Consider the following 72,089-nt stretch of genomic DNA (forward strand, 5'->3'; position numbering starts at 1 on the left):
GGAGTGGGAACTTGGAAGTAAATGGGAGAAGACTAGGTAGTAAGGTAAGACTCAAAAGGCATAACTCTAAGTGGATTTAGAGTTATGATAGATAAGTGGGCAATGATGGATTGCAAGCTATCTTTTGGTTATTTCAAAAAGTTTTCCAAGAAAGTCTGGAAATCATCACGTTCAGGTAGGTTAGACTTACTACTTTGGAGGATCATGCATTACAAACTGCCTGTGAGAGAGATAACCTCAAAATGGGGAGATGGTAATCCTTTATGTCCCTGGTGTCAAAGCCAAAAGGAAACTTTGAGGCATGCTCTTTGGGAGTGCAAGGCAGTTTACCCCATTTGGAGGAAGGTTGAGAGCTTCTTTCAAACTGTGGTGTGATAGATAAGTTGTATTGGAAGCAAGCTTTACTTGGCTTTAAAGGTAGGATGAATCCAGCCTGCTACAAAGTGTGGAACACTCTGAGGGCCTTTGTTTTGAATGAAGTATGGGAGTCCACAAATGCTCTAGTCCATAAAAGTCTTGGAAAGGATACAACTTTCAACTTAGAGAGAGTGAGGAATATTTTGGTTCAAGCTTGTAAGCTTGCTAGGGCAAAGGGTGGAAGAATTAGAATCTTTGTAGCTAATATGTTGATCAGGTCCTTAGCTGGATCTAAGTTGTAACCTGTGGGTGCTGTATCTTCTCTCTGATATACTAATAGAAACTCTCTTTTGCATTAAAAAAAAGTCTTGGAGACATGGGAGACCCACCAAAAGGACTTTTTTAGAGTATACATTTTTAAATTCAATTTTAGACCATCTTCCACTCAAAATTTGGTGATGGATGGGACTTTTTTGTTCATACCATGTATAAAACAAAAAGTCAAATTTACAGAGCACGTGGTGAACTTCAAATTTGGTTTTGGAAGCTCCTCAATCCGAGCTACACAGAAAAAGTTACAACCAAAACAGTGGACTGCAAAAATTCTGGACAGTTTACCCAAACCTCTTCCTCACTCATTCTCTTACCCACAATTACATTCACCACTTTGTAATGATTTCACCCCAAACCTATTTAAAATAGCCTTTGAAAATCTTGGCTCAAAAGAAAATTGTAATCATATCTTTTGAAGTTTTCTCCACCATCTTGGACCTAGCAGCAGTTTTGAGACCTGGTCCACAACCTCTTAATCGAACCATTTTCACACCACTTAAATCCTTGCTAAGGGAGTCCCTCTCCACCTATAAAAGGGGCCATCTATCACCATCAAAAAACAAATTTCTCTTAGTCCTCAAGCTCATGCTAGCCTCTTCTTTCCCCATCACCCATACCTTCACCAAAGTCTTTGGTTTTCCTCTCTATGCTCACCGTGGGAGGTGATAGAGGCCACCTTTCAAGAAAATCACCCTCATAAATTGGTGCCCCCACTGAGGATTATTCTCCAAGCCCCTTCAGTTTACAATTTTCCTACCACTTAGGTTTGTTTTAGGAGGATGAACCGCCCTAATTTGCCAATTAGGCCAAATCATCCTTATCAACCTATTCCAGCCTTGTCAATTCATGTGGTTCTAAGCCACAAAGCTAATTTCCAACAATGCCTTGGATTGCTCTTCGGGGTTGAGCGGCTAGCAGAGATCAATGCATCCCAAGAACCATTCATTTTACCCCTTCTTAATTATGAGCTCACATTTTATGTATTTATATTTGTTTTGATGTCCTAATATCCACTTTTCCTAAGCTTTATAGCAAGTTTTCTTCAATTCTTGTCTTAAATCAAGAAGGGTTGAAGGGATCCTCTAGCAAGAAGGTCACATATGACTGGAACATAGGTAAGGAAATTGATTTGAGATATGAAACCATTGTAGATGAAGAAAATAGTGAGTACTCCACCACAGAGACTGAGGAAGAAACATCAAGCACTGAGGATACAAGCTCGTTTGATGTTATGGGCCTAGTATTTCAGAACAGGGAAGCTAACGAGGAGCTAAGGACATCACACCAAACAAATACAAGGACAGAGGAGAGGCTGAGACAAATGCTAGTAGCAGATTTCCTTCTTCTTGCCAATGGCTGCCAGTTGTCGCTTAATGCTTTTGTATTTGTTCAAGTGCGTGATTAAAGGTTCACTTTCCTTCATATCAAGTTTGTAGAATTGCATTAATAGATTTATCTTTGAATTTTTTGCTTGAAAGCCAAATACTTTATTGAGTTCATCCCATGCATCTTTTGCCCATTGTATCCCTATGATGTGATGAATGATTTCATCATTTAAACTGAGTGTGATGAGTCCTAATGTTTTCTCATTCCTGCTCTTCCACTCATTTTCTCCACTCACCTCTAGGCATTCATCTCTTCCCTCAACTAGCCCCCACAGATTTTTCCTCATGAGCAAATACATGGTTTTTGTTTGCCATGTATAAAATTGCTCCCCATTAAATTTGGCTATCTTTTGTGCCGTGCTCATGTGATGATGTGTGGGTCTTACCTCTTGATCCAATTTCAAGATTCAAGGGCAGTGTCTATCCTTTTACAACTCAATCTGGTGTTTAGGTGATGATTACAACAACAGATTTGTCAACATAATTTCACCAGAAATTACATAAAGCAAAGGGTAACAAATCTGTGGTGAATGGTTGGAGTATCAAATCATCTCTGAATTTCAATCTAAAGTTATAGGGATCTGTATCAAATACCCAATGGTTAATTCGAACCCTCAATTGCACCAAAGTACAGTGATTAGTGTTAATCATCACTGATTAGCAAAATAATCCTCTGTTTTGTGTGCAAAAAACAGAGCATGCAGGGAGTCCAGATCTGAGGCCTTAGAGTTCAAATGAGCTCAACTCCTTTCAAAGCCATCAATAGCAGTTAGTCTAGTAGAGGATTAAGCCAAGAAACACAAGATTTGACCAAACATTGAATGCTTAATCTCTATTTTACCAAAGTCACCCGCAGATTTGATGCAGAGCTTTATTCCACTTCTCCTTGAGGAATTTCACAAATATGACATAACCAGCATGTAGAGCACCCCCGAAAGAAGGCGCTTGTAAATTTTGCTCCAGAAAGAAGGCGCTTGTAAATTTTGCTCCAGAAAGAAGGCGCTTGTAAATTTGCGATTTTCAGTAGCAACAGCCGGCGGTTTGACGATTTGAGTAGATGGACTTATGCGTGGGAAGTATGACTATTTGTGGCTAGAAGGATTTGGGCTAATGTTGTGGCAAGAGGGAGATCAAGCCCCTAGAGTTTACATCCAAGCATCTAATCCCACTGATCTCTCCTTGATTCACTCCACCTCCTTTTCTTGATTCTCTCCACCTCTTTTGCTTGATTCTCTTCACCTCTTTCCAGAATATCTCCACACATCCTAAATATTCTCATGCTACCCTTTATTCTCTCCAGGTAGATACCTCTCACCTTTCACAGCTTCTCTCCTCATTTACAGATTCTCTTTTATAGCCTCTTGCTAAGGGCTTGTTCCCGCACACACCCTATTCACTTGTATATTTCAACAATGACCAGATGGGCAGAATCGACCAACACTAGGAGGATTACAGCTAAAGATGTGGGCAAGTTTGTGTTTGTTGACAATATTTGTTGTAGGTTTGGAACACCCTTGGAGTTGGTGTCAGATCATGGACCAGGGTTCAGGGCAGATGTTCTCTAGGAGCTTTTGGATAGGTTGAAGATCAAACACAAGTATTCTAGGCCTTATTACCCTCAATGCAATGGATTAGTAGAAAAAGTCAATGGAGTTCTATGCAAAATAATCACTAAATAGGTGGAGAGCCGACCTAAGGAGTGGGATAAGCACTTGACTGTAGCCCTATATGGGCTTACAGAACCTCATTCAAAGCAGCCACCAATTGCTTTATGGTCAAGAGGCCTTGTTGCCTCTGGAAGTGGAGATACCAAGCCTTAGGGCCTTGGTGAAAAGCCAAGTTGGGTACATGAGAGGTTTGAGGAGTGGTTACTGGATCTACAAAGGCTTGAGTTTGATAGGGATGAAGCAATGAGTTTCTACATTCAGTAGAACACCAAGAAGTGGGATAAGTTTAATGAAGCACTCAAAGAGAAAGGCTTGGAGAAGGGAATGCTCGTCCTCAGGTATGATAGCAGCTTGGATAACATGTATGACACCAAATTTCTCCAAAGATGGGAGGGTCCTTTCATTATCCAGCATAAATTTGCCAATGGTAGTTACAGATTGCAAGATCTGTCTGGAAAAGTACACAAAACTAGAGTGAATGGCTGGAGGTTGAAGCCATATTTCCAGAGGGTAGAGCCATCAATGGAAGCCTCTCTAATTCAGCAGCAAAGATCTAGACGACAAGAAAGAGGATCAATTTCAACACATTTGATCCAGTATACCTCCTCATTTTGTAGCTTTTCAGTTCACCATTAGAGGTATGAATGCCTCTAATGAAGGGGGAGGGCTAAATATGAGCCATATTTATTTGAAACCACTATTTGTAAATTCACCCTTTCACAACTAGTTTGCACTTTTTCCAAAACAATCACACTCTTGCACACCCTCTAGATCACTACTTAGCCCCTTCCCTAGAAATCACTCCTTAAAAAATGTTAAAAAACCTCACACATTACATGCACTAGTTCATTTACGTTATCCATTCACTTTTTTATTTTTAAAAAAGGGCTTGAGAGTAGATGCACAACCTACCACAATATATTTCAAACCACTACCGCATTTTCATCATCTTCATGGGAGCACCTTGTCATTTTGAGGATTTATCCGAGGCAATTCTTCTTCACCATTTCTTGGACCCCATCTTGCATTTATTTAATTATATGAGCATTGTTCACATTTAAAACTATAGCCTATTCCAAATGAAAAAATTTCTATTATTATTTTCTTATATATATATCCTGGTCATATGTAAGGAATGTGGGATTTTTATAGATTACACCATATAAGGTGAGTAATAAGCCTAGTAGAATAGGTTTGGCAATCCAAGTCAAGGAGGTTGGGATAATGGCTTAAATTATTTTGAATTGGGATAGTATTATAATCCACAAAGAGGGCCCAAAGACTTGGCATTTATTGGAATTTTCCACATGTGCACGTCTTACATCACCAAAGGAGAGAAGGTGAGCATTATGCCTGAATAATTCAAGATTCCATTTGATATTATATACATATATGCACACTTTTTCAAGATTAAGGAGAAATTGCACAAATTTATTACTTGGCATACCATTTTTGTAAACAAGCTTTGAATATACATGTGCTAGCTTGTGCACATTTTGATTTATTTGAAAAGCCTTAGTTTATAAGCATAGACTGGAACTTTAATATTTTGTAAAGCATGATATGTTTTAAATTCTAACCTCAAATTATCGGCACTCTATTTTGAGCATAAGAGAGTGTCTTGCAAGAAAAGCACCTTTTTGTATTTTTGGAGGCTATGGCCTAAATTGGAATAAAATAATCCATAAATACTTATGTGTGGGGATAGGCCATACACATGAGGGGGAATGATTGCACCCAATCTTGAAGTAATGCTTTGGGAGCTATGTATTTTCTTGTGTTATTTGTGTTTACTCAATTATTGATTATTGAATATTTAGAGCATGTGAAATTTGATGAGTTAATTTGATGAGTTAATTTGATTTAATCAATTCTTGCAAAGTTTCTTTAAACTCTATTTTCCTAGCAAAACTAGATCCTTGACACAAGAACCGAGTTATCAATTAAATTAAATAGAATAAACCATTTAATTTGATCTAGTTATATCAATTGAACGGAAGAAACCATTTAATTTGATCTAGTTATATCAATTAAACGGAAGAAACCATTTATTTGATCTAAAAACAGCTTTGGAAATGGCTTAACATAGTATTATCCAGCGAAAAGCAAAAAAAAAAAGCGTTTTGCTGACCAGGTCTCTGTGTCTGCTCTTGCCCAACCTTGGCTACGACATGACGGGTGTTGGGCACGCCCAACAGCTCACTGCTAGTCTTGCTTCTTCTCAAGACACCTACAATCCTGCTGCTACTTGTTCATTAGGGAACGAAGGAGAGGGCAGCATGATGCTTCAACTTTTGCAGTTGTAGGAGGAGGAGAGAAGGGTAGCCATGCCAAGCCGAACGATTCTTGCATGATGAATCGAAGAAGCAGAGAACGATTCTTCGGAGAATATGAAGGAGTGGGTTAAGGCTGTGGCCTTCACCATTGGCCGTGTCCTGGTGGAGGCAGGACCGCATCTCGCTATGTCATATAGAAAAATGGGAAAGTGGGCATTGCTGAATTCACAGGAGCTGTTGCCGTTGGGAAAGAGGGCCATCTGGAAACAAGGCCTTGCTGAAGTAAAAAGCCCCTCATCCTCAAAGGGGTCCATTTTGAATGCTCCTTCAAGGATGGACTCCAAATTAAAAAGAACATCTAAAGCACAGGTACAAAAGCTTTTTAATGGATTTCTTTTCTCTATCTTGCATTTTCATTGAGCAACAGTAGCCAGTCGGCTCGCCTGCCCACTGGTATATTTGACGGGTTTCATGCATGCTATGTAGCATGCAGCAAGAACTATGAAGGAGAGAAGTTTGATAGATCCACATGTTATAAACAAGGCTTAATTTCTTTCCCTGCCCACTATGTTACTGGGAAAGCAAATGGTAACCGCAAAACCAGCCGCCTGTGCTAGAGGATCCAACTTAGATGAGCATCCATGAAATATGAGACAAATGCAGTAGAGAGCAAAACGCAGAAGAGAGAGAGAGAGAGAGAGAGAGAGAGAGAGAGAGAGAGAAGCTCTATAAACTCTGCTCTATACACAAGATCCGGTACAACTAATGAGTGGGGGATCATGGGTGGTATTTATACCACCCATCTATGCTGGTCGGCCAGGTAAAAAGGCAACTGACAGACTACTGGACATGTCCACGACTGCAGTCATGCAGTTGGCTATAGCAAAATAACAGTTGGCCAGGATAGTACAAGTCGGCCAGCAAACAAGAGTCCCATGACCAGTAAAAATGGGAAAAATAGGAAAAAATGGAGAAAAATGAGACCTAAATGGGCGGGCACACCCACAACAATGGCCCTGGTGTGTGATGTACAGATAGGAGATGATTGCTAACACCCCCTCTCAGCTCCTAGCTCCTAGATGTGAAACAGTGAGCTGGAGTGCTGCCGGAGCATAGCCTAAGGTAGAGACTTCGTGAAGAGGTCTGCCGCATTGTCCTCTAACGATAAACAAGCAAGATGTCACCAGCCAAAATCTTCTCACAACTGATCTTTGAAATCCTGTCCTGTTCGTAGAAAGAAGGAATCAATCTTTTGATTCCAAGCCTTGGGAGCCTGCTTAAGACCATACAAGGCCTTCCGCAACCTGTAAACCATTTCCTTTGATCCCATAACCTCAAAGCCTGGAGGCTGCTTAACCTCCTGCAAGTTACCATTAAGAAACGCGGATTTTACATCCATCTGATATACGGGCCACTGTTGAGAAGAGGCAAGGGCAAGAACGGTCCAAATCGTGGCCATCCTTGCTGTCGGTGCAAAGGTATCCTCATAGTCGATGCCAGGCCGCTGAGCATAACCCTTAGCCACAAGTCTGGCTTTGTGTTTGTCCACCGACCCATCAGACATATACTTGGTCTTAAAGATCCACTTGACACCAATGATTGATCGTTTGACAGCCTCAGAACCAATTCCCAAGTTTTATTCTTCTCTATGGCATCCGGTTCCACTTGCATGGCTTTTCTCCACGTCTCCTGAGAAAGAGCTTCCTTCACGGAAGTGGCCTCTTTGTCTCGAATGATACAAGACATCAAAGCATAGTTTGCCTCGAAGAGCTCCGTTGAATGACTTTTGTCATGAACTCTGTGCGATCTTCGAGGTCCCGTCCTCTGTGGTCCACTTGGAGAGAAGCTCCGTAACACCTGACTCTGGTAGGGTGTCTAACAACCACTTTGGTACTCCAACAGAATGCGGAGCCTCCTCCTGCTCTGCTGGGACTCATCTCCAGCCTCGGACTCAACCTCTACAATTGACTGAGACTGTCTAGCTAGAATAATAGACTACGAATCATCCTCAGACTCATCTGGGTCACCAAGAAGTAGCAGCTCATCAATAGCGGAAACTGGAACATACTCATCAAAGACAATATCTTTGCTGACAACAACCTCGTTCCGCTCCGGGTCATACAACCTCCAGTGTCATGTGCATCCCGCACATGGATGCCACGTAGACATATTTGTATAGAAGGTGTAGGACTTGGGATGGTAAACTGGTCCCATGTGAGCCCAGTCCGGGACGAGTCAATCAGGGATCCATCTCAGTCGTCCGAGGTCAGGTGTGCATTGTCCTGCACATGAGTCCAAGGTCAGGTGTGCACTGTCCTGCACATGAAACAGTGCCAGTCCGTGCTGTGAGTCTCCCTCTGGAATGATGTCAGTGATTCTGTGTATCTGGTACGATACCGGATGCCAGATCATTGTGTAGACAGTTAGGGTTTGCTTATAGGAAAGGGGCCAGCCCATAGGGCTACCCCAAGTCTTAGTGTGGGCATGGGGATGGTGTGAAACCACCCCCATGAGTGCCAGGAAGGCCCTGGCTCAACCCACCAGCCATGGAGAGGCTGTAGGACAGCCCCAAAGACATTCCAGGGGCAGCCGACAATACATGAAGCATTTATATGGCTGTAGGGCAAGTATGGGGCAACCCAGTCCCCAATGTGCTTGTAAAATCAGTGCCCAGCCCTAGAGATTCAGGCGCATGATACCCAGCCTGCCATGAAGTGATGCGCAACATTTTCTATGATTTATTCAGCATTTAATGCTGATTTTCAGTCGTGGACAGAAATCAGTGGTGGCCGCCTGGATATGATGCTGGCCGACTGCTGTTGGGAAGTAGTATAAATAGGTGAGCCATAATTTAGTTGTGTTATCTCATAATTCTCCAAGTGCTAAGGCAATCAAGGGCCAGGACAGCCAAGGAGTGCTAACGCAAAGGGGTGAAGGACTGCAGGTCAAGGGTAGAGTTATCTCAGCCAAGAAAGGTCAAGTTTTTCTGTATTTTCTTTTCAAATTTGCATCATTCTAATAAAGCAAATACACCATTCGTGGTGGGAGCCCTACAGAGGGTATTCGGGACCCAATACTGTGTCCTCTCCTCTCTCCCTCTCTCTCTCTCTCTCTATTTTGTGCACATCTTTATTTAGTTTTGTGCGTTAATTCTATCGCGAAAGTGTGCTGATTTTCTGAGCATTGAAGCTACCGATCTCCCCCGAAATATTCCGCATGTTACAGTGGTATCAGAGCCTACTTCAAGTGCAAAGATTCAGCAAAGAAACTAGAAATTTTTCTCGCTTGTGTGGTTGGTTTTCAGACGCTGGTGGACTGTCAAAATACGCAGCGGAGATGATGACCAAATCTGGAAACACAAGAGCAAGTGCAGAAAATAGACAACAATGGAGAGAGAGAGGCGTATAACTCTACTGTATATACACAAGATCCCGGAATACAATACAAGAATGGCAAGGGGCTGTGGGGCCATTTTATATGGCCCCAATGATGCAGTCGGCCTGTAGAAGGGCAGCCGACAGGCCGTGATCCTCCACGACCAGCCAAGACAGCTAGTCGACCAGTTGTTAATAGTCGGCTAGTACATGTGTGGGGTCGTGGACCTGTAGTAGCATCAGTCGGCTAGCTCATGGGCCCTCTTGCCAACACTGGGCATCCTCCCAAGCCAAGAGAAATAAGGAAAAATATGGGAAAAATACGGGGAGTGAGGAAAAATGAGAAAACTCCTACAAGGGCGGGCACACCCACAACAAAGGCCCTGGTGTCAACATAAAGACAGGAGATGACTTCTAACACCCCCTCTGAGCTCTTGGCTGTGAAACCAACCACAGGGAGCTCGGGTGCCGCCTGAGCAAATCTTGAGATAGCGACTTCGTGTGAAGAGGTCCACCGTACTGTCCTCCGTCGAACAGAACTCTAGCAAGATGTCATCAGAAACGAACTGGTCACGAACAAAGTGCCTCTGGATGACCGTGGGTTCCTCTAGTGGAAGCCCAATCCTGCCATGCAACCTCTGCAACCTTACCACCTCACAAGCAGCATCACAAGCAGCCCGGTACTCTGTCTCTGTCGATGACAAGGCAAAAGATGACTGCCTCTTACTGCTCCGTAAAACTACTCCTGGGCTTGAAGTAGATCTCCTCGTGTCCGGATCTCCTCCCCAATCTGAGTCACTCCAACCATGGAGTCGGAATCCATCAATCAATCCCCCCTCCTGTGTAGAAGAGTCCATGATCCTTTGCATGCTGCAGAAACCACAAGATATGCAATCCTGCCTCCCAAAGAGTCATCTGCAACCATGAGCTCAACTGCCTCATCAGGAAGCTCCTGTCCAATCTGGTGTCCATCAACCAAATCAATGAACCATTCTGCTTCTGAGTCAAAGAGGCATCACACTGCTCACAAGGATCAACACCTGTTACGGTGCAAAGCCAAGTCCTGGAAACTTGCTGAAGACCACGCGAGGCCTTCTGAAACCTGTTAATCACCCCCTCTGAAAATTCGGAACCACAAAGCCTGGAGAATCCACCTGCTTCTGCAAGTAATCAACTCCCACCTGCCTGGCTTTCCAAGAGGTCCCCGTGGAAAGAACATCCACATCTATAGGAATTTCTTTGTCCCGAATGCTACGAGACATCAAAGCATAAGGTACCTGTTCAGTTTCCTCTGACTGACGAACACAAGAACCACCAATATCAGTACTGGAAAGTTCCTGCCAACAGCTGCAATCAACTGTCAAGCTATCCACTATCTGGTCCGGGAAAGCCTGCACCTGCAGCGTATCCACACTTAAGTGGCCATTACCAGACTGCCACTCATCACAAACCTGAGGTCCTGAGAGAGAGTGCTGAAAGCTTGTAAACTCCATTATATGGCTGTAGGGCAAGTATGGGGCAGCCCAGCCCCCAATGTGCTTGTAAAATCAGTGCCCAGCCCTAGAGATTCAGGCGCATGATGCCCAGCCCTTCACCAAGTGCTAAGGCAATCAAGGGCTAGGACAGCCAAGGAGTGCTAACGCAAAGGGGTGAAGGACTGCAGGTCAAGGGCAGAGTTATCTCAGCCAAGAAAGGTCAAGTTTTTCTGTATTTTCTTTTCAGATTTGCATCATTCTAATAATGCAAATACACCATTCGTTGTGGGGGCCCTACAGAGGGTATTCGGGACCCAATACTGTGTACTCTCCTCTCTCCCTCTCTCTCTCTCTCTATTTTCTGCACATCTTTATTCAGTTTTGTGCGTTAATTCCGTCATGAAAAGTGTGCTGATTTTCTGAGCATTGAAGCTACCGATCTCCCCGGAAGCTTCTGCATGTTACAGTCAATGTAACGCGCGGAAGCTCTGGGGGTCTTCTTTCAGCCCTAAACACCACTGGCAACAAGCTGATGCAAAATGCAGACATGAAGAGAGAGTAGAGAGAGAGAAAAAGCTAGAAATTCAGTATATTCATTTAGTACAAAAGGTACTCCTAATCTACAGCCCTTGGTTGCCTTCTTGGAAAAGGTGAATATCACCAAAATCTAGTCCTAACATGGACTCAACTCCTAATGAGTTGAATAAGTACAATGATGAGCACATGGGCTATTTATAGCCCCTTTGGATACAAGGGAAACTGGCCGACTGCTGCTGGTCGGCCAGCAGCATTGGCATATATTCCATAAAGCTGGTCGGGCAGCCCTGTTCTCCATAAACGCTGAATCGCTTGCTGCAGCTGCCAAACTGGTACAGCCGACTCCCTAGTTCTGCAGCCGATAGCACCCTCTTCATGCCCTCCAAGCCTTGCTCCAAGTCCTAGCTCTAATGGTCTTTTTTTGGCTGCCCCTTCTGGATTAGCCTTGAGAAGGTACATGACCATGTCATGCACATGACATCCCCCTCTGCTAAACTTGATGATGGGATTCTAACCTTTTCCTTGGATGACTGTCATCATCCCATTCTATTCCCAGAGTCCCTCTGTCATCCATCCAACCCTGGCAACCCTTTTCACTGAAAACCCGGCCTCGTCTCCAAAACCACTCTATCTCAGAATAAGATCTATGCATGTTCCCTCTAGTCCCCAATCCATTGTTGCCTTGACTCTGAACACTGTCTTGGTCTTCATTCTTGAGAAATCGATGCGAGGCAAAGGGAATTTGTTCTTGATTGTTAGCTTGTTGAGAGCACGGTAATCAATGCACAGCCGCATTGATCCATCCTTCTTTCTGACAAGCAAAACCGGGGCTCCGAAGGGACTTTTGCTGGGACGGATGTGACCTTTGTCCAGCAACTCCTGTAATTGCCTTTGTATCTCTGGAGATTCATTGTAAGAAACACGGTATGGAGCTCGGGTTGGAGGAGGTTGACCTGGGATAAGATCAATCGGGTGATCCACAGGACGACGAGGAGGCAATGTCATCGGAAGATCATTTGGAAATAGATCGTGAAAAGGCCTGAAGAAGGGTTGCTCCAAGTAAGCAGTTATTGATGACGAGGCTTGAGATTGCTCACTAGTTTCTGCTTCAATCTCCCGTAACATGACCAAGGATGTTGTAAAGTCACGTTTTCGGACGAGGCGCTTGACTTGTAGGGCAGAAACAACAGTGATGGGTTTGGCACTGAAAAGGCCACGAAGTTCCAGCTCTCGACCATCATGGTATGACTGGATTGAATGAGAACGAAAGCTGATCACTGGATCATATCGATACAACCAAGATTGTCCCAGTATCATGTCATAATGTGACAACGGCATCACTGAAAAATTAAGGTGATCTTGGTAATCTTGAATCTGGAACTCAAGCTGTTGCACCTTTTTGTTACAATTAAGGAAGGAACCATTAGAAAGCTCTACTTGAAAAGCATCCACAAAATGTTGGGTTTGTAGGCAAAGCTTGTGAACCAAAGAAGTGCCTATAAAATTAGTGGAACAGCCACTGTCTACCAGCACATTGATGGGATGGTCGCCAATGAAACCCAGAAGACTAAGGACCTGCTTGAAAAGATTCACCGGAACAAGGTTGGTACTTTGGCCATTAAGCATTAGAGTACTGACAACTTCAGAAACGCGAACAGAGCAAGCTATTTGTCTGTTTTTGTCTTTCACAGGAGGCGGGTCATGATCACCATGGTGGCAACTGTCCACCTCAGAATTCCGCCGAGTGTTGGAGAGTTTAGGGCGCTGAGGACATTCATAGCACCGGTGATCGCCAGAACAAATTGTACAGAGGCCTGGACGACTAGGTTGTGATGAAGTGGCAGTCGATGAAGAGGTTTGCTGTCTTGAAGAGGTTTCTCGCTTGAAGTTGCGCCGATCATTGCTGCGATGGTCCTGTCGGGACCGATCTCGGTTTTTGCTGCCAGAGTGTTGGGGTAAAGGCGTTATGCCCACCCTTATAGTGTGTACAAGCCCATAAGTTATAGTACATAGTACACTTAGTACTTTTAATGTACTAAGTGCACTATGTGTACTAGTGCAATATACATGTGTGATAGGGGAGTCACACACTCATGCCTCATGAGTTGACTTATCCCCACAACTCTCTCTCTCTCTCCCTTGTTGTTCTTCTCTGTGTATGTCTCTCACATGACCTAACCCTAATTCTACCACACAACTGGTATCAGAGCAGGCTCCTTATCAGCATGCCTGTTCCCCAAAACCATCCAACCAGCACCACCAAACTAAGGTCTTCCCTCGTACCATTGCAAACTCACCAATCCCCGTCTCCATACAACTTCGCAATTTTCACGTTTCTGGAATCCTTCTCGTGGGCGAATCAGATGGGAGACGTACGAGACACGTGCTGGCCGCTGGTTGGCGATGGAGTGATGACGAGGACAGCGAATCTGAAGATTCCGATGTGAGCTTCGAACGTGGGGTTGGGCTTTTCAATCGCGGGGAGTACTACAAATGCCACGACGTGCTGGAGAACCTCTGGCACAGCTCACAAGAGCCCAAGCGCAGTGTCTTGCATGGCATCCTTCAGTGCTCCGTTGGCCTGTACCACCTCCTGAAGGAAGGGAGGGGCATCTATGAGCCAGGCGCCTACTCGCCTACTGGTATCACTCGCAACCGAGTAAGATACGCATGCGCTAGGCTTGAGCGAAAGCAAACACAAGCGTTGGTGACGTTGCCATACATATCGTCTCAGCCTACTACTGGTTCGAAGAAGAGGGTTGCCGTACCTGCAAGAAGGCTTGCTGCTGCGCAGTTTAGCGAGGAAGCTTCTCTGAAGCAATTGGTCCAGGGAAACGACGTGCGGCTGCAGAAAGTGTTGCTTAAAGCTCTGCAGAAGAGGGGAAACCAGGAGTTTGTCACCCAGCCGTCCCTACCTGCACAGCTGCAGGAGCATCAGCATCAGCATCAAGCATCAGCACCAAATTCGCCTGCAAATCAGAGAAAAATCAAAAAATTACAAGGTATTTTGCTTCAATTTTTTTTTGGGACTTGCAATTGAGCAGGTACAATTATCAATTGAGCAGGTACAGGTGCCCAATTGCTCAATTTTTGAGCAAAATTGGCAAAATTGGGTGACATTGGTCACAATCAGGATCAATTTGCAGGAAATTGGTCACAATCAGGATCAATTTGCAGGAAATTGGGTGAAATTGGTCACAATCAGGATCAATTTGCAGGAAATTGGATGTCGAAATTTGGGGCTTTTGATGTAATTGTGCAATTAAGCACTCATACATGCTGTATGATGTGAGAAATCGCACATTTGGGCAAAATTGCAGCAAATTGCAGTGCAAATCAAGGGGCTTTTGTGCCGATTTGGTTGATTTGCATGCAGGCAATCGCGTTTGATGCTGTGGATAATGTGTTGATGCCTTACAAGCACTCAATGTGCCTGTAAATCAAGGGGCTTTCATGTATTTGATGTATATGTGGCCAGGGGGAAGCATACGGAATCTTGGCCATATCAGCCCTGTCTCTATCTGACTGTGGGCTGTCCATAGCACTGAGTTTCACATATGGAGGCAAAGGAGTACTAGCTTTCTTCCCCCCATCCATATTGAACCTCTGCAAGACTTTGCCAATGTATTCCTTCTGAGACAAATACAACACATGCTGATTTCTGTCCCGAAGTATCCGCATACCCAAAATGTGATTTGCATCACCCAAATCCTTCATATCAAAGGTTTGATGCAGCCTCTGCTTCAAGGCATCCATCTCCTTACGAGATTTCCCGGCAATCAACATATCATCAACATACAAGATGAGGATCAATAGACTGCCATCCAAAGCTTTCTTGGTGTACAAGCAGTGATCTATGTCACTTCTCCTGAATTTCTGAGATTTCATGAATGTATCAAATTTATGATACCATTCCCTTGGTGCCTGTTTGAGCCCATAAAGACTCTTTTTCAGCTTGCATACAAGCTTCTCCTTTCCACTCACTGCATAACCCTCTGGCTGCTGCATATATATCTCCTCATGGAGATCACCGTGAAGAAAAGCAGTCTTCACATCCATCTGAATCAAGTCCAGATCATCATGTGCAACCAAAGCTAACACAGCTCTAAGTGTGGTCATTTTGACCACTGAGAGAAGATCTCATCAAAGTCCACACCATATTCCTGCTTGAAGTCCTTAGCCACTAACCTGGCTTTGTATCTTGGCTTTGCATCTGGTGCAACTTTGAGCCTGTAAACCCACTTGCATGGCAAAACCTTCTTGCCTGTTCCATTTTTGTGCAGAGAATCCATCTCTGACTTCATGGCACGCTCCCAAAGAGCCTTGTCTGCCCTCTGTAAAGCCTCTTTATAACATGAGGGCTCCCCACAGTCAGTAAGCATCAAGTAGTCAACCCCTGGAACAAACCTGTCAGGGGCTCTGGAGGGTCTTGTGGACCTCCGTACCCAACGACCATCATTTGCAGGTTGCTGTCCAGCCTGCATATCACCCATTGGTGGCTCCTGTTCCATGCCATAAGGCTGAAAAATCATGCCCGGTATCTCCTCTAACTGTGGTATATCCATAGGGATATCTTCTGCCATCTCTGGCTGTCCATTTGGACCATTTTCAGCACCATTTAAGGGCTGGTTTTGCTGCTGTAATGGCTGATTTACAGCCCTTTGTTGTTGTCCATGATGTCCATCATCATCAAAGATGACTCTGCCAGGCTCCTGTTGCCTTGCAGGTAAGAAGGTTTGATACGGCCAAGATTCCGTATGCTTCAGCTTGTGTGTATGCCATGGTTGCTACTAGGCCGGACATTGCATTTGCAGTGGGAGTGGTTTCTAGATACATGGCCAACCCTAGCAAGAAGCATTGGGAAGCAGTGAAAGGTGTCATGAGATACCTGAAGGGCACACAGGATATGTGCATTTGCTTTGGCAAACAGGATGCATTAGTGCATGGTTACACGGATTCGGATTATGCCGGTCATCCAGATAACCGGAAGTCTACTACTGGTTATGTGTTTACATTCACAGGAGGTGCTGTGTCATGGATATCCAGGATGCAGAAGTGCACTGCCTTATCTACTACAGAGGCCGAGTATATTGCAGCCACAGAGGCTTGCAAGGAGGCATTATGGCTATCTTGGTTAGTGGTTGATTTGGGATATACAGGGGATATTCCATTGTTGCATTGTGACAGTCAGAGTGCCATCCAGTTGGCAAAGAACCCTGTCTTTCATGCAAAGACGAAGCATGTGGATGGTGAGTATCATTTCATCAGAGAGGTGATAGAGAACAAGCAAATTCAGCTTGTTAAGATTCATACGGATGACAACCCGGCTGATCTGTTGACGAAGAGTTTGCCTCCGGAGCGGTTTGCTCATTGCAGACACTTGATGGATGAGGCCATTTTCAGCCTTGATATGGCCTTGTATATTATCATGTACATGCTGATTTTTTCTTTTCCTTCATTTAAGGGCACTTTGCCTTTAAGTGGGAGGTTGTTGGGGTAAAGGCGTTATGCCCACCCTTATAGTGTGTACAAGCCCATAAGTTATAGTACATAGTACACATAGTACTTTTAATGTACTAAGTGCACTATGTGTACTAGTGCAATATACATGTGTGATAGGGGAGTCACACACTCATGCCTCATGAGTTGACTTATCCCCACAACTCTCTCTCTCTCCCTTGTTGTTCTTCTCTGTGTATGTCTCTCACATGACCTAACCCTAATTCTCCCACACACAGAGTATTCGGTCTGAGAGGATCCTGCATTTGATGCGGGAGCTTGCCCGGAGAAGCGCGACCGGAAGGACTGTTGTCCAAAATATGGTCGCTGGAGTTTGGTTGTCCCGGATTGGGATGGTGGGGTTGGCTAGTCCCATTGGGTCGATTCCGCTGGTAAGAACGGGCGCCGGAGGAAAAGTTCCTAGGAGGACGCTTGTAATCACTAATGCGCTCGACGTACGAGATTGCTTCATCCAAGGTGGCAGAATTGTACTTATGGACTTCGTCTTGGATCGTGAATTCAAGCCCGTCGATGAAGCTGTGAAGCTGGTCGGAGGGGCTGAGTGTCTCTATCTGGAGAGCCAGTTTTTGAAACTCTGAGATGTACGCGGCCACGAAGCCAGTTTGACTCAGGCGGCGGAGAGAAGACCTGGCATGAAAGTTCGCATTTGCAGGCTCAAAAGCCTTGCGAAGAGCACGCCGGAATTTATCCCACGTCGGAGTAGACTTGCCATCTGAAATCCTGCCTCGCCACCAAAGAAAGGCGGTATCTTTCAAGAGGGTACTGGCCAATGCCACCTTTTTATTTTCGGGCAATTCGGTATTTGAGAAATAAACCTCCCTCTTGTAGAGCCAGTGATCGATTAACCGCTTATCGCGGCGGCCATTGTAGGGCTCAGGTAACTTTATATCCATCTTTCTTTTTTGTGCTGTGGTCATTAATTTATACAAAAGTTTGAGTTCAACATTGTCTACCTCGGTGGTCGGATCAGGAGGAGTTGAGGGATTCTCCTGCTGGCCCACTGAGGATGATGATGAAGTTGGTGAACGCGATCGACGCGCTCGCTGTGACTTCCTGGATCCCTCGCGCTGGTGTTGGTGCCGTTGTTGCATGTCTTCCATTTGTGATTGCATTGATGCCATACCGTCGAAAAGGGTCCTTTGCAAGTCCTCTATCTGTTGTTGAAGAGTGGTCATCTGCAAGGCCTCCATCTGAGGATTGGCGGGTGGCACGTTGTCGTGCGAAGTCGACATCTATAGAACTCAGAGAGAGTACTGAGGAGAAGCAGGAAAGGTCCACCCGGGATGTAGGATGGAAGGAACAGCTGCTGGAGAGGCAGTAACGGGATCCTCGTACTCGAAGTCGGGGTCCTCCACTTCCTCGGGATCGTCCTCGGAGGTTACTTCGTCTGCTTCCACTTCTTTGTTTGGTTCCGCCAAAGAGCTGGGCACCGGAGATCATGGAGTATAATCGGGGACGAAGATCTCGCAGTAGAATGTCACAGGAGGGCGCGTGGAGGAGATATTGCGGAGGCCATCCACACTGCACTCTGGAAGAAAGTGTGCCAACTGAGGGTAACGTGACAGGAAGTACTCGAAATGAGCAAGGTGCAGTGGCTCGCAGGTGAGGAAAATAGTCCAGATCGCCCAAGTGTCGGGTTCGGTTACATGTAGGTTGCTGACATGTATGCGAACACCTGTGAGGCCGGGGCTACTGGGATAGGAGAGTCCGCGAGACTTGGAATCCACCCAACATCGGCGGAAAGTGGCACCAGGTCCGGAGTGGGGGCACGAAGAGGGCTGTGTTCGGGAAGGAGAGCCTTGGGGATCTCGTCGATGTAACTCAGGTAGGAGATGTGCATGTAGGGCTCCTCCGGAAAATTGTCCATGAAGCATGCACGACGTGGATGGTGAGAGCGCGCACACAGTGTGGCGTGGGCAGAGCCGGGAGAGGGGATGAAGGCGATTGTGTAGTTGGCGGCATCCTGACAGCCGGGGGGAGGATGGTTGCCGAATCGCCAACGGAAGGGGGGTGGCGCTTCACACTCGCGCACACCTTTTTTTTTTTGATTATAGACCCAAATGCCACGTAGCGTGCCAATTTTATTTATTTCTTTAATGGTGTAAAGGTGACGGTGGCCTGGATCACGTAGCCGACCGGAGGAGGGGGTGCGCCGCTTCGAAAAGGCACCGCCAACTACGTGCGAAGAGGTGGGAGGGTGGTCAATATTCAGTGGCGAGGGGGCTCAGGGCCGGCAACCGCACGAAGCAAGCAAGGGGCTCATGGCCTGCAGCGATGAACGAAGCGAGGAGGGGGGGGGGTGCTCCATACTCAGCAGAGAGGGGGGGTTCCTGCCATGCAGCGAACGACTACCACCACCGACAGCAGGGAGGGGGGTAATCCAGGTATGCAGCAAGGGTTCCCTCTCTGAAACACACACGGTGTGTGTATGGGTGTGGATTTTTTTTTTTTTTTTTTTTTTACATCACCATGGGCAAAGATTTACGCCAAGTCCACCATCGCTCTGCTGCTTCCATACAACACCGAGAAGAGGGGTGGACGAGGGAGTGCGGCGGAGAGGGTGAGGGCTTCACAACCCACGGGTAAGAAAAAATTTTGCTCTGATACCACTGTGAGGATTATGTTGTTAATCCCTCATATTGTGTACTAATTACTACTTAAGTACTTAACTTAGAGAACAAGAGACTTCAGGAGAACACTTGAGAGAAGATTGAATTGAGTTGATTAAACTGAGTACAATAGGTCTCTTATATAGGAGATAACGAGACACATTTGAAGAGGCATGTCCTTTGATGAAAGGACATGACCATAGACGAAAGGATACAACTTTAGGCTAAGGGATGTGTCTATTCGATGTAGAGGCACAACCATTCATCAAGGGATACAACCATTTGTCGAAGGGATGTGGCTATTCGATGAAGAGGTACATCCTTTGGCGAAGAGTCGCAACCAGTCGAGGGTAGGGTTTCCCTTGGCTGGTTACTCTTTGCATCTGCAACAGGAATCAGCAATGAAGAGAGGATCTGATACATATATACGTCACAATCGTGACACTGAATATCGGTGACCCAGCCCTGGTCGCCCACCAGGTCTGTGCGTAACAAGTTGTGGATCTGCCTATGCGCGAGGTGGCTGCCGACAAGTTTGCCGACGAGTGTGGTGACCTCCACAACGGCAATGGAAGAGGCTAAAATCTGAAGGTCCCCTCGATCAAGAAAGTACATCTGGTGGGTGGTGTTGGCAGGGGATGATGGAGTGGTTCCTGTAGAGTCCTGCATGAGGGATGGGCCAGGTGCGAGAACACAAGAAGGAGAGGTGAAGTTGGGGAGCTATAGTGCAGGAGGGGCTATCGGGTGAAGGCTAGGTGACAGGAGGACGGATGCGCGAAGGAGGGTTGGGGAGCACGGTGGAAAACAAGCCGGAAGAGGGACGGAGGGGGGGGGGGGGGGGGCGCTATCACACAAGGGGCTCTCTCTCTCTCTCTCTTTCAACGTGCCATTTTGACTTGGTTTTTGCTGAAACTTGTCCATGACATGGAATGTTTAGTGGGGCCACACTATTGTTGTTGTCAGACAATGTGAAGATGCAAGTCAATGGACGTTGTTTTGACCTATCAGCTGATGTGCAAATTGTGTCCTTCAGATGATTGTGAAGCTGCCCTCAGGCTGTGATAGTGGCCCTCCAAATGAGCTGTGATGCAATGCCCTCAATAGCCTCTGTGCATCTGGCCCTCCAAATCTGCCAAGATGTGATATTGGTAATGAGCTCGCATCCATTGTTCCAAATGGACAATTAAAAAGTTTCAGATTAGAAAGAAAGGCCTCTCTCAAAGCAGGCATGTACCCTGTGCGCTCACAAGAGTGAGAATTATCTTCAAAAGTAATGCACAACACTCTTTTACAAATAAGGTAATTAAACCCCAGCCAATGAGGTGATAGCCCAAGTGGTGAAGGTGTTTGCCTAGAACTAGGAGGTCCTGGGTTCAAAACCCCACAAGGTGCTTCCTCAGCGGCATCGCCTACGGATGGATAAAAAGCACCTACGGGCGGTGAAAAATGGTAACTACAGGAGTATCTTGGGCCTAAGGCTGGGGGTGGTAGGTAATTAAACCCAAAGTTATCACGGAACAGGCAAAATGACATGGCATGGCTTGTGTACAAAGGTGATCTTGGATAAGGGCCTTAGGAAGAATGAAACTTGGAAGGGACTAGCACTCACCCATGAACAAAGTTCCTCTAATACACTTGGGGTGGCTGCTGGACAAGCACCTATTTCTTAGGAAAAAGTCTGTTTTACCAGGCCGCTGGCTCTCAGCTGACAGCAGTGGATCTGTGCTCCCACGCCTTTCCAGCTTCACAATCATCTGACAGACACAATTTGCCGAAAGGAGACTTCTATTAAGTATGAATAGACCACGGTTGGAAGCCGGAACAAAAAAAGACCTCATTCCAAAATGTAGGGTGATCTCAACCGATATTGGTCACAAAGGGCCAAGGGAGTCTTGTGGGGGTAGAAGAGAAAAAGATACCTTGATCCCACTCCCTCATGAAAAGAACGTGATTTGCTTGTGCAGATCTGGATGGTCCCTATATACGACCCCATGTGGCCTTAAGAGTGTGAATAATACTCCCCAAATAGTACAAATGCATTGAGTGCCGTACATTTAAATGCCCCCAATAGTCTCTGTGCATCTGGCCCTCCAAAGCTGCCAAGCTGTGATATTGGCAACAATGAGCTCCCAAGTATCACAACCTGAGGGTGGATGGGAGCTCCTTGCATTTGGCCCTCCAAATCTGCCAAGCTGTGAGACTGACCATGTTCTATAACCAGCCTCATTGTAACATCTTTTATTTTGTTGCTCTTGTAGGATTGAAGAGATGCCTTCACCTTGACATAACAGTTCACAACATCTGTAGACAATAGAAACATCATCTTGATGAATTCTCGCTACATGCTTTGCAATGTTATAACCCATACATACTGTCCATGGTTTGATTAGCATTCCACAGCTTAAGCACCTTTGCCCTAGGACTGCGAGTGTCCTGCTGCTGTTGGAGTGTCATCAACCTCTGGCATCTGAATCCTACAGCCCAACTATGCGGTGTAGGCAAAAAAGGGGGTACCAGGAGTCTCCTCCCTATCATCTGTATCATGCCATGTCCACTCCCCTAGAGGCGTGTGAGAGGACGGCCCTCCCAAATCCACAAACACCAGAATATCTCTTTGGCCACCTTGGCCGGTGGACGGTCTGTGTGTCACTCATGGGCATCTAAACCAATCACCCTCACCCTCTCCAAGGCGCATTCCCCGAAATCCTCCATGGCGGGCTCTCCTCTCTCAAGTCTGCCATGGGGTCCAATAGAGAAGGTGAGTAAGGCGGAGCTCTCATCCTCGCCATGGACTGCCAAAGGTATATCATGCCTGATAAACACTCCCAACCACAGGGAGGGGAGGGGGTGTGGATCGGGGCTAGGAGAGATGGAAGTGTGGATGCTGAGTCTAAGTCTGTCCCTACCCTGGGTCCCAATGAGGCTTCTCTCTTGGGCCTCAAGGGGCAACTGTGTATGAATGTAAGCCAATCTCCAAGTGACCTAGCGTGTCACTTGTCCCGTTCTCAAAGCTCCCCATGATACGTGTGGGCGAGGCCCCAACATGTGAATAGTGGGCAAATGGATGAAGGGGTTCCAGATCAGAGGCTGTCGGGAGACGCTCCTCGGATGTTTCAGGAGTGGACTAAGCTTGCGATGATCCCAAACACTCAAAGAGGCTGGCTGCAAATGTGTCCTCAAAGGCAAGGCTAAAGCCACAAGCCCACATCTCCGTGAAGATCCATCTTGTACTATGGGGCCACGGGCTTCCCAAAATCGAGGTGCGGGTGGAGATCCTAGCTAGAAGGAAGTCCTTCCAGGGCTCGCTACCCAGAAGAAATCCACAAACAATCAACTTGCCCAAGACAGCGCAACTTTGGATGGAGGGCTCAATGATGCCTAGCCACAACCGCACCCCCCCACCCCACCAGGTGGCTGAATGATCACTCTTTAGGCCACCTTAGCCCAAGTAGGCCTCCTGTCTCGCTGCCAGCCCATAGAAAATTGCAGATTAGCTGGTGCTGAACTTGACCAATGCAAGCCTGGGAGAAGGCCCTCCAGGAGGTGATGTACCACGTGGTGGCGAGAAGAACTTGGTTCGCCACCATGACACGGCCAGCTAAAGAAAGCCTGGGCTGAGTTGCAGTATACTAGCTTCTTCCGAACGCTCAGAAGAAGGGACGCTAGTTGCTGCTCCGAGGAGATATCGATGCTCATGTGGCATCCAAGATAACAAACTGGAGTGCCCCTCGGTATCCACTGAAAAGCCTCAACTCCATGCCAAGTTGGGGTGGGCGATGAGCCAATAAAAAATGCACACGACTTGTGCCAATCGATTTGCACTCCAGATGTGTCACATGCACTCTGCACTGTAGTGCATGGTGACAAAGTGGCTCATCATCATCAGTGCAACATTGTATCAGTACTAGTACGTGATCCCATTCTAATCCTTAGTCCAAGATAAGTCAGGCACGAGCTACGTAGGTCATTCTCAGCCATAGCAAGTTAGTCAGTCAGTCTAAGTCCCTTAACCCACTTAAAGAGACGCATTCATGCATATACAGTTGCAGTTTCAGCCATCTTCTCTCAGCGTTTTCCTCCTACAGCCCTAGGCACATCAACGCATGAGCATGCAGTCCCTGCATCAGCAAAATGCAGCAGTTTCACCATTCAGCCAGCATTCAACCTAGTGTTTTCTGCATCCATACAGTTTTCAGCATTCATCTACTCATTGTTTTGCTCCGGCCACTTGGTGAAGGTAAAATGCTGCATTCACATTCATTTACAGCATTCATACTCAGTCTAGAACAGTCCCAAACAGCCCCTCTCTCAGCCCTAGCTTTGCATCCCTCCCTCATACCATTGGGAAGAGTGCATAGGCTCGAGATTGGACATCTTTGGTGTTTCTACAGCAGTGTACAGTTCAGCCCAACACTTGGTCTTCAGAGGTCTTGTGTTTGGCTTATCGTCAGTCACACCGTCAGTCTCTTTAAAGGTAATAAAGCAAATACTATCTCGGTAACGGGATAGGGGACCCTCAGTGGGTAATTCAGGACCCCATATGGTGTAGAGTTCTCATCTCTCTCTCTCTCTCTCTCTCATATGTCTCTAAAGTTTGAAGTATTAAAGTGGATTGCTAAACTTGCGAAACTCAAGATACAGAAGACGGTGTGAGCATTTGTGTGACAGGATCCTCCAATACGAATACTTCCGTTGCATGTTACATTGGTATTAGATTCAGCTTGTCCACACACACACTATATCCTAGCGTGAGGGCATCCTTGGATGGTCAGATTGCATTCCGGCACGACCATTGTCATGTGCATGATCAATGCCATGGACAATCTTCAAACGCTGATCCAGAAGAGGCAGCCAGATAAAGACTATGAACCAGATAGGATTAGAGATTGGAGCACAGGTGCTTTGGGCAGTGTGGAGCAAGGCTTGGGGAAAACAAGAAGAGGATGCTGTCGGCTGCCTGGAAAGGGGGTACTGTTGGCTAGACACAGGCTTTGTCGGCTGTACCAGAGAGCATGGCGGCTAAAACGCATCAGGATATGGCAAAGGGACTACAAGGGCATCAAAACATGATTTATTTGTCCAATCAACTGGCTGACCAGCAGTCGGCCAGTTCTCCATAAAGTCCAAAGAACTATAAATAGCACAAGAGGCTCCTTGAAAGATTCATTCAACCCTCTAGGGGTTTGGGTCAGTTGGAGTCCCATAGGGGGACAGTTTTGGGTGTTATTCACCTTTTATTCAAGGCAGCCTAGGGCTGTGTGTAAGAGTACCTTTTTGTACTATAGCAATATACTGAATTTCCAGCACATTTCTCTCTCTACTCTCTCTCTATATCTACGTTTTGCATCAGCATGTTGCCAGGAGTGTTTAGGGCTGAAGAAGACTCTCAGAGCTTCCGCGTGTTACATTGGTATCAGAGCATCAGGCTCAGCAAAGCTAAACACTGAATTAGTCCCATGTGACGGTGTACAGGTCCAAGGTACAAGAAAGTACACGGATTCAAAGCCCAAGGCAAGGAGCACAAAATCGGGAAGAACTCCCAGGAGGTTTGTTGGTGGTGTTCCACAAAGCCAAAGGGGATGTCAGTCGTGTGAGCTTGATAGGTTCCCGGGCAACGGTCCCAAGGGAGGTTTATCCTCCAAGGGTGATGTGAGTGCCAGACTCATTTCTCAGGAATGAAGACCAAGACGGTGTTCAGAGTCAGGGCAGGAATGGATTGTGGACTTGATGCACCGACTTCAACATCATGTCTACAGAGGAGACTACCCATTAGCCAGAAGAAGTCTCCCCCGAAGGAGACTACCCATCAGCCAGAAGAAGTCTCCCCCGAAGGAGACCTTGCTCTTCCGACTACAGCAGACACCATAGCTCTTCTTAGAGCTCAGAACCAGTTGCTCATGGAGTGTCTCCAACTCTTGGAGGCAGCAGCAGCACGTCCTCCTCCGCCTCCAGTAGCCCCCAACTACATCTCCCTCTTCTTTCACATGGAACAACAAAGGAGAGAAGAAAAAGCAAAAGCAGAAGCTAGAAAGCAACAAGAAAAAGTAGAAAGACGAGACTATGAGGAAGCCCAACGCAGGATTGATGAAGACCGGCGTCAGGCTGAACTCGCCGCTCGGGAGCACCAATGAGAGCTCGATCGAGAACGTATGTTACTCGACCACCAAAGGGAAAAGGAGGCCATTCATCTTAGATACCAGCCCCTCTCTTCAGCACCTCCCGCCTTACGTGCCACCAGCAGCAGTCTGCAGCATATTCATCAATTTCCTGCGCATTTTCCATTAGTTAGGATCACAGATCCTCAGGATAGATTCCACGTAGCGGCTCCTCATCTCACTGGTGAGGCAGTCACTTGGTGGCAGCATCGGTCTAATCTTTATACAGACCAGACTACCGGTGTCACAGCTTTTAGCTGGGATACCTTTGTCCATGACCTAAAGACCAGATTCCTCCTACCCTAGTACATGACCGGTCTGGCAGATGAGTTCTATGGACTCAGATAGAATGGATCCCCAGTGCTTCAATTTTCCGGTAAGGTTATTACTTTAGCACAGCAGTTAGGGCTATCTGTGCAGGCCAAGATGGAGCAATTCATTCGTGGATTCGATCCTAACATTCGGTTTACAGTTCGTAACTTTGAACCCATTACATATGACTGGGCTTTGACTCTCGCTCAGAATGAAGAACTGAAGATGAACGGAGGCAAGCCCAAGTTGTCATCCTAGTCCAATACGAAACCCCAGCAGTAGCAATCCACTGCACAGCCAGGGAAAGGTAATGCATCTTCTAAAGATGCTAAGAAGGACGATAGTAATAGCTCCAGTTCAGGGAGTAAGAAAGATAAAGAATCTAAGCCTAAGAAAACCCTCGATGAAAAGGCTAAAGCAGGCATTACTGGAGGTTATCTTCGTCCAAAGGAGCAAAAGAAGTATCAGTCAGAAAATAGATGTTTTTTCTGTCACATCATAGGGCATGGTAAGAAGGATTGCCACAAATGGCAAGCGGAACACGCCGCTAAAGCTCCTTCTGCCACAGTTGCCACAACATCCCCAGCTCCTCCAGCCCGCCTACTACCACCAATGTGGTTCAACATTTATCTTCTATGCATCCTATGCCATCCGTGGTATTATGCTAAGGAGGGTGAGAGCGATGCTACACAGAAAAGCCTCATCCGAGCTTATGGCTCTGCCAAGGGCCGACAGTTTGTAGTCCTTTTTGATATGGGTAGCTATGAGGATGCCATCTCTCCCCAGTTGGCTAACAAAATGAACTGCACATTAGTCCCATATCATCTGGATGTGGACGGGTTCACACCTGGTCTCCGCACCCACATTTCTCAGAAGGCACAATAATTTGCCTTTGAAGTTCAAAAGGCCTCATTCCAAGGAGATTTCATTGTCTTGCCTCTGTGGGGTGTGACATGATCTTAGGAATTTAGTGGTTCCGTCAGTATGAGCCTATTCCCGATTGGGGGCAAGACACTTTTACTATCTGTAAAGGTTTTCTTGAGCCTGTGGGGATAGAAGCATTCTTGGTATCCCATTTATTTTGCATCTCCAGGCCCAACGAGCTATCCGCAAGGGAGCAGAAGGAGCACTACTTTATGTTCGTGCTCAAATAGCCTCTACCTCATCGGTAGCATCCATCTCATCCTTAGTCCCTCAATTAGCAGACCTCCTGTCGTCTAGACATCATGACATTATGCTTAGGGACGATCTCCCGCCCAGTCTCCCACCCTCTCGCCCTGAGGACCATCATATTGATTTGGTCACTGGATCGGATCCTCCTAGCAGGTTTCCCTATCGTCTTTCCAAGACTTTAGAGGGCGAGTTAGAAAAACAGTTATCTGAGCTTCTCCGTGCCGGATTTATTCGGCCTTCTTTCTCACCATTTGCTGCACCTATCCTATTTGTCCAAAAGAAGGACAAGTCTGGACGCCTTTGTGTAGACTACAAGGCATTAAACAAACTCACCATCAAGAATCCAATGCATGAGTATGGATATGTACTCATGGAGCAGTTGCTACATTAATTTAGCCAAAAGAATAGTAAACAATAAGCTTAATAAATATATAATGGCTATTGAAGATCGTTGGGAATGTGGTAATGCGTGATATGGCTTAATCCATGATGAGGCATAAATCGTGAAAGTATAGGTTCTTAAGCTGTGAGATTGTATTTCGTGAAAAACCTGAACTCGTGAGATTGCAGTTTTTTTTTTTTTTTTGGCCATGAGATGGAATTTCGTGAGTTTTTTTTTTGTCATGAAATTGTCTAAACCTGTGAAAGTGCAGGTTCTGACCTCGATGATTTTTGATTGAAATGATTCTATGGGTCAGCTAGAGTATGACATGCAAGCAACATGTTCTTGTGCACTTATGCTTCACATTTAGAGGGATGACAAGAGCATTTTGAGTTTATCTTTGTTGCATTCATAAGTCTCCGTTGTTGTTGCAGACGTGGGTATTGATTCTTTTATTTGTTGCTCAAATGTTGTCGAGGCAATAGGGAAGACTACTGATTATTTGTTTGAACACACAAGCTCTTGTGTTGGTGCTGAATGCACGAGAGTGGTTGAGTGATTTGCTTGTTGTTGCTCGGGTCTCCATTCTTGTCGAACTTTAGGTGAAGCTATTAGGGTTGAAGTCAGTGGGGGTGAGATTTTCTTCACATTGTTTGATTTTGTCAACCATATGATAGAATTACCATCATAGTATCCTTGTTTGTTGAAGCACATGCACATGCATCCATCTTTGATGAACATTATAAACCGGTGGCCGATGTGCTTGGTGCTACGGAATTCTTCTTTGTGCAAGCCTAGGGGACTTTGTGATGCGCTTGGGGACCCAGGCTTTGGTATTTCTTTGGTAGTACGCTTGTGCGTGCAGCGGTGTTTTTGGTACCCACACTTGATGACTTGGTGGAGTTTTTTGAGGAAATCGCATAGGCTTTGGTGGACTGTGTTGGGGAGTACTTTTCTTTTTCCTTGGCCTCCAAGTGTTACATTGTGAAAGAGGCTTTGACTGGAGAGGGTGCACCCAAATTTTATTGGCACCTTCATAGTAGCCTTGAGCCTACAAGTAGTTGCTTTTTTACCCACATTTTGATACTATTAAGATATATAGAGTCTCGCGTGTCTTTGTGAGAGCTCTATGGTCAGGAGCGTGGAACTAGTGCAGGCGTGCATCTGCTTCATGCAGCCGAGGCCGGCAGCAGTCTCGAGGCCCGCAAGGGTAGCTTCGTGGCGGTATGGGACGTCACGAGGTAGAGATTGGTCGGTACGTCCATCTAGTTAGCTCAGCTCGTGGCTCGGTGGGGACAGCCAAGTCTTGTGGGCTTGCCCACGGCTGTCGTGGTTGGGAGGTGAGTCAGGCCTGCACTCCCTTCTTGTTTCTTTGGTTTGTTTGCAGGTTTCGAGTCTCGTACCAGGAACGTTCTACGAGGAGATCCTATGGGGGTTTAACACTGCCTCACCAGTGAGATGGGAAGCCGCTACGTGGACTCTATCTTGAGGATCTGTGATCCTAGCTAATGGAAAATGAGCAGTAAATTGATGAATAAACTGATTAATTGCTAAATGATCACACTTACCATCAGACTTACTGAAATTTGGTTGACTGCGAATGACGGTAGTTGATGCTGCGGACTGCTGGCTGGTGGCACCTGAGGCTAGGGATGCTGAAGAGAGGTGATGGTATCTAAGATGAATGGCCTCCTTTTCCCTTTGGTGCTCGAGTAACATACGTTCTCGATTGAGCTCTCGTTGGTGCTCCAGAGCGGGCGAGTTTAGCCTGACGTCGGTCCTCGTCGGTCCTGCGTTGGGCTTCCTCATAGTCCCGTCTTTCTACTTTTTCTTGTTGCTTTCTAGCTTCTGATGCTGCTTTTTCTTCTCTCCTTCGGGCCTCGTCTTCTCTCCTTTGTTGTTCCATTTGAAAGAAGAGGGAGATGTAGTTGGGGGCTGCTGGAGGCGGAAGAGGACATGCTGCTGTGCTGTCTCTAAGAGTTGGAGACGCTCCATGAGCAGTTAGTTCTGAGCTCTAAGAAGAGCTATGGTGTCTGCTGTAGTCGGAAGAGCAAGGTCTCCTTCGGAGGAGACTTCTTCCGGCTGATGGGTACTCTCCTCTGTAGACATGATGCTGAAGTTGGTGGTCGTGCCGGAATGCAATCTGACCATCCAAGGATGCCCTCACGCTAGGATACGGTGTGTGTGGACAAGCTGAATCTGATACCAATGTAACATGCAGCGGAAGTATTCGTATTGGAGGATCCTGTCACACAAATGCTCACACCGTCTTTTGTATCTTGAGTTTCGTGAGTTTAGCAATCCACTTTAATGACTTCAAACTTTAAAGAGATACGAGAGAGAGAGGAGAACTGTACACCGTATGGGGTTCCGAATTACCCACTAAAGGGCCCCCTATCCCGTTACCGAGATAGTATTTGCTTTATTATCTTTAAAGAGACTGACGGTGTGACTGACAATAAGCCAAACACAAGACCTCTGAAGACAAAGTGTTGGGTTGAACTATACACTGCTGTAGATGCACCAAAAATGTCCAATCTCGAGCCTATGCACTCTTCCCAATGGTATGAGGGAGGGATGCAAAGCTAGGGTTGAGAGAGGGGCTGTTTGGGATTGTTCTAGACTGAGTATGAATGTTGTAAATGAATATGAATGTTGCGTTTTACCTTCACCAAGTGGCTGGAGCAAAACGATGATATGATGAATGCTGAAAACTGTATGGATGCAAAAAACGCAAGTTTTACTGATGGCTGATTGCTGAGAAGTGCTGTGTTTGCTGATGGAGGGCTGAATGCACAAGCGTTGATGCTCCTCTATTTGTAGGATGACACGCTTCTCCAAAACGCATAGGGCTGAAGTGAATGCAAGGCTGAAGATTGATGCGCCTGAATGCTGATTGCTGAATATGATTGAATGAATGGCTGAATATGCAAGGGATCTATTTATATGGACACCATGAGCCAGTCGGCTGGCTACTGAGCTGGCCGATTGCTCATGTCCACCATAAATGCATAAATGATGTGTAAAATGCTGAAAATGATGGGAAAATTACCAGAAAAATCCTAGTAAATATCTTGATAAATACTAGATGATATCTGGGGTTCTTGCAATGGTCTAGATGCTATGCATGAATGATGTGCAATATGCAAGATGCTTTCTAATGCAAATCCTAAGGTTTCTACTGACTGTATATGCATGAATGCGTCTCTTTAAGTGGGTTAAGGGACTTAGACTGATTGACTGACTTGCTGTGGCTGTGAATGACCTATGTAGCTCATGCCTGACTTATCCTAGACTGAGGATTACAATGGGGTCACGGCGTATGACAAATATCATCCTGAATGGTACTAATATTGTTACAATGTTGCACTGATGATGATGAGCCAGTTTGTCACCATGCACTACAGTGCAGAGTGCATGTGACACGTTATGCAGGGCATAAAGGTATTTCTTCTACTATGTAGGTTTTGAAATGATACTTCTATTAGCCTAGCATGAGAAAGGATATTGACAAGTATGTATCTGAATGTTTGACTTGTCAAAAGGTTAAGCATAGTTGTCAAAAGACTCCAGGATTTCTTATGCCTCTACCCGTGCCTGAGAGGCCACGGGAAAGTATAGCGATGGACTTCATTTTGACTTGTTGAAGTCAAAGTTTGGGAATGATGGTATTTGGATCATTGTGGACAGGTTCAGTAAGCAAGCTGCCAAGCTCATTTCATTCCAGTAAGGAAGACCATCAAGGCAGACCACATGGTAAGGATTTTTCTGGCAGAAGCGTTCAAACATCATGGAATCCCCAAGTCTATCCTTTGGTGATCGAGATCCCAGGACCCCAATTTGTTTTGGAGGGCATTGTTTGATAATATGGAGATGAAATCGGATTTTTCTTCCTCGTATCATACGCAGACGGATGGCCAGAGTGAGATAGCAAATTTAGTTGTATTTGATTTGTTAAAATGCCATGTGGCAGAATAGAAAACGTAGTGGAAGAAGTATCTTCCGCTATAGTAGAGTTTGCCTACAACAATAGAGTGCATAGTTCCACAGGAAAGGCACCGTTTGAGGTTGTTTATGGCAAAGTTGTACTACCTCCACTTCTAAGAACTAAGGATGAGATCTTCGTAGGTAGATCAGTATGTCAGAGATTTAGATACGGCTTTTGCACAGTTGTGGACAGCCATAGAGAGGTCAAGGGCTAAGCAAAAAAAGGCTACGGATAAGCATAGAAGGGTGGTGGAGTACAAGGAAGGTGATTGGGTATTTTTGAAGTTTGAGAAAGCAAGGCTTCACAAGAAGAAGGGCAAAGAGAAGGTTTATCCTAAGTTGTCCAACAGGTACTATGGACCTTTCCAAATATTGGAAAAGATCAACGATGTGGCTTTCAGACTAGCATTACCCAATGATTGGAGGATTCATAATGCTTTTCATGTGAGTCTCCTGTGACATGGATAGTTGGACTACAATAGAAATTGGTGTAAAAACCTAGAAATGGGTGTCAAAACCAAGGAATTGTTTGTGCATTCATTTGTTTATTTGATTTATGCTTGTGAGCATATTTGTGTATGTGCGCCAAGGGTTAGGGACGCCTGGTTAGACCCAAGGACGAGCATGTGTGCACATATAAGACTTCTTAAAAAAAAAAAAAAATAGGAAAGAGACTTCTACTATTAAGTATGAAAAAGGCATACAACAATCACGGCTAGAAGCCGGAATAAAATAGAATCACCCCAATATGTAAGGTGATCTCAACCACTGAGGAGCATCACGGTGCCATGAAAGACCTGTGAGACTAGAGGAAAAGAAAATGCCATGGTCCCACTTTCGCATAAATACAACGTGCTTTGCCTGCGCGGAATGAGAGGACCCCTGAATACGAGCCCTAGTAGCCATGAGAGTATGGGTGATATCAATCCATATAGTGCTAATGCACCGAGACTCAAAAATCTGGACACCCTTAATAGCCTCCGTGCATTTAGTTCTCTAGATTTGCAATGTTGTAATACTGGCAACAATCTCCCAACTGGTGTCAATCCTCTATCTGGGGGGTGTATAATGTGATTGAGGGACATCCTGCAACTAACCATGCTAGGCAATACCTCTACGAATGAAAATAGCAGTGTCTGTATCACTACTGTGAGGCAGCTCAGGAACATAGGAAGGCCGCTATAGCTCGCCGACTCACCACCTTCGGAACACTCACAAGCACAAGGGGCACCACCAGCTTCTCTAGCTGGAAAGAAATCTCTCTCTCTCTCTCTCTCTCTCTCTCTCTACCACCCAGAGATACCCAAAGAAAGGCAGTTTCAATGGCTCACATATCTCATTATCCAGGCCTTTTATCTGTTAGCAAGGCTAAGCCACTCACATATCATCAACACAAACCCTGTTGTCCATTTACAAGGGGTCACATAAATTTTATCAATTTATAAGTTTCAACCCACTCTTCCTCGCACTCTCCTTTATCACACACTCACAGCAAACAACTCACACACACACTGTCCAAAGCTTTCTCTTGGTTTCACACCAGAGGCCTCGAACGAAGACGTCTACCTCCCAGTAGAAAACCAGCAGCTGCACCAATACTAGTCACCTCTGAGGGGCGGCACCCCATGCAGCTTTCCTCGCGACTGTCAACCCTTTGGCAGTTTCTCTGCCTTCGCAATCACCAGCCCGCTCCTCACGTACAAGGCGGCTCCTCACTTCACCTGCACGCTGCACTCCAGCCAGGCTCTGCCCACGTTCAAAGCGCCTGCAGCCCTTTAGCTATCACTCGCCAGTCCTTGGTCTTCCAGGCGGCACAACCTTGCCTTGCCTCTCACTCGCCAACCTTTAGCTGCAATAGTACCCCCTTGCGCTTCACACACGGCTCCCACGCCTCCAAGCACCAGGCGGCTATCTCTTACTACTTCGCCTGTCTGCTGCTTCTCAGAATCACCCGCCAGCCTTGACGCTTCTGCACCTCCAGCTCACCCTTTGGCGCCTGCAAAAACAAACCCAGCCATCTCACCAGGCGGCCCTTCAGTCTTCACGTCTGCCTTCGAGGCCTCTCTCACCTCCAGCAACAATACTCGCCAGCCAGCTCTCTGTGATCAGCCCTTCACACCTGGGCGGCTACTTTCTTTGTCTGTCTCTGCAGCGCCTCTTTCTGGACCCGCGCTCTCCTCTCACTCGCCAACCTCTCCACGCTGATGACGCGGGCGCCTCCCTTCAGCCACGCTATCTACCAGCTACCAAGGTCCCTCACAAGGCGGCTCCTTATCTCCACAACCTGCTGCCGGTGTGAGGTGAAAAAAAGAAAGAAAAGCCTGCCTCTATAGCCCTTCCACCTCGCAAACTTGGAATAACACACACGAACGGGGGCACCACCAGCCACCGGCTGGAACAATTCTCTCACTCACCACCCAACCCACGCCAGACAGACAGCCCAAAACAGGGGCACCATAGACAAAGCAAACACCCAACAATATATTTCCAGATCAAAACATTTTACAAGCTTCTCCCGACACAGAAGCTTTACTCACACAACCCACAAAACACTCAAGCCTGTCAGCCGAGGATACACCACATCCCCAATCACCACATAACTCTCGCCTGCCTGCCGTACCAACCACACCAGAATGAACCCGGCCACTCTCACCAGAAGGCGCCCACACCAGCTAACCCTCGAGTCCTCTCTGACCCATCACTTCTGCATGTGTCGTCAGCACAGCAGCTACACCATCATCTCTCTCTCTCTCTCTCTCTCTGTGCTGATCCTCTGCCAGCCTCACCCAAACCCAGGCAGCTTATCTGCCCTGCTACCGGCCCACCACCAGGCAGCAACACTTTATCTCTCTCGGCTTCACTCGGCACCCACTCTGTCCACTGTCCTGTCTCCTAGGCGGCCCACACCAGCCTGCCTGTCACTTGCAGCTTATCTGCTCCCCTTTATCCATGACAGCAGCTCCCTCTCACTTGCGCTGTCCCCTTCCGGGCAAAAAGCCACGCCAATAGCACCTGCTCTTCACACAAGGGACGCCTCCGTGTCCCCCTTCTACAAAGCCCTCAACTCTGCGTGCCTCAGCTTCCCGCCTGCTGCACTCGCCTCTTAACACTGGAGGCCCTCTGTTCGCCAGCTGCAGCTTCCTCTCGCTTGCTCTTCACACAAGTGTGCGTTCCAGCAGCCACACGATGGCCACTAGCCACCCAGTCATCAATTCCCTTTCATCTTTGCGCACCATGCTCACCTCTTCACACGTCTGCAGCTACACCCACCAGTCCTCGCTGCTTTTCACACGGGGAGGCTCCCACAAACAAAACCCTCATCACTCCTGACCAGCTGCGCTCCCACCTTCGCATCTGCAGCAGCCTGCCGCCTGCAGCATTCGTCGCCGAGAAGCCCCCCACTGAAACAACTCGGCCGCTTTCGCTTTTCTGCAGCACACGCCGACTTCACCACCTTCGACCGGCTTCCAGAACGCTAGCGTTGGCAGCCCTTCAGCGCTCCACGCCACCTTTTCTTTTTTTGGCCATTTAATATTATATAATTGTTTTCTATTTTGCCTAAGATGGCCACCCCAACCTTTTCACACTCATATGTCCATGGCACATGGCCCCTTCATATTTATTTGCCCATCATGCCATACCTTCAACACAAACCGGCTAGTGCCCATGCATCCTTTGGACACGCACACAAATTCAAGACGACCGAGCAGCTTAAATCAACCCAGCGAACCTCTCACCGGACAGGCCTGCAACCAGCCTAAAACCAAATCTGTCCACACTAAACACCTGGCCAGGCATTCCACGGCCAAATTCTTACACACGCCACGCATCCATATGTACACTGACCAGAAAGACGTCTCAGAAAAACGCCTGACATACTTTGCCACCCCCCCCATCTGCTAGAGCATTCATGCTCAGCAGCATTTGATAGATTCCGATAGCTATCCACCAGGATCAAAAGGAAACAGCAATTCACCATCCCATTCCCCAACATCCGTAAAACACCATGGCTGCATCACTGCATACCAAACATCCACCATATGCATCAGAAAATCATTTACGTCCATCATCTGATCAGCATTCACCGACTTTGACCACACAGCATCATCTTCAAGCCTTTGCTCTTTACCCACAACCAACCTCCCTGGTATCATCGTCCAAAGACTCCCCAGCACCTAATGCATCCAATGGAACAACATCCATACCATTCATCACTGCAGGTACCGTACCATCATCCAGCTGTCCAAGAAAATCCATAATGATGGGATCCTCCTCCACACTTTCCACAATCGCATCATATGCCATCTTCACTTCATCAGAAGTCTCTACCCCATCCTCCTCCCTTGCAGAATCTGGCAAAAAACCATCTTCAAAGCATCCTGTATCCAGCTCCTCTTCCTTCTCATCAGCTAATCCCAAGACATCATCCTCTTTGCTTCCATGTGCATGCATATCATCCAGATCACTGTCCTGTACAGCCACAACGTCCAAATCCAAAGAAGAATCCATTGGCAACTCCTCATCTTCACTTTGCTCCTTCACCTGCTCTTCCTCCACCTGAACATGCTTTTCAAACTTTGGAAAAAAATCAGAAGGCATATAAAACATACCCCTTTGCACCTGTATCGGCCTTTGAGGTTCTTGTCTGATCAGGCTTTGCATAGGACTCTTATCCACCTCGACCAAATTTACCTGCTTATCCCTCGCAGACACAACACCTTCATACGGATATAGACCCATCTCCATCTGCTTCAAAACCTTGCCTTCCTTTTCCCTAGCAATCCTAACAGCATCATCAAATGACTTGGGATTCTTTAACTCAACCCTGACCCTCAAATGGGGTAGCAAACCATCAATAAACAAGCTCTTCTTCAAAAACATTGGAGGAACTTCCTGCTTCAATATCACACACCACTTACCCCACAAACATGTAAATACCTTCACAAAATCGTCCAGTGATTGCCCATGTACCTGCTTCAAGACGTTCAGCTCTTGCCAAAGCACGCCAGAATCCTCCACTTGCTGAAAACGCTCCAAAAGCCCTTCCTTCAACCTGTCCAGGGTCAAGACACCAACACCCTGTGCTTCAAAATCCTTCAGCCAGCTTCGGGCATCTCCCTTCAAGAAAATCCTTATCAGCTTCAAAACCTGTTCTTCATTCGTGACATGATTGCTAATGCATGCCAACTCCATCTGCTCCAAAAAGTCACACACATCTTCTCCCTTCCTGCCATGAAACTCTGGATAAGACCACATCATGACAGCTTGTAACAATCCCTGAGCTCTCCTCAGCGGAACACACGCCCTTCTAGGCACAAAACAACGCCAGAGCCACTCCTCAGTGGGGGCACCAGAAGGATGTGAGGTGAAAAAAAGAAAGAAAAGCCTGCCTCTATAGCCCTTCCACCTCGCAAACTTGGAATAACACACACGAACGGGGGCACCACCAGCCACCGGCTGGAACAATTCTCTCACTCACCACCCAACCCACGCCAGACAGACAGCCCAAAACAGGGGCACCATAGACAAAGCAAACACCCAACAATATATTTCCAGATCAAAACATTTTACAAGCTTCTCCCGACACAGAAGCTTTACTCACACAACCCACAAAACACTCAAGCCTGTCAGCCGAGGATACACCACATCCCCAATCACCACATAACTCTCGCCTGCCTGCCGTACCAACCACACCAGAATGAACCCGGCCACTCTCACTCCAGAAGGCGCCCACACCAGCTAACCCTCGAGTCCTCTCTGACCCATCACTTCTGCATGTGTCGTCAGCACAGCAGCTACACCATCATCTCTCTCTCTCTCTCTCTCTCTGTGCTGATCCTCTGCCAGCCTCACCCAAACCCAGGCAGCTTATCTGCCCTGCTACCGGCCCACCACCAGGCAGCAACACTTTATCTCTCTCGGCTTCACTCGGCACCCACTCTGTCCACTGTCCTGTCTCCTAGGCGGCCCACACCAGCCTGCCTGTCACTTGCAGCTTATCTGCTCCCCTTTATCCATGACAGCAGCTCCCTCTCACTTGCGCTGTCCCCTTCCGGGCAAAAAGCCACGCCAATAGCACCTGCTCTTCACACAAGGGACGCCTCCGTGTCCCCCTTCTACAAAGCCCTCAACTCTGCGTGCCTCAGCTTCCCGCCTGCTGCACTCGCCTCTTAACACTGGAGGCCCTCTGTTCGCCAGCTGCAGCTTCCTCTCGCTTGCTCTTCACACAAGTGTGCGTTCCAGCAGCCACACGATGGCCACTAGCCACCCAGTCATCAATTCCCTTTCATCTTTGCGCACCATGCTCACCTCTTCACACGTCTGCAGCTACACCCACCAGTCCTCGCTGCTTTTCACACGGGGAGGCTCCCACAAACAAAACCCTCATCACTCCTGACCAGCTGCGCTCCCACCTTCGCATCTGCAAGCAGCCTGCCGCCTGCAGCATTCGTCGCCGAGAAGCCCCCCACTGAAACAACTCGGCCGCTTTCGCTTTTCTGCAGCACACGCCGACTTCACCACCTTCGACCGGCTTCCAGAACGCTAGCGTTGGCAGCCCTTCAGCGCTCCACGCCACCTTTTCTTTTTTTGGCCATTTAATATTATATAATTGTTTTCTATTTTGCCTAAGATGGCCACCCCAACCTTTTCACACTCATATGTCCATGGCACATGGCCCCTTCATATTTATTTGCCCATCATGCCATACCTTCAACACAAACCGGCTAGTGCCCATGCATCCTTTGGACACGCACACAAATTCAAGACGACCGAGCAGCTTAAATCAACCCAGCGAACCTCTCACCGGACAGGCCTGCAACCAGCCTAAAACCAAATCTGTCCACACTAAACACCTGGCCAGGCATTCCACGGCCAAATTCTTACACACGCCACGCATCCATATGTACACTGACCAGAAAGACGTCTCAGAAAAACGCCTGACACCGGCTCATCTGCGCTCCTCTTCTCTGGCTCCCTCTCATACCAGCAAGGCGGTCATCTTTCGGGGCAGCGCTCGACAGCTTCCCTCTTCTGCAGCTCCCCTTTGCCGGTGCTTAGCCATCTCTCTCTTACTCGGCGGCTATATCTTCGAGGCGGCCATCCTCTCCTTCCTTCACGCTCTCGCCAGCTTTTGGATGCTGCACTGGCAGCCACACTAATCTCCACGTAACCCCTTACAAGGTGGCCATGTAATCAATGTATTATATTTTTTTTTTAATAAAAAGCTTCAAGGATGGTCACCACATTGTTAAAAGACCCCTCCTTCTCCTTATGCTTCAGATCATTACACCGCGCCCATAACTTTCCAATACCAGAGGTGCCCCCGGCCTTCGTCAGCTGCATCTACTTGCCAAACCCGACAATTTCCCAGTCGGTGCCCTGCTTTTAGTAACCATGTGCACACCATATTGCTGCTATAAAACTTCCAGATCCCAGCATTTGCTCCCAAAAAAAAACACGTGCATATACCAGCTCACTACCAAACCATTCAGCCTATAGATTTGCCAGGGCATTCAGGGCAAAATTTTATTGCACACCACGCATCCCATATGTACACGGACTCAAAACATCTTTACAGAAAAACGCCTGACATACTTTGCCCAACCCCCAGTCTGCTGAATCATTCATGATCAGTAGTGAAAAGCATTTCAAGACCTAATTCCATATCCAAAAACTGCCCTTCATCTGAAATCACATCTTCAGACACTGCATCCTGTACAATGACCATTAAACGTGCATAATACTTCTTCAGTCTGTATCCATTTACCCTGGAAGCATGTAAAGTCCCATCTAAATCTGCCAATTGATAGGTACCATTTGCAAATCCTTGCATCACCAAGAAAGGTCCCTCCCACTTAATTTGGAACTTCTTATGAAAGGAATTATCCAGCCTGCTATTATAACGTAATACTAAGTCATCCTTCATAATTCCTTTGCTTTTAATTTTTTTGTTGAACTTCTCCAGCGTCCTTGCCTGCATATCTTCATAATGCTTCAAAGCATTATCCTTGTTCAGCTGTGCTTCTTGTAAATATAACAGTCGCTCTTTAAGGGCATCTTTAGGCTCTTCCAAAAGCTTTTCCAACATTTTAACAGCTGGTATCTCCACCTCAATAGGCAATAAGGCTTCCTTCCCATAAACAAGATGAAATGGAGTGAAACCCGTACCAGTTTTAATTGCTATCCTGTATGCCCACAAGGCAGCAGGCAACTCCAGATCCCAATTCTTGCCTTGTTGCTCTGTCACCTTAGATAAAATCTTGATCAATTCACCATTGAAACGCTCATTCAGGCCATTACACTGTGGATAGTAAGGTGTGGTAAAACTGCGACTGATCTTCATCTTTGTACACAAATAGTCCATAAGCTCTGCTCTAAAACCTGGACCTTGATCAGAAAGCAATTCCAATGGCACACCAAATTTACAACAGATATCCTGATATACAAACTTTGCCACCTCCTTAGCAGTAATTTGTTTCACTGCCTTTGCTTCTGCCCATCTAGAAAGGTAATCAACTGCAGTCAAGATGTAGCACTTCCCTCGGCTGGTAATAGGCAATGGTCCCACATTTTTCAAAAACATCATAACCAAGAATTGTCTTTCTCATCTCAGGCCTTAATATCCGTCTACTGTGAGCTTGGCATTGTTTGCATGACCTCCACCAATGATTAACATCCTTATGCGCACTTGGCCATACATAACCTTCCTGCAATACCTTATGCAGGGTAATCTTTGAGGCAAAATGTCCACCGCATGCGCCTTCATGGTTTTCCTTAAGAATTTTGTAGATTTCTTCCTTCCAAGGTATCCGTCGCATTATCAAATCAATTCTCTTCAAATACAAAGCATCACCAACCATCACATACCTTGCAGCTTTCCTGATGAAACCATATTTTTTTGATTTTTCAATACCATTAGGAATTATCCCTGTTAACAAAAACTTCTCAACATCCAGTAAATTCTCCCTGCCACAATAAAATGATGCATGAGCTTTAAGAACAAAAACTTCACCAATCATTCCCTGGGCTGCTTCATGAGCCTCCTCATTATGACCTCGATCCACATGCTTTAGACTCCAAGCTTCAAATTCCTTCAGCAAACCTTTAATCTTGAAACACATCTCTTTGAGTAACATATTCTTTGACTTCCAAACTCCCAATACCTGTTTTACCACAAGCAATGTATCTCCTCGAATGCGAATCTGGTGTACACCATGCTTCAAGCATATTTGCAATCCAACTTCCAAAGTCAGATACTCCGCTTCATTGTTGCTATGTGCATCCACCTTAACACCCTTTTTAAAAACAAGGCAACCCTGTGGATCATAAAGCACCAAACCTCCTGAGGCTGCATCATGGCTTTTCCTGTAAGAACCATCAAAATATAATAAGTGTGCATTCACCAACTCAGCCGCATCCTCAACTGGCTTCTTGATAGTTTCCTCCTTTATAAGAAGAGGACTCTCCTTATATGTCAGTAGATCAGCTAAGGTAGCTCTGGTACTCTCTTCCACCAAGAATGAGAAAGTAAATTCCTGCAACTCAATCACCCACTTCATCATAGCCTTAGATAAATTTGTGCCATTTATCAACTGAGGCAAAAAAGTGTAGCTCGTCAAAAACACAAAGGGGCGAGGCAACAAGTAATGGCGGAACCGCCTACATGCATACATCACACTAACCATAACAAGTTCCACCTCTGATAACAACCTTTCCTGGCAAGTTTTACCCTGCTAGCACAGTAAACTGGTTGCATATAATGTGATTCTTTCCCCTTCTGTAACAACATAGCTCCAATTGCATCTTCACCTACTGAAGGGTTAACATAAAATACCTGTTCCCAGTTAGGCGCTTGCATTGTAGGAATAGCTCCCAACACCTCTTTCACTTTTTGGAAAACCACCTCACACTCCTCCGTCCAATGCAAAGGATCATGCTTTGCTGCTTGCTGCAAAGGATATAACAACTGTGAAGATAGAGAGATGAATCGAGCCATATACTTCACCTTTTGCACAAAAGTAGCCAGTTGCCTTGTATTCTTTGGTGTAGGAAGAAGAAGAAGAGACTTGACTTTATCAGGATCCGGATCAATACCATTCTCTGAAACAACATGGCCCAAGAGCTTCACCCTCGGTTGAGCTAAAAAACACTTTTTTGGATTTAATTGACCACCACACTCATCATAACGCTGAAAAACTGTAGTCAGCCTATCACAATGCTCTTGCCTGGAGCTGTATATACAAAAATCATCAATAAAATCCTTCACAAACTTGTTCAAAAAAGGAGATAATACCCAATTTGCCCTTTTCTGATAGTAGGCTGGTCCATTCATCAATCCAAAAGGAAGAACTTTGTAGCAGAAACACCCCCACGATGTAATGAAAGTCGTCTTGCGCTGATCTTCTTCTGCAATCTTTAACTGAAAATAACCTGAATACCCATCACAAACACTATACCTTTCATATCCAACTACAGTATCCAAGATCTCATTCAAAAAAGGTAGGGGGTAAGAATCCTTCTTTGTAGCAGCATTCAAAGGCTTGAAATCCACACATATACGCCACCTGCCATCCTTCTTTGGACTCACCACCGTAGGACTTACCCACTCAGATGTGTCCACTGGTGTAATGAAACCTGCACTCAACAGCTTATGAACTTCCTCTCTCAGGGCCTGCATTTGTTCTCGTCCCATCCTGCGAAGCTTCTGCCTAACTGTTTTTACACCTTCTTCAATTCAATCCTCAAATCTGGCCCTTTAAATCCTCGAATCTCCTTATAAGAAGTGATGAACAATTCTGGAAAATGAGACAGCATATTAACATATCTAACCTTTTCTCCACTCGAGAGATCCGGACTCAGCATTCCTTCAATCAGCTCCTGCTTCTTCTTCACTTCTATCTTTGGCTGCAGTAATTCCTCGATCACTTCATACGACCCCAAAGTATCTTCTCCCTCAACACCCACTTCATGCACTTCTTTATCTTCATTACCTTGTTTCTCTGATATTAGGAAAGCCACATCTGCCTCTTCTCCACTAGAAGCAGTAGTCGATGAATCCATCTCTGATTCAGAAGTAGTGGTGGTAGTTTCCTCTTCACTCGAATCCTGTGGCCTCTCCCACACATCATTCAAAGATCTCCTACTATGCATCTCAAAAGATTTTTTATTACCCTGCTTATTATGCAAAGAAATGGTCCCATACCTCCAGTCTTGTACTGCACCCACCACTCGCAACCAGGGTCGTCCAAGAATAATTGGAAAAGCACCAAGACCCGCAGGCATCACATGAAAATCTACAGTAGCTTTGACATTAAAAGCTTCAATTTCCAACTCCTTTATCATACCAAGACATTTTACCTTTTGATGATTAGCCATCCTGATTTGAAAACTAGAAACCCCAGACACCCTCAAGCAGCCTGACTGCTCCATCAAGCCTGACTGCTCCACACATGATTGGGTAATCACACAGATTTGAGCTCCTCCATCTATATAGGCCTGACCAAGGTTCCTACCTTTACTCCACACCTCCACAATAGGGCAAATATCTGGAAGCTCTTCTAAAGATAATACTTTGACTGACCTCTTCTCTGACTCCTTTTCCATTGGATTCACAAGTCCCTTCCATTGCCTTCTCAATTTTGGCCATCTCCACCAACTGCCCAAAGGTGATGTTGGCCTTCCTGTTCACCAAATCAGATTTCAAGTCATAGCTGGTTTGCCCATCCCCCAGTGGGAAGTCTGACACCTGGAACCTTCTACGAGGCTTCCGTTTCCTTTTGGCTTTCACATCTTCTCCTTCCTGCTGCTTCCTCTTCTTACAGCTGGGTCTAGCCACCCCTTTTCCTTCTCTTTCATCCGTTGTGCGCTTGCCAACGGGCATCACATCCCCTTCTTCTCTCACCTGAACATTCTCCAGAGTAACAACATTCACAACCTTTGCCTTCCCCTTCTCCTCAGCTGTGATTCCACTGGGGCCTGCTTGATCCCTAATATCAATACCATAATCATTTGACCTGTCAGGTAACTGTGAAGATAGTGGGTACATATCACCACCCATTCGCTGAGGCTTATCACAATCTGTACTCAGATGACCAAGCTCACCACAATTCCAGCATGTAGGGATGAAACAACGGCCTCTACCACGACCACGTCCATACCCTGTTTGTCCATCTCCCCCTTCATGATTATTGCCTCGGCCTCTACCACGTCCACCACCTGTACTTCCCATTAAATTTAAGCTCAAATTCTTCATAAGATCAACCATCTGTTTCATATCCTGTCGCAATCCCTCATCAGAACCTGCAGGAACCATAGGTACTCCTTGACTAGCTTGTGGCACCATCTGCATAGCTTGGGCTTCAGTGGGCTTCATCCTCTCAATCACTGCATTCATGGGTGTAGCCTCCACTCTACGAATCTCCGGCTGTGCTACAACTGGAATCATCCCCAACTGATTCATCTGCTGCAACTTCCAATCTTTTGATTTAGCAATTTCTACCGCATCCTCATAAGACCTGGGCTTCTTCAATTTCACTTTCCAGCGAATACTCCTCTTAAGCCCGGCTACAAACTTGTTTTTTTTCATCATGTCAGGAGGTACCTGGTCTTCCCCTAAAGCCCTGCATAGAGTCTCCCATAGCAAAGAAAATTTCTTCATATAATCATCTATTGATTCAAACTCACCTTGTGTGAGAGCTTGCACCTCATGCCAAACCTTGTCGGGGTCTTCTACCTTCTTGAACCTGTTGCTGAGTACTGTCTTTAATCCATTCTCAGTCATATCAAGACGTGGAACAGCAACCCTCAATGACTCCTCATAAGCCCTGTACCAGGTCCTTGCATCCCCTTTCAAGCAAATGCTCAGTAGCCGCAACACCTGTACCGACTCATTGATGTGGTTGCTTATGCATGCAACCTCCATCCTTTCCAAGAAATCTGCCACATCCTCATTAGGGCTACCATAAAACTCTGGATAAGACATCATTTTAACCCCCAAATTTCACCTCAAATCCCAAGAAAGCACCTTCCTTGAAACTCTCAACTCCTAGGGCCTACACCCTAGTAAACTGAAGAAAATAGCAGAGCTATCCTCAGTGGGGGCACCATGCTAGGCAATACCTCTACGAATGAAAATAGCAGTGTCTGTATCACTACTCTGAGGCAGCTCAGGAACACAGGAAGGCCGCTATAGCTCGCCGACTCACCACCTCAGGAACACAGGAAGGCCGCTATAGCTCGCCGACTCACCCCAATATGTAAGGTGATCTCAACCACTGAGGAGCATCACGGTGCCATGAAAGACCTGTGAGTCTCACAAGCACAAGGGGCACCACCACCTTCTCTAGTTGGAAAGAAATCTCTCTCTCTCTCTCTCTCTCTACCACCCAGAGATACCCAAAGAAAGGCAGTTTCAATGGTTCACATATCTCATTATCCAGGCCTTTTATCTGTTAGCAAGGCTAAGCCACTCACATATCATCAACACAAACCCTGTTGTCCATTTACAAGGGGTCACATAAATTTTATCAATTTATAAGTTTCAACCCACTCTTCCTCGCACTCTCCTTTATCACACACTCACAGCAAACAACTCACACACACACTACCCAAAGCTTTCTCTTGGTTTCACACCAGAGGCCTCGAACCAAGACGGCTACCTCCCAGTAGAAAACCAGCAGCTGCACCAATACTAGTCACCTCTGAGGCGGCCCCCATGCAGCTTTCCTCGCGACTGTCAACCCTTTGGCAGTTTCTCTGCCTTCGCAATCACCAGCCCGCTCCTCAAATACAAGGCGGCTCCTCACTTCACCTGCACGCTGCACTCCAGCCAGGCTCTGCCCACGTCCAAAGCGCCTGCTGCAGCCCTTTAGCTATCACTCGCCAGTCCTTGGTCTTCCAGGCGGCACAACCTTGCCTTGCCTCTCACTCGCCAACCTCTGGCTGCAATAGTACCCCCTTGCGCTTCACACACGGCTCCCACGCCTCCAAGCACCAGGCGGCTATCTCTTACTACTTCGCCTGTCTGCTGCTTCTCAGAATCACCCGCCAGCCTTGACGCTTCTGCACCTCCAGCTCACCCTTTGGCGCCTGCAAAAACAAACCCAGCCATCTCACCAGGCGGCCCTTTAGTCTTCACGTCTGCCTTCGAGGCCTCTCTCACCTCCAGCAACAATACCCGCCAGCCAGCTCTCTGTGATCAGCCCTTCACACCTGGGCGGCTACTTTCTTTGTCTGTCTCTGCAGCGCCTCTTTCTGGACCCGCGCTCTCCTCTCACTCGCCAACCTCTCCACGCTGATGACGCGGGCGCCTCCCTTCAGCCACGCTATCTACCAGCTACCAAGGTCCCTCACAAGGCGGCTCCTTATCTCCACACAACCTGCCGGCTCATCTGCGCTCCTCTTCTCTGGCTCCCTCTCATACCAGCAAGGCGGTCATCTTTCCGGGCAGCGCTCGACAGCTTCCCTCTTCTGCAGCTCCCCTTCGCCGGTGCTTAGCCATCTCTCTCTTACTCGGTGGCTATATCTTCGAGGCGGCCATCCTCTCCTTCCTTCACAATCTCGCCAGCTTCTGGATGCTGCGCTGGCTGCCACACTAATCTCCACGTAACCCCTTACAAGGTGGCCATGTAATCAATGTATTATATTATATTTTATTTTTTTAAAAGCTTCAAGGATGGTCACCACATTGTTAAAAGACCCCTCCTTCTCCTTATGCTTCAGATCATTACACCGCGCCCATAACTTTCCAATACCAGAGCTGCCCCCGGCCTTCGTCAGCTGCATCTACTTACCAAACCCGACAATTTCCCAGTCGGTGCCCTGCTTTTAGTAACCATGTGCACACCATATTGCTGCTATAAAACTTCCAGAACCCAGCATTTGCTCCCAAAAAAAAACACGTGCATATACCAGCTCACTACCAAACCATTCAGCCTATACATTTGCCAGGGCATTCAGGGCAAAGTTTTATTGCACACCACGCATCCCATATGTACACGGACTCAAAACATCTTTACAGAAAAACGCCTGACAACTACCCTTGTAGAAAAAGTGCGAACCAGATTGGGAAAGCCCAGCAACTACCCCCAAGTAACATACATGGCACGACCACTCAATTTGCCCATAAGTTGGGCTATAGAACCCTAAATAGGTTGTGCTGTGCCGCATCCCCCTAAACAATGTTGTACAGTCTCAGAATTTGCCACACATCTTGGGCAAGTAGGTGCTACACCAAGAACGGATCTCCACTGATTGGTGGGGAGACCACCATCTAAAAATAACCAAAAGAAATAAGAGATCTGGCTCCTTCTGTATGAACGCCAAAGCCTATGCCAATATCTGTGTTGTATCACTGGAGTGATGTCATAACTGTTCCAATGAGGCGTGAGCGTAGGGATCCTATGCATGTGTCGAGGGATGAGAAGCCTTGTATTCCTGACCGTGAAACTGAAAAAAGGAAGGCTTTTCAATGGATCGGAGGCATCAATCTACTTCCACTCACCTGGATCCCACTGGAGATGTCTGACAGGAGTGCCACCATATAGCCACAAACACCAAGAGCCATAAGTCACTATTTGAGAAGAAGTATACTTATGATCACTTTTGGTTTCGGATAAGTGCAACTTCTTAACCAATGCATAGTTAAGAAAGGTGTGCGTGGTTCCGTCGTCTACCATGACGGTGACTCTACGGCCACCTAATTTGCCATATAGACGGACCAAATCATGTGGTCCCACCGATGGCTGTCCCATGGCCTGTGCCACGCAGTAAGCATGGATACTATCCGTATGACAGACAGTTACCTCTCGGAATTCTGCAGAACTGAGTGGGAACCTCTGGATGGTATGCACCTGTCGGGAGGATTTCCCCTCCTCCTTGCGTCACTGGAACTCCCTCTAGTACCCAGCTTAGGACATGCTACTTTGCTATATCCTGCCTCAAAGCAGCGAAAGCATAAATTTTCTTATATCGCATTCTCATACTGCTCTTTTTAAAGGGTTCTCGCATGGTTTCTCTCTTTTAGACGACTTGGTTTCTTCGACCAGTGTCCACTCTCCCTTCTCTGCTCATCAGAGCTCCCTTGGGCCCTATCACCCTAAAAGAACTTTCTTTTAAAGCTCGAACCACCCCTTTCCTCTCTTGCTTTACCAAGACCCGATTTAGAATGACGCAAAACATCATCATAAATCTGTGCATATTTAATGGCCTCATTGAGATCTTTTGGTTCCTTGGGCTCCACAAAAGCCTCAAAGTCCAGGTGTAATCCCCTCGTGAACCCGTTAAAGTTTGGAATTCATCGATTTCTTTCAATTTAAGCACAATCTCGTGGTTGTTGGAGATGTACTGGGGGTGAGAAATGCCACGCATCGAGCATTTATTCCACTCACGCCAGGATCTCTGCAAATGATTCACTGGTAAAAATTCTTTCGAAACAACGTTTCGAAATCCACCTAGGACGTTTGGCATTATCGGCCAAACTCATCCACCATTTATATGCTTTGCCAGTCAACGACGACAGACTAGTCTCTACGGGCTTCATATCTCAGGTGTCTGCCTAAGGTTATGAATATCCGACCATTTTTGTACAAAGATATTCACTGAATCCTTGTTGCGCTCTTTCTCCTCTCCCCCAAAGCTCGGCGGCTTGAGATCTTTGAGAAGATTAGCAGTTGCTACGGACTGCTTGGCAGACGGTACGGCCTGCCTACCTGTGTTGGACCCTACATCCCCTGGAGAAGGGAATCTCACCCTCCTCTGCGCTACGCGCTGCGCAATTGTACTCCCTAATGGAGTGGTTGGAATAGCATCTAAACGTCCATGGATGCTCCTCAACATAGTCAAAATCTCAAATTGGGCTCTTTCAAGTTCTTTGGTCCTGACAACAATTTCTTTGTTCCTGACAAATTGTTGGGAGATGGACTCTCTAGAGAGATCTATATCCGACTCATCTCGGTCCATGGTATCCGTGTGGAGCCACCACTACGGATGGTCCCATGGGGTCATTTATAGACAAGGGCGCAATGGGCTCTGAATCAATGGACACATCCGGAGTCTCACGTGAGACCGAGGGAGCAGATAAACTATCGGTCTAACGAGCCACTGCTGCTTGGCGCATGCGGCCAAACTTAACCTGTGAAAGGCCGGAAATGGAGGATAGCATACGAGAAAAATTTCCTAGACTCCCTACGGGTGGACTACCACAACTAGATATTTTGGATTTTTCTTTTCCTTTTTTTTAAAAGATATACATATATATATCTATATATATATATATATATACATATATATATATATATATACATAGTATATATATATATATACATGTATATATATATATATACATATATATATATATATATACATATATATATATATATATATAGGCTTTTTTCCGAATATATGGAAAATAATATTCAATGAAAATAAATAAAGACAAAGATGCAGGGTAAAACTGGAACTAGCTACCCGAAATATCCCCGCGAGGTGGCGTGCGCTGTGGCAACGAATCCGGCGATGAAGTCCGGCACTCAGAAGACAACGCAATGCAATGTTGCCTATACTCGCACAGCTGTGCGCCCGTATTGCTGTTGTGGCTGCGCTGCTTTGCGGCACACTGTTGTTCGTGCCCTGCCCTTAATGGCCGTGTTGTTGTGGCCGCTATTGTTGAGGATAGCTGGCCCCTATCATTGTATTCCGGCCACTGCTGCAGTATTTTGCAACGCAGTGAGCACACACACCCCTCAGCTTGTAAGCAATGAGACAAGGAGAGAGTAATCAAATCTTTGCTGACTGTGTGCGCGTGTTGTGACTGGCGATTTTGTTGCCGTCTGTCGACATATGCAGGCTGCCGTTTTCGTGGCTATGGTGGCTCTATTGCCCACGATTTGCGGCTGTATCCGCCCCCCCAACCACGCTTTGTGTGCTGTCGTTTGGCTGGCCTGTATGCGAGCACACATGGTCCTCTTAGCTAAGCGAAAAGGCTCAAAGCTTTGCTCACCACCCGATGCGCTCACAATCTGTATCATGTGTGCGTTACAATGCGCCGGCTGTATTGGACGACAAGAGAGAGAGAGAGAGAGAGACAGCTCTTCTCTTTTTTTCTTTTGTGATGCTGCTGTCCCTTTCCTTTGTGGACGATGAGAGAGAGATAGTGAGCTTTTTCCTTTATGCGCCCCACAGTTCCAACTACCCTTCCCCATTCCGCCGGGCTATACGTAGTGGCCTACCTGCCCACACTAGCCCAGACGCCCGCGGTGCTACGACCCGTACATCTCACTCCTGAACCCCAGACTCGCTCCCTGCCCGCTATCCGGCGTGCGTACTCGGAGCCCGGTCGAGCCCTCATGTAGTCACTACGGATTACATGACAGTTTAAGACCCTACAGGACCTTGGCTGGCACACTTGTTGAGCAGAATCTTGAGATTGAAACAAAAGAGGTGCTGCATGTAGATCTCCTCCATGAGATCACCATGCAAAAAGTGATAGTGACATTCATGGTGCTGTGGATGTTGAGTACCATGCCTTACAGAAGAATGCCACCTGGATCTTCCACCAGGCAGACATGCCATGACTTGCAAATTGATACTCAAACACAAGCTGAAGGCGGATTTAAAGCCCGGCTGGTTACTTGGGAATTTTCACAAAGCCCTGGATTTGATTACACTGAGACATTCTTGTTGGTCCTTGGAATGCCATCTTTCAGAATGATTGTGGCTGTGGTGGCTCATCATGACTTCTACCTTCATTGGACGCTGCAGTCCGGCCCGAGAGAGCTTTGTTGAGGGTGTGACTGTTATCTGGATCAGGCAGATCAGAGAGGGAAATTTCAAGTGGTGTTGCAGCAGCAACATTTAGTTGAGCAGAAATGTCAGTTTGGGCAGAGCAAACATGTCTTCTTTGGTGGACGATCAAAAGATGAGGATGTTGAGCAATGGGCACCAGGAGCCATGGCACGCTGTGATTCAGGCTCACTTGAACCTTCAGGGACGGATGAAGAGGGTGAAGGGGAGTCGCCAGTAGCAGCAGGAGAAAAATGTGGGCGAATCTGATGTGCACCTGAGGAAATGGTTGGTCCCAAAGGTACGTGCTGATGCACGGAATGGGGATGGTGGGCGGCTGCATGTGTGGACACATGGATATTGGATGGGTTCACATAAGAGTGAATGTGAACTGGCTGCACCTCATGGAAAGGGGCCGACATCTGACTGTTTGAAGAGGAAGGTGTTGTCCGCCATACATGTGGCAGGGGTTGCCAATGCAATGGAGGGTGGGGGTAACTCTGAAGAAGTGCCATTGGAGGAGGACCCCCGGGTGACGGTCGTGAACGGTGGCTGGAGATGGTGTCCAAGCAGTGGAAGGTGAGTCCGACGAGCTTGATGACCTGGACTAGAGGAAGAAGGTCGTCAAGATTGGCGACTCGGAGGGCCGAATTGAGAAGGGTGCAATTTTTTCTCTCTATGACCCTGTTCTGTTGCGGGGAATGAGTGACGGCATATTGATGGGAAATACCATTCTGTTGACAATAGGAGATGAACTGGTTTGAAACATATTTTGCTCCATTGTCAGTGCGAAGTGTCTGGATCCTAGCCCCAAGTTGTACTCCAGCAGTTGACAATAGAAGAAGATGAACGAAGTATCTGGATCCTAGCCCCAAGTTGTACTCTTCAGCTCTTTCCTTGTAGACCTTGAAATGGTCCAGTATTTCTGAGTAAGAAAGGACACCATTGGTCAATGAGGTGATAGCTCAAGTCGTGAAGGTGTTTGCCTAGGACCAAGAGGTCCTGGGTTCAAAACCCCCCTTCGTGCTTCCCTGGCAGCATCGCCCATGGTCGGATAATTAAGCGCCTACGGGCAGGCGCCTATGGGTGGTGAAAAATTAGTAACAACAGGAGGTCTTGGGCCTCAGGCTAGTCGGGAAAAAAAAAAAGCCCTCTGCATGATTGATGCTTTCATCACCCAAGTGAACTTGAAAAGGCTAGGGTAATGGTGTATAATTTGTGAGCCAGTCAAGGTGAAAGGTCATGTGGTGCGTTGCCCCAGTGTTGAATACCACATATATGCAGGGTTGGTACTCTGGGGAATGAGAGATGTAGCAAATAATTGGAGGGGCTCCCTGGAGTCTTTAGGGTTTACATGGTAAAATTTGCCTCCTATCTGGGAGGTCTAGTAAAAGATTGGTCACGCTTCTTGGTGCGGCAATCTTTCTCTAAATGACCTCGACACTTGCAATATCTGGAAGTGTTATTACCATTATATGGTGTGAAAGTCTTAGATTGGGCACTAGGTGCTGGTTGAACATTTGACTACTTAATGGGTGGATTTAGGCTTAGTCCTCTCATGATCTCCTCTTGGAAGATTTTTGAGGCAAGATTCTGTAACTGAAGGTTAGCCACAGATGATTGCGTGGTTATGAAAGTACACCAAGTTGGTAGAAGTGCTGCCAAAAGGAGCATGGCTTGAAGTGTGTCGGGTATTCACAACAGTTTCATCAAGAAGGTTTTGCCATTCGTCCCAAGAATTGGACAACAGATTGAGTTTCTGACATGGTCAGATTGATGAGTTTCTTGACGAGTGTTACTTGAGATACCAGATCAGTATGCTCATAGGCAGAGGGTAGGAAATCCCACACGGCTCAAGATGATGTGAGAGACCGAACCATCTGCACCTGATGATCACCCAAGTGGAAAATGATCTTCATACGGGCCATTGGGCATGTGCTGTAGGGCCAGGATCAACCTCAGTGCCATCAATGAGTGACCATAGGTCTGTGCGCTGAAGCATCAACTCCATGCACACACACCATACTAGAGGTAGTTATGGCCGACCAGTTTGTCAAGATTTTAAGTACGGGTTGAGCCAGAAACAGGGACCAAGTTGGGAACATGCGCCTGTGGATAAGCACCAGGGACTAAGTCTAGGATGTGTTCAAAGGTCTGATCGGAGCCAGGTGTTCGCAGGTTGGTGATGGCAGCGTATCCGTGGACACCCCTGAAGCTTGCCGTGCTGCCCACCACTGTGATGTCGTAGTTGGTGTTCACGATGTTGCCCTGCCCGTGGAGGCTCTGTTGGGTAGGAGGGCAGCTGGCTTGCACACACACAACCTCAAGCACAGAGAAACCTGAGTGCTGGAAAAGATGTACTCAATAATAATAAAATGAAAGTACAAGTGAGTACATATAGTAGTCTAGGGCAAAGTGCCCAACGCACATAAGTGTGTTCACACGGGAAAAAACTTGTGTCTAGTCACACAGGGAAAAAATTCCCGTGAGTAAGCTGAGTTCACACCTAAACTAGCTGGGAGTGGATATGATCAACAAACCCCCCTCAAGTGAACGGTGTGAACTGGAAGCAGGGTGATAAAGCTGTGAATGCTACCCTGCACTATGCTCTACAGTAAGAGTGATCAAGAGAGATCACGATGGCAAAGATGAACTGCTGTGCCAATGGGAAAAGATAGCACTATATGACGGGGAAATACAGAAGCCCCAATGTCATAGTGCTAATACTAGAGCACAATAGTACATAAACGCATCACCTGAAATGCATGGCAAAGATCATGTGGACATCAACTGCATCAAATCAAGAGGCATCGCATATTACCCCCTGAAGGCAAGCATCCAAATGCCAAGCTGAACTGCATGTAATCCACGTCAATGGCAACAAGAGAGCAAAGCATAGCTCTGTAACTGCACCAGTGATAAACATAAGAAGAGGTAGCATATATACGCATGTTTAAAGGCAACAGGATCCAAAAGTCATGCCTGTGAGACATGCAATGTAAGTTGCAAGAGAGAAACTCATCAATGGAGGATCCGATGAGGAAAAATTAGCAATGGTAGGGCTGATAAAAGTAAAAATTTAGCAATGGGAAAAGCTGAAAATCAGGAGAAAAAGTGGGAGCTCAAGGCAGGCATCAGCCAATGCTATGAGAGAATGGGTAAACTCTCAGTGATGCTATGATCAGTGACATGTATGGCAAGTGTAAAGATATATAATCCCACAATGAACATTATACATGTGACATGTCAAAACCATGAGAGCAAGCCAACACTGGCCAAGTGTGTAGAAGGCACTCCTAGTAAACATCATATGTGAGTAAGTGACATTGTCAACACTGTAGAAACAATCCCGCTGCAAGGGAAAATAGCATAAAAGGCATCTCCAGTAGACATAACATAAGAGAAAGCGTCTAGCATAGACAAGCATAAGGGTCAACAAGCATAAGTGGCCATGAGGCATCACCAACTGCATGTGGGCAAGTAAAACCCCCCCTGAAATGCATGTGCCAGACAATGTATACCAAAGGAGTATAGACTATAAAGCATAGTCATCAAAAGAAACGGCATCAGAAGACATCTCTGCAAGTGATGAAGATGTAAGGGTCAAGGACTGATACATGTGTAGCCAAATTGGCATGATCTGACTTGTGGACGAAGATGCCAACTTGTTCCTTTTTTCACTCTCAAGACGCTTCCTGCATTCCTCTATGGTGTGCCCTATTTTCCTGCAATAATTACAGGGCTTTTTCTTTTCAGGCTTGTCCTCTGTCTTGGGAGGATCCGATGGGCAAGGTTTGTTGAGAGATGTAATCGTGGTGTTGTGTGTATGTGGGAAAGCACCCTAAACGTGCAAGATATTGTGGCAAGATGATAGGAATGCCACATGTAATATTGATGATGTGTAAAGTGGGATAAGGTTAGAAAGCCTATATCATTGTATGGTTCACTTGAGATATGCAATAGAATAGAATTGAGTGTTGAGTGTGCAATCTCTCTTTCTCTTGTCATGGAGTTTTTAGTGTGGTATAACCCACCTTAATTATGTTGCTTAATCTATGTCCTTCACCATGATCAATCCCAATTATGGATTATTAACATGGTATCAAAGCTTGGGTGGGCTCTTGGTCATGGTGATTATTATGTATATTAGCTTGTTTGTGTGTTTCTTTGATTAAGCATTATTTTCAGTTTATTATAAAAAAAATTAGCACATTCATTATCATTAGTTTTGCATTTGGAGAGAGATTATGTTTATGGAGATTTGGAGATCATAGAAGCTGCCCAAGAGAGTTGCAAATGGGAGTTTTGCAACATGGAAAGCCTGATTATCATCATGGAAGCTGAAAATGGAGGTTTCAGAATTATGAAGGCTATGGAGTCTTCATCATCGTCAAGGAGAAGCTGCCAAGAGAAGATATGCTGCTAATTATGCCTCAAGAAGGTTGGTTTTGTGAAGTTTTGCCTCGTAATTTTGGTGTTGAGCATGGGAGGATGCTCAATGTTCAATGAAGGGTTTCTTAGTGATGGGATTTGTGAATCCCATGGTTCTTTGCATTTGGGCAAAGAGTATGTGTGGAGGTGCATGCTTGTCAAGATGATGGCAAGTGAGATGGTGAATTTAATGAAGTTCACATGTGTGTGCATCAAGAAGAGGATGCACTTTTGAATGTTTCTCAAGGAGATGAGCAAAGTGGTGGAAGTTGTGGGAACTTTCATATGTGTATGCCCGTGTAGTTTCTCAATGGGAGAAACTTGACAAAGCACCCTTGAAGTTTGTATGCAAGGAAGTAGCATGCAAGTTTAAAACCCAATGTAGCCATATTGATGGTTGTTGGAACTCATGGAAGAGGTTATGGAGGCAAGTCATTGAAGCTAAATGGAGCTGCATATGTACACAAGGAACTTGGGTGTCGAGTGGGTAGAGACCCAACACAACCAAGGCTCAAAAGCAAAGCTGGGCATCAAGTCCAAAGGATCTCATAGGGCTTTTGTAAGATGAGTGGCTTAAAAAAAAGAAAATAGTAAAAGATTGTGACAAAATGCATAAGCAACTAAGATATGTTGTCTGGCCATCAAAGAAGCAATGAGGCAGCATCAGATATAGATGAGAGACCGAGGGGCAGAGTATGCCTGGAAGACTGCCATGGAGGCAGAAGCACAAATGCCATGAGATGGTTGCACCAGGGGGGCGGATGTCCACCATGATGGGTTGGTTGTAGAGAGCCTGGCTAAGTCATTGATGTAGAGAGGCCTACATAAGGGCTGATGAGGGCCCTCGACTGTGAGAGATGGCCCCGCTATGGAACACCAGGTTGTGTGGAAACAAGAGGTACAGAGAATGACATAGCCTCCCATACATGAGGGTCAGGTGGCATGAAATCACCATAGGGAACAAGAGGTACCCGCCATAGCTGCTGTCTGCAGAGGTAGCCGAGGAGAGAGAAAATTTAAAAAAACAAAGGGAGAGACTGCATAGAGTGCGGAATGCGGCTAGCCACACAAATTCAATTCTTGATAAGGCTTTTTAACCCTTGAATTAAGGGTTGACTCACACACACAATCTAATGTGTTGTTCACATGCTTGTTGGCCAAGTGCCCGTCCACGCACACAAAGTTTGATAAGCTTTTGTTAACATGCATGAGAAACATAGTGAGAATATGCATTGTGATATTTGTGATTTTTTTCTTGAAGACTTAGTTCATACACACAGTTTGTAATTGCCCCAAAATTACAAAAAGAGAGCCGTAAAGAGTTTTTTCATGATGACAGGCTTGGCTTTGGCCAAAAAGGCATTGTATTTTTTCACTCATTGGTATGAGGGTTTTCCTACCCGAGCTCACCTAAAAGCTCGAAATGGTTATTGCGTGATGTGTGCATGAGCGATGAACGTGTGAGGTGCATGCGCATGGGTTGGTTCCCACCCGAACTTCCTTGTTCAAATCGGACTTAGTGGTTCCGCTGTGAGCGAGTCGGTTCAAAATGGACTTGGTGTCTAAGATGGTAGACACGCGCACATGTAAATTGGTCGAATGCTACAAAATGGGCTTAATGTAGAAAAGCCCTAATTTTTAGGCAGCCAATTAGACCAAATCTAAACTGGATCTGTACTTGTAAATCTACTAAAGCAATTGTCACCTATACCAAATGCTGTAATGTCCCAAAAAATCAGGAAAAATGCCCCAATGCCCCAATGCCAAGTAAATGTACCTGTAACACCCAAAATGCCTACAAAATAATGTCAATTTTTATAAAATCCCCAAATCTCTAGTGTAATTATGCACCAAATCTGCTGAAATGAATGCCAATGTGTGCCAATGTTGTAATTGCAGGCTCAATGGTGAAAAGCACCAAAAATAATGCACTTAATTTGTTAATTTTCTAGCAATTTTTGAATTTTTAAAAATTTACAAAAAAAATCAAAAAGAAAATTACTGAGCTTGCATTGGGCGGCTTCAACAAGGCAGGCAGTAGGTACAGTCGGCACACACAGCCGTATGAGCAAGTACATGAGGTGGCGCAGTACGAGCAGCATAGGGGCGGAGCAAATCTGGGGCGGTGAAGGCAGCTATACTGTACAGTCGATGGGTGGCGCTGATCTAAGGTGTGGTAGCGTAGATTTGGCGAATGAGATGTAGGCGGCGGCGACACAGGTATAGGGCGGCGCAGGTGCACAGATCTGAGGCACAGGACATAGATCTGGGGCGGTGATAGTAGCTTTGACGGGCGACGGTGACGTAGGTATAGGTCGGTGGCTCTGCGCATAGGTACAATGGGTGACGCTAGGCAGCGAGTGTGGTGTCATACGATGTATAGTCTTGGCGCACAGAGTGTCATATGATGTAGGGCGACAGATCTGACAGGCAACGATGGCTTTGAGGGTGACGGCACGGTAATTGAGGGCGGATGCAAAGGCAGTAGGGAAAACCCTAACCCTAATGCTCAAAAACCCTAATGCAGGATGCAGCCTAACCCTAATGCTCTTATGTGTGCAATAGGCTGAAGCAGGAGGAGAAGCTCAAGGGCAATGGGGGTAACCCTAACCCTAGCAGCACCCTGCTCTGATACCAATGTTGGGTAGGAGGGCAGCTAGCCTGCACACACACACACACACAACCTCAAGCATAGAGAAACGTGAGTGTTGGAAAATATGTACTCAATAATAATAAACTGAAAGTACAAGTGAGTACATATAGTAGCTTAGAGAAAAGTACCCAACACACATAAGTGTGTTCACACGGGAAAAAAACCTGTGTCTAGTCATAGGGTGTGCAAAAGACCATAGCGAGATTGGGACTGTGAATATCGCTACCAGACTGGAGAAAAATCACAAATTCACGAGACCATCCTGGTGAGAGGAGAGAAACCCTTTTGAGAATCATCTATTGGGTCATCAAGCCCTGCACAAATGACTGGTTTCATTGACTGGTTGGTGAGATTGAAGCTGTTTATTCAGTTCACATACATTAAGATGTGATTAATGTTTAATCATTTTATCATTTGTGAGTCTTTCAAGCTAAAAGGCTCAAAGGGTGGAGTTTCCCTAACACTGTTTCAACTCAAACTATGAACCCCCCTTGTCTTACCACTTCACTTCAAGATGAAGGTATTTTCTACAAAATCTTAACAAAGTGATTAGTTAAATATGCCGGTTTTAGGGCTTTATTAACATTTTGTTATGGCTCACCCTAATCCTCGTTGAAATACATCCAAAAAGAGACTACCTGGTGAACCACAACTGTCGTGAAGATCTTTCCAATGGCCGAACTCGTTACCCTTGAGGTCTCCAAGCTCTACAACTCCTTGAGAAGCAATTCCATTGCGTCTCCCGCGAGCGTTGTCACACCGCCGCGTTGCACTACGGGTCCTCGTCCCTCCTCTCACCTCACTTCACTCACACATACTCACTAACATGCATTAGGGAGAGAGATTAGCAAGAGGATTAGCAAGAGCAAGACTCAATTGCACAATGGGAGAGTATATTGTATTATGAGAGAAATTCACTTATATACATGGCCATAAGTATTCACACTCACTTAAACTATGGCCGACCGGGCACTTTAGGCTCATAAGAGGCCTAATGCTATTACAATGACTACTCTCATAATATATCCATGAAGTACATCACTTAGGACTTCATTCTAACTTGCTACCACACCCTCTTAAAGTGGGAAGCGCCATAAATACTGTCACACCATTACGGGCGTCCATCCAAGTTGTAGCTTTTGACACTATTGCTTCATATCATGAATGTATGACCCTTTGGTGTATCTACCATGACTCCGTGATATAAGATAATGGCATTAGCTTTTGTTAATCTTGGAATTGGGTTAACATTCTCCCCTTCCTGATGGCGATTGTGTCCTCGACCTTTGTGTGGAGAGAATGAACAAGCTTTGTTGATGGCTTTGATATTGAATGACGTTCAATGGTCTTTGTTCCTCTGGAGGAAATAAGAAAAGCTAGTTAATGAATGAAGAGGTTAGTTGTGTATTGGAAATTCCTAACAGGGTGGGGGGGTTTGTGAATGATTGTATTTTTATATTTGTGTCCTTCTTTTTTTTGCTCACTTTGTTTTTGGCAATCATCGGCAAAGTTACATGTGATTTTTGTTAGTGGGGACACTAAGAGATATTAATAATGGGAGAGAAGAGAGAGAAGGATCTAGAGGAATGTAGACTTAATCATCACAACGAGATGGTGATTCTCAGTTTCTCATTTGATTTGAAGTGACATTTATCATTTGAAGTACTTGGCTTGTGATGATGTCCCTTTGTGTGGCAGGATTCTTGTCAAATGTTGCTGAGTAGGACCTGATCCTATCTTTTTCTGACCATGTGCTTTTTATGTTTTTATGCATAATTAAGTGCTCTTAGAAGCATGTTTTCATGAAGTACAAGAATTGAGTCCTATAGACTCTTATTGAACTGCTTTGTGTGTTGAAGTAGCCACTTGCTGGTTGGTGAGGTTTAAAAGAATTACGTCGACTTGCGAGAGGCTAATATAGATATCTTCACTAAGGATTGAATATCAATGATTTATGAAGATGGTGGCATCGTTTGAAGAGGTTTATAATTTGAAGGAAAATTCCAGGCGATGGGTTATACCATTGACCAGGATTTCGCCCACTATGGTCCCCCCCATCCAGAGATGTACTTGGAAGTTGTTGATGGTGAGGCTTTGGTGCAAATGTTCTTCGTTGCATGAGTATGGATATGCACTCATGGAGCAGTTGCTACATTAATTTAGCCAAAAGAATAGTGAGCAATAAGCTTAATAAATATATAGTGGCTATTGCATGATATGGCTTAATTTTGTGATGGGGCTTAAATCGTGAAAGTGCAGGTCCTTAAGCTGTGAGATGGAACTCCTTGAATTGTAATTCTATGAGATGGAATTCCGTGAATTTGCATATTTGACGCTTTTTAATTTTATTTTATGGATCATCTATGTCATGATTTGCAAGAAACAGTTTCTTATGTACTTATTTCTTACTTCTAGAGGGGTGACAAGAGCATTGTTATTCTATTATTGATGTGCTCCTAAGTCTCCGTATTACTTCTTGATTTTGTTCTGAAATGATGTCGAGGCAGTAGGGAAGACTGCTGATTGTTTGCTTGAACAGACAAGCTCTTGTGTTAGTGCTGCATTTAGGAAGAGGTTTTGCCTGTCGTCGTCGATGCACCCAAATTTGATAGGTACCTTCATAGTAGCCTTGAGCTACAAGTAGTTGCTTCTCCATCCACATTTTGATACTATTAAGATATCATGATTGTGGGAGTCTTGGTGGAGTTGTCTTTAGGGTTGATGTGGAAGGTTTGCGGCCCTCCTTGACTTTGGCTGAAGCTGAGGCTGTGGGTTTGAGACTCATGGGCATTGTGGGAGTCTTGGTGGAGTTGTCTTGATGTGGAAGGTTTGTGGCCCTTCTTGACTTTGGCTGAAGCTGAGGCTGTGGGTTTGAGACTCATGGGCATTGTGGATGATGATGAGGTTAGAGTCTCTTGTGGAGTGGCTGTTGATGATGAGGCCTTTGAGCATGTGGTTGTCTCCTTTGATGACGTTTGTCGATATGAAGATGCATAGACTCCAGGGTCTTTCCTTTGAGTTCCCTGGTAGAGATAGATGTTTTGGCTGTGGGAATTTCTTCAGGAATAGATGTTGATTGTGAGGTTTTGGCATCGAACCTGGTAGGTGAGGATGGGGTTGAAGGAGTAGATGCTTTATCGGTGTCGATCGTTGATGTAGATGGTAGGTCATTGTGTAGAGGGGCTTTTGTGGAAGAGGCTTGTATCCTTTTGCATTCAACATCAAAGATATCCATTAAAGTTGGATCCTCTTCTTGGCAGTATGGTATTGTCAACTTTTTATCGTTAACCATTATGATGACTCTATCGCTAGCAAAGCACAGTGGTGCTTGGGCACAATAATTGTCCATTTATGTCCCAAGAACAAATTTGTTTCCAACACATACTCAACCACAAAAAACTTGCAAGTGAGGGGGTTAGTACATTGTATGTTCACATGGCATGTTCAAGTCTTGTGTAAAGGTAATCCTTTTAGGATGTGCCGTGAGTGTTGGTTGACCTAGCAAATCCCATAGCTCGAGAGTCATGAGATTGCGTTCTCGTGTTGGATAAAGTTGTGCTTGAGCTGTGGTGATTTTATTTGAAATTTCCAATCCAACAAAAATCCTAAGGATCTTTTCAGTAAGATATGTTAGAAGTTTCGGCTCCTACAAAGATTTCTTCCTCCCGTAATAGCATTTGTACATTGCTTGTAGGAGTGTTCAAGGTGACTGTTTACATGGATTCATCTAGTAAATACAACAATTCACTAATCCAAGGTCCACCAAAGATGACATCATACTCAAGAGAATCTAGGGTAACATGAAATGTAAATTCCATATTGTCATTGATTGAGTAGTGTATCTAAAGTAACCTGGAACTTCAATGTTTTGTCCATTGGCTCCTCTTACAAGACTATTGCTTGTAGGAATGAGTTTAGGTTGTCCCAATGACACCGAAATGTCTATTGTCACGATGTTATGACTAGCTCGAGGGCTAATCAATGCGTGTTTGCGTTGAACATCATTGCCTGTAGGAAATCGAACCATACCATGATAAAATCTTCCAAAGGAACCATGGGTGTTTCGGTTATTGTTTCAACTTTAGATCATGTGTCTCTTTCATATTCCCATTCACTTTCATCCTCTGTTTGGGTTTTAGCTTTTTCCAGAGTACCGAATGCGTACACTGGCACACTTGGCCCTGTGACAATTCTGGAAACTTGTGAATCCTCACAGTCCTATTTTATGGAGTTCGTTATGTCCCTGTATAACTCAGATTGAGCCATTATTAAAGATGCAAGTGTTGATGTGATGCTGGCTTTATCATGAGAGAAGAGCATTTCTCTGAATGAGGTTTTGAGAGATTGTTTTAATCTTGTAAGGGAATTATCAAATTCCTCACGTGCTTTCTCAAGCCTATAGTTTGTACAGTCTGTTTCAAATGAGTCTTCTGTAGAGACTATGTCTTCCTCTTGAAAGGGAAAGCGGTACTCCTCTCTAGGCTTTGTATCTTGGTTGTTGTTTTAGGTTTGGTATTATGAGGTTCAATCACACAACTGGTGATCCTGTAAGACATTTAACCAAGCTAAGCATGCTCTCTTGAGCTTGCTTTTTGCGTTCCACAAGCACTTCCTCATCAATAACCAGGGCATCCATCTCTGCATCCTCCTCACTGGATGAAGTGTCTTCTGTTCCCTCACTAGTAGTGGTACTACTAGTCGTATCATCATCACTTGAATCAGCTTCACTTTCCTCTTCATCACGAACAGGCTTCTGGTTATCCATATTAAACTGCTTTTTATCCCCTCTCCTGTCATACAGAGTAATGACCCCTTTCCTCCAATCCTGGAACAGCCTTCACCGCTCTCAGCCATGGTCTTCCCAGAATGATGGGGAATGCACCCATTCCTGCAGGCATAACATGACAATCCACAAGCACCTTTACATCAAAAAAAAGAAAGAAAGACCACTGCCTCTATAGCTCTTCCACCTCCCAAACTTGGAAACACTCACACGAATGGGGCACCACCAGCCACACCGGCTGGAACACTCTCTCACCATGCACCACCCACCCACACCATAAGGACAGCTCAAAACCCCAATAAACAGGCAGAAAACATACAAAGCACCAACCATGTACAACTCAGCAAATACACCAAAGACCAGGACTCTGGCCAGGATTTACTGCCAAGGGAATACACCCTTGCGTCTGACGACCAAGCCTCTGTCTCCCGGTCTCTGCAATCTTGAGAGGGCGCCCACACCAGCAACCCTTCTTCACTTCCTCTGTAGCCCGGCTACTCTCTGTCTGCTGCTATACCTGCCAAGTGTCATAGGCGAGCCCACTGTCTCCAGCCCACACATCAGCACCTCTACGGCTTCCAACTCTGCACTGTGCTCCAGGCTCTCTCTCGTCAGCATCCACTGCAAAATCAATCGCCCACACAAGACCAGCTACTCTCTCTTCAGAAGGCGCCCACACCAGCTAACCTTCAACTCGGCAGCTCCCACTCTCTGTGTGTCGTGACCAGCAGCTTCGCTAACCATAGAGCCTCTGCACAATCTCTTCAATACCAACCCAACTGCTCAACAAAGCATCCTCCTCTTGCATCCAGCCCAAGCCACATCTTCAGTCCTTGCTAACAGTAGCCCTCTCTTTGTTGCTCCAACACCAGATACCAAGGTTACCAAACCTTCACACCAAGGCTTGCTCTCTCCACATTTGCTGCAGCACCTTCAGCTCCCAAACTGTCTTTTACAGGGCGGCTACTTTGTCCTCGGCGCCTGCAAAACAAACCCAACCGTCTCACCAGGCGGCCCTTCACTCTTGACGTCTGCCTTCGAGGCCTCTCTCAGCTTTTACAAGGCAGTCACCTCTCTTGACGTCTGCCTTCGAGGCCTCTCTCAGCTTTTACAAGGCAGTCACCTCTCTGACTCTCTTCACTTACCACCTTCCCTTGCGGCTGCAGTTGTACCTAGCCCCACACAAAAAACGGCCCCACACAAAAAACGGCCACAGCTCTTGCCTGCGCTCTCCAACCTTGCGTGGACTGGCGAATCCCCCCAGCCATCGCCTTCCATCTGACAAAGCGGCTCTCTTACAAGGCCTGTGCCTCTACTCTAGTCTCTGCAGCGCCAGCAAGCCCCTTCCTTTGCCCGGTGGCCACACCTCAAGTCTTCGAAGTTGCTGCAGCACCTGAGCCGTCTACTACCAGGCGGCCAGCTCTCTTTTCCTTTGCTACGCCCTCAAGCGTCTCTTCAAATAGCAAGGTGGCCACACCTGCAGAGCTGCCACAATACCTTGCAGCTCCTCTTCTTCGCTCTGCCTCCGTCTCAGCGTCCTCTTCACTGCACCCGGCTCTCTGAACTTTTTTGCGGCCACTTCATCTTCTTTCACGCCTTCCAGACCTTCGCCACCTTCGAGATATTCTACGCTGGCAGCCACAAAAATCTCCACGTGGCCATTAAAACCATTGGCCATGTGTATTATATTTTCATTTGTTTTTTTAAAGCTTAATAATGGCCATACACCCTCAATGGCTTCTCCTTTCCCTGTGTTTTTCCAGAAGATACGGCGCCCATAATCTTTCCTAATCAAGAGCTATCCACAGCCTTCATCAGCATCATAACTACCAAACACGACATTTCCCAGTCGGTGCCCTGCTTTTAGCAACCATTCGCACACCATATTATTGCAATAAACTTCTAGATCTCCAGCATCCGCTCCCAAAAAAAACACGTGCATATACCAGCTCATTGTAAAACCACTCAGCTTGTACATTTGCCAGGGCATTCAGGGCAAAATTTATTTGCACACCACGCGTCCCATATGTACACTGACCAAAAAGACCTCTCAAAAAAACGCCTGACAACGTCCTTCCCCATACATCCGAGAATGTCTCATGTGGGGGATTGGGGTACCGACTATGTACAGCCTCTATCACCTCCCCAACTGATTGGCTATTTTGATCTTTAAATCTAATAAAACAATTTCTATACAAGTTTGATACTACTCCACGCATGTACTCCATTACCTCTTCCCCTCTCGCATCCATCACTATCCTGCCCCTATCCGTCACATCATAGCAGATCACTCCCTCCACCTCTCTCACCTCCTCCTCACTGTCTCCTCTAACTCTTCTCCCTCTATCTCCTCTCTCACCGCGTGCCCTACTACCTCCCCCACCAAAGCACCCGTCGCATCCTCCACTTCCACTCTTCCTACTGCGTGCGGGAGTCACGAGATTGGGGGATTGTCTACGTGACTGTGGCTGTGAGGGAGTACGTGATGGTGGCTGAGCCGTGATGTGACGGTGCCTGAGTGTCTGGGAGTGTGCGTGAGTGTTTGGGGACAGGGTATGTCTCCTCTCGGTGGGCATGGAAGAGGAGAAGCTGCATGCCGTCTCGTCGGACTCGCAGGCATAGACGATAGTGGAGTGACATGGATACTCGGGGGTGGGGTATAGATACCAGGCAATCCAGGAGGGGGATGGGCATACATGTACTCTGTAAGCTCAACTAGACCAGGATGGCGTCCAAAATGATTTAGCATCTCCATCATCCAAGTGCCATACGTAAATGGATTGGATGAACCTGGATCCATAAAGAATCTGCAAAAATAAAAGTATATACATGATTGCATCAAAGCACAAATGCAAGCTAGCACATATGATTTTCTGAAGGCAAGCCATATGGAGATGGGATCATCTCTCTGAAGAACCTGGATCGCAAGCATGGGTGAAACACAGTCACGTGTATACACCCGTCCAAAAATGCGTGTATGTGTGCGTGAACGTCTATGCAAACAGGATACACGTAGACATACACGCGTTCGCGGCATGCGCAAATTTTTTTTTGAAAGCGATCGACCTCTAACAAATCATCCTTATAAAAAAAGCCCACTGTCACAATAGTTCACAAAAGTACAACCAGAGAAGGAGAAGGACAGAGACAAACGCATAAAGGAAAGAGACAATAGCATAAACAAATGGAAGGAAAGAGACAAGACAAAGGACAAATTGACTCACCTCTGAAAAAGTGAGTCTTCTTTTTGGCTGGTTTCCTTCACCCGTGTGTGCTCCTTGTCTGCTCCTTGCACTTAGGTTTAGTGCTATGTTGGAAGAGGCGGCGACGAAGGAGAGCAAATCTTAGTTTGAAAATGTTTATTTAGAGAAGGCGGGTTATTTTAGGTATAGACAGGTCGTCGCGTGTAACAGCGCGTGTATTTTTACGTCTAAAATAAATCAACTGCGTTTATACACGTGATTTTTAGGATGTAGCCGCGTGTATACACGACGCGATTTTCAGCATTTAGCCGCGTCTATACACGCAATTTTAAGAATGTAGACGCGCTTATACACACAATTTTAAGGATATAGACGCACTGTTACATGCGATTTATAGAAATTTTTATGCTTTCATTAAAAACTGATTATGATTTTGTGTTTGCTCTTTTGTACATAGGATGTCATCAACCTTCTCAAGCAGTTCTGGTGAGGATGAGACAATGCGTTATCGTAATCGTGATGTGTGGTTGGGACAAAGGATCAAGTGTATGTGTAATCAATGTCAAGGTTGCATTGTACGAGCACGTCGAATTACCTTGAACCACATCTCCATGTATGGAGAATGGAATCAAACAGGTTTAGAGGTGAGTAGATGTAAATTGATAGTATTCAAATGACTCATGGTATCTAAATTAAATTAATGGACTTGTAATATATATACTCTAATTGAAGCAAGATGCAGTACCACACCCTAGCATGGTGTCCTACACGCGCGACGAGAGCATGCAAAGCATCGACGAGATGATGCTGGAGCTTCGGGATCTATTGTTAGAGATGAGTGGGAAAGGGATAACAATAGCCCTGCACCCTACGAAGATGTGGAAGAGGAAGTGTTTGATGATATGGTGCGGTATCTTTTTAGGGGTGATTCCAAAGGTATGGACGACGATGATATGGAACAAGCGCATCTTTACAAGGCTTCATCGATACCGGTTTTTGAAGGGTGCACATTCTCTATTTTACGTGCTTCACTTGAACTACTCAATATACAAATAGTTTATGGATGGAAAAATGTAAGTCTTGACGCATTATTGAAGTAAGCATTCTAACTTAATTTGAATTAGTGGTTTAGGGTTTAGGGTTTAGGACTAATTGATGATATTGGATGTAGGCTATTATCAAACATGCTTCCAAAGGGGAATAGACTACCCACCTCAAAAGACATAGCAAGGCGCTATGTGACATCTCTTGGAGGATTGGATTATGATCGCATACATGCATGTGTCAATGATTGCATTCTCTTTCGTGGGACGCATAAGGAGGCTCGACATTGTCCCACTTGTGGGGTGAAGCAAGGTATAGAACAGATGTGAAGAGTTTTGATGTACCTCGTAAAGTCTTGCGACACTTTTCTATAATTTCTCGCAACAGACACATGTTCAAGTGCAAATCCATAGTAGAGCTCATGTCATGGCATTCCTCACATCGATCGGATGATGGCATGTGGATACTCGTGGGACACATACACAGCGATTGTTTCGGTAAGAGTTCTAATTACCTCTCTACTCTAATACTATTGGCTATATTAATTATAACTATTGACTTATTGATGATCTCAATTTCACTTGCATCCTTAATAGTGATGTGATGAGCAGATGGGTTACAAGATATGAGGATGCAAAGACAAAAAGGCAAGCAGAAAGAGCTCTCTTTCGGAGGCAACATGGCTCTCGTAAGGCGTACCCTAAGCATCTAGCAACACTTCCGAGTGATATCCATGTTGATTGGTTGCATGAGGAAATGGAGAGAGCAGAGAGCGGGGAGGGGCTGCATATCACGACAAAAGAATGGGAGTATGCATGAGGATGCATGTTAAAGGTACATAGAACTAATGTTTTGCATTGTTGTAAGTGATTTGCCTTACACAAATATTGCTTCTATTTTGGTCCAATGCAATATGTTCAATGCTATATGGTGTGAAGGCAAGCATTTTCGAACACAAAGAATTGATGAAAAGAGGAATACACAAGATTGCGGTGTCATTAGTAGCTTTGAGGAAGCTAATGAAAAAATGGATGATTATTGTGGCATAATCCAAGACATATTTATAAGGATTGACTTTCTTCGCTCCTTTGTGTATGTTTTGGATGTCAAATGCAAATGAACGTGGTGGAAAAAGGGCCTAATGCAACGATAAAACGCCATGCAAGTGACTATGTAACGATTGACTCTACAAAGTTTTGGCAAACAAAGAAAGATAGGCTCGTATTGCCACAACAATGTGAGCAGGTATGCATTTTTTTACTAATGTGTTTCATGTACATATATATAACTAAACTCGCGCACCCCTTGACTTTTGATATACTAATTAATTACTACAGTATATGTATTTGAGTAGGTTATCTATCTGCCAATGGTGCATGACATTAAATGGTGGTACGTCATCCCTATTGCACCACGTTTCAAAGTGATGTATAATACATTCACTGTTATGGAGCATATGGAGGATGTAACAAGCCGCAATGAAGATGTTGTGATCGATGATCAAGAAATAAGAGATGATCATGATCAAGAAATAAGAGATGATCATGATAATGAGGATGAGCGTGCCATTTTTCATGATCACCATGAGAATGACCCTACCATTGAGGATGATGGTGATGTTGATGAGGATGATCAGGACATCGATACCATTATCAATGGACATAATATCGATAGTGGAATAAATTTAATCGTAGCCTTACAAATTGATCAAATGGATATTGATGTTGATCGTTTGGCAAGGATGGATCTTATTGAAGATGAGATCGAACCCTAACCAATCCATCATTGTATTGTTCTAAATTGATGACATTTCTATTGTATATGTTGTCTTTTAATTATCATCTCATGATTTATTTTTGAATATATTTCATTGTTATAAATGCATGTAGTGGGATTGTGTAATGATATATACTGTAATGTACTATGAGATGATTTAAAGAAAATAGTTTTTAATTTTGTAAAGGAATGGAGTTTTTCTTAATAAAAATCTCACGTGTAATAATGCGTGTATATTTATGTGTATATACACGCGCTGATACACGCGTTTATGAAACCAGTATACATGCAAATTTAGATGCCAATATACACGTGCTGGTAGACGCATTTTTGAAACTTCAATACACGTGAATTTAGATGCCAATATACAACTACTCATATACATGCGGGACCATACACGCGCCCGTAACTTATCACGTTTTTTGAACGCGTGTCTTGTAGTGTTAGGTCCAAACTGACATTGACATTGTGAAGGGCGTGTCTCGAGCACAAGGGCCTTCCATTGCTAAAAAAAGAAATGCATAACGGGTGTTATACAAAGGCAAAAAGTGCATTTGCAAGCAAGGTATGGCACAATTGGTTTACATATTATATTGTTGTTACAATCTTGAAGGTTGGTCTCCTTTGTAGTCATAATTATTACTTGCTAGTCTCTATGTGTTGATTTTTGCTATGTCACATTTTTTGCTGTAATCTAATCGTGATGGGGCTATGTTGTGGGTGATCCAGATGATGAGAAAAAAACTGAGGTGAACACATTGGATTCTGAAGATGCCGAGAAGTTGAACCTGGAAGAGAAAGCCATTAGTGAAGTCGAGAAAAAGGGAATGGTTGGGGGAGAAGAAGAGAGTAAAGCTAGTGATGAGAACATGCCAAAGAAGGATAGTGGTGCCAAAGACCTTAAGGGTGGTACATCCAACAAGGCCATTGCCCAAGAGCATGAGGAGGCTGCTACATCCACCATGGCCAAAGACCAAGAGCATGAGGAGGCTACTAAATCCACCAAGGCCACTGCCCAGGAGCATGAGGAGGCCATTCCTCTTAGGACCATGAGAGGAGTCTATGTCTGACATTGATAGTGACAATCTGAAACTATCTCGCTTAGTCCCTGTAGGGTTTAAGAAGAGGAAAGATTGTATCCTGGTTAGTGAATAGTACCTGTAATAACCAAAACAACAAAATTTTGTTGATTTTAAAATAATACTGGTTTTTTACATACAGAGACTGTGCTAAAATAGTACTAACACAAACTAACATAGAGTACTTACATAGTACTAACATAGACTAACACAGAATAGCACATAGTACTACCACGGACTAACACAAACTAACACAGAATACTAACACAGTACTAATACAGACTAACACAGTACTAACACAGACTAACACAAACTAACACAAAGTACTAACATAGTACTAACACATACTAGCACAGAGGACTACCTCAGACTAACACAGAGTACTAACATAGTACTAACATAGAGCAATGCAGACTAACATAGTACTTACACATAGTACTAACATAGTACACAGAGTACTAACACAGACTAGCACAAAGTACTAACATAGTACTAACACAGACTAGCACAGAGTACTACCACAAACTAACACATAGTACTAACATAGTACTAACATAGAGCCACACAGACTAACATAGTACTTACACATAGTACATAGAGTACTAACACAAACTAACATAGATAGTAGTAACACATACCAACACACATAGTACATAGTAGTACTAGTTAACACAAACTAACATAGACTAGCATAGAGTACTACCACAAACTAACATAGATAATAGTAACACATACCAACACACAATTTGCAATGAAGTAAACTGGTCGTGCTTCCTTAAATTGAGATGCTGCTCCACCCGACCAAACCCAGTGCCTTGTAAACTTCAGCCCTTGAGATAGAAGACGTTGATAATGAAGCTTAAACAACGTTGAACGAACAATGTGTCATATTGTTTATCATCATCTGAAATATAAAAGACAAATTGCTTCTTTAAATTTCCATCATCCTTCTAAAAGTAAATTTGTACCAATATTGTACACTGGTCACTATACCAATGCATGGATTGGAGTTTGTTTTGCACCTTGAAGGTATATTTCTCGGCAAAGTCAACAACAGACATCACCACATCATCTAGCAAATTCTTCAAGCATTCTTTAAATTGAGAAATCTGCCAGTAACTTTGAAAGTTATGGAGGATGAACACATTCAAATGCTGCAAAAACAGTGGGATAGTGTCTTTTGCAGGTGTCTCCTTGTAGACTTGTTTTATGTGTTTCCTTATTTGACCTTTTCCTATGTCCTCTTTGTGACATACTCATAAGTCTTCCACTTTACCAGTTCTTGATTTTCTACATCAAGCTCTTGAGGATAAAAAAAAAGGTTTCAAACAGTTCTTACATGTTTGCAGTAAGCATGAAAGCTTGTGCCACTTAGCTTACTCTTCCTTTGGGCGGCATACTATTGACCTCCACAATTCTGACACTGAAGAATAGGTGGCTGTATAGGCATTGCACTTTTCCTCCTCATTCAGCCTGTAAACCATACACAAGAAATCACATGCATCTCCATGTAATGATTTTGTATTAGTCCTCATGGAATTCACAGCAAGCCGCATTAAATCAATTCTTGTATGGTAGACACAATAGCATGTGTTTCTTTCCTTAAGCTTTCTAACAAAATAAGGCTTCAGGCTCTGAAAAGCAAAAAAGCCGATGTTAATGGAGGGGTGTTGTTCTTTGAAGTTCATGAAGAATTCTGCCTGCATAACCAGAACAAAAAAATTACAAAATTAAGAGTTACTAAGTATCAACTCTGATACTACCAATAGTAGTTTCAATGGTTTTAGTGTTGATACTGCTAGTACTAATAGTACCATTAGTACTAATCGTACTAATAATCTAAATAATTTAGAGAAGAAGATCAAAGAGGTAATATCATGTTGAAGATAATAATGATGTAGATAGTGCCCTTGACTCCCTTTGGCAGAAGCAGAAAGCAAAACTTGACCAGTGATTAGTTTAGGTGGTAAAGGGAGTTTTGATTGATGTATCTCTTCTAATGCAATATTTTTTCTACACTTGGATAGCAATTTAAGGAGCCAAATTTCCTTTCCTAAGAAAAAAATAATGATGTAGATATATCTCGGTAAACTCCAAGTAATGTGGCAGGGATGAACTCTATAGTTTTTTCGACTTATCTGCTCTGCAGCGCATGCAAACATCCTTCTTGTTTTGGAGACACCCTTGTGTTGCTTGTCCAAAAATGAATGACAAAGTGAACAACCTCTTCACTTAGACAATCATTCCTGTGTTTGCGACCTTCTCCCACCCATTTGAACTATTTAGCTCGTACATCAGCATGATGTTTCTTCAAATTTCTTGGTTGGATATACCAAGGGCTTTAGCAACTCTCCTATCATTGTATTGTTTTTTTGCCACATTGTTGGCAACCATGTGAAGTGCTGCTCTCTTTGTAGCTAGCTTATCTGCACTTTCCATGCCTTTGACCATGCTCAGTGGTGACGTCTTCATGTTCTCTACAATTGCCTTAGAAATCATCTGGTTAGGAAACACTTCCTTCTTCACAATGTCTTGTAGTTTTGGATGTCGTAAAATCCTATTAAGAATTTTTTATCGTCCTTCTCTGTCAAAATTTCTAGTAACGTTGAGGAAGTAACGCATTGTAGACAATCGAAGACCATGCTTATTCTTGTCTGAGCACTTTGAATATCCACCTGATGATCCCGCGGACATGCATGGATCAGTTGAATGTTCCATACAAATGAGATATCTAGAGAGAGAACAAGCAGGGGCAGGGGGAGAGGCAGAGAGAGAGGGGGGGAGAGGCAGAAGTGTGG

General features: G+C 45.4%; 1 long non-coding RNA gene across 1 annotated transcript; it reads left to right on the plus strand.

Moving 5' to 3' along the window:
* The first annotated feature begins 5,855 nt into the window (after positions 1-5,855).
* Positions 5,856-59,514, plus strand: LOC147618310 (uncharacterized). The gene is made up of 2 exons (XR_015262088.1): positions 5,856-6,387; positions 59,269-59,514. It is a non-coding gene; the product is annotated as an uncharacterized LOC147618310 (long non-coding RNA).
* Positions 59,515-72,089: the final 12,575 nt, after the last annotated feature.

The sequence above is a fragment of the Cibotium barometz genome, chromosome 35, assembly GCF_041138505.1.
Source record: "Cibotium barometz isolate CiBa-2024 chromosome 35, ASM4113850v1, whole genome shotgun sequence".
In the NCBI taxonomy this organism is placed as follows: domain Eukaryota; kingdom Viridiplantae; phylum Streptophyta; class Polypodiopsida; order Cyatheales; family Cibotiaceae; genus Cibotium; species Cibotium barometz.